The sequence below is a fragment of the Hevea brasiliensis genome, chromosome 14, assembly GCF_030052815.1.
Source record: "Hevea brasiliensis isolate MT/VB/25A 57/8 chromosome 14, ASM3005281v1, whole genome shotgun sequence".
Classification (NCBI taxonomy): Eukaryota; Viridiplantae; Streptophyta; class Magnoliopsida; order Malpighiales; family Euphorbiaceae; genus Hevea; species Hevea brasiliensis.
In genome coordinates, this window is record NC_079506.1 from 34,782,741 (window position 1) to 34,854,829 (window position 72,089).

Consider the following 72,089-nt stretch of genomic DNA (forward strand, 5'->3'; position numbering starts at 1 on the left):
ATGAATACTGTAACACCCTCCCAGTAGCAACTCCATACATTCTACTGTTCCGGTGACTAGTGTCGGTCCGGACAGCTAGAACGTCCGGAAAAATATTTAAACTAAAGTCAGGAACCATAATTAACTCAAATATTAATAAGAAAAATTTAGTAAAAATTTTAGAAATAAAATACAACCAAGTCAAATGAGCCGGTGCCCAAGCGATGGGTAACCCAAAGGGAAGTTGCGGTTCTCGCAACTAGGAGCCCTAGACCCGGGGAAAAATTCATAAAATAATTTTTGGGACACCAGAGAAGGGTCATTGAGGTTCCCATGGCATTAGAATGCCAAGAAAATATTTAGAAAAATTTTTCAATCGGTATAGACAATTTTGACCCGTTAAGCCAAACGGAGGGTATTTTGGTCATTTCGCCTTCAGAGGTGACTTTTGGCCGACTTGTCCAGTTAAGTAAATAATTAATATGACATAAAATATGAAGAAACATTACCAAAAATTAAATTGAAATTGAGTAGTGATGAAAAGAAAAGAAAATGAGGAAAAAGGCTCATTTATGACATATGATGATGTCATTTAAAAAGCTCCCTCCAATCACAATTAAACAACCCTCTAATTAACTAATAAAAGAGACAAATGAAGACCAAAAAAATTCTGCTCTTCTTCTTCTTCTTCCTCAAAACGTGAACCTCCCCTCCATAACCCTCCATTAAAGTTTCCTTTAATTACTTCCATTTCCCATAAAATTCCACTACTAAACCCTAAGTCACCTTCATTAAAACTTGTCCACTCATCTTGGGGAAGTGTTTGGCAGCCTAGAAAAGGAAGGAAAGTGAAGTTTAAGCTTGGAAAAAATCTGCCCTACAAGAGGTTAGTGCACCTATCTACTTAAAACCCTTATTTTCCATGTTAAAGACTTGAAATAGGTAAAAATTTGTGAATTAAATGAACCAAATATATGTGTATGTCCACCATGAATTTCGGCAGCCCTAAGGAAGGAACAATGATGGAGTGTTTTTGATGGTTTTAATGGACTTAGAATGAATTAGAGATTATGTTTAAGGTGTATATACACATATATAATGAATGAAAGTGTTTAACTAGGTGTATGGGTGAATTGAAATGGAAATTAGGGTTTTGGGAGTGAAGAATTGGACTTGGCTTATGAAGTGATTAATGGACATTCTAATGGTCAATTAGTGACCATTTGAGGCAAGTTAATCATAATTTGAAGTGAACTAAAGTGTCACAAACCAAGTTGGTAGGCTGCCTAGTGACAGCAGCAATGAGGCTGTGATTCCAGCCCACTTAGACAGCCATAACTTTGGCTGTGTAGGTCCAATTGGTGTTTGGCCAATTGGACATGAAACTAGACTTATAATGGCACATTTTTGCTGAAGAAACCATGCCCAAAAGACCAAAGCAAGTGGACCAAAAGTTGGCCCCAATCCGGGTACCCTGCAAGCCAATTCTGCAGAATGACCAAATGAACAGTAACTGTTCATTTGGCCATAACTCACTGTAGAAATGGTCAATTGACCTGAAATTTTTACAGCAACAAGTTAAGACCTAGAAAAACAACTTTCATGAAGAAACCTACCCCAAATTATGACCAGAACCTATCCAACAAGGCAGTGGCAGTCACTGTTCATTGTATTGTAGATTTGGTAAATTCTGCAGATTTGAAATCCGGCCAGCTGTGGTTTTTGGACCATATCTGGAGCTAAAAAACTCCAAATGGAGTGATTCAAAAAAGGAAATTCAACTAGACAAAATAAGGAACAACTTTCATGTTTACCATTTCCTCAAATTCCCACTGCAACAGTGCTTAATGGAACAGTAAAGTTAGGCTTCAAAAACTCAAAATTCTGCCCTCTTGTTTTAAGCTTAGAAATGGTAATGGTAATCAATTCCAACAAGTTTTAAATGTAAAATGTGGTGCATTGGGAGTGTTAAAACCAATGTACCTATTTTCTATCCAAAAGTCAACATTTTTGTTGACCAATGAGGTGAATAGTGACACCAAAACTTGAAATTCAAAATTTGAAATTAGAAATGCATCTAGGGGACTTTAAATTGCAATTGGCAATTAATACTAGCAAATGTAAAATGCAAAATGTGGGATCTTGGTGTAATTAGAATTAATATATCCATTAAGTATAAAAAAGTCAACATTTTGGTTGACTAGTAAGGTGAATAGTAATCAAAATGATTAGTAAATTAAGATGAAGACCTAGAACCAATTCTAAGCTTAAATGCTTAGAATTGTATGACAAATGTGGACTATGCATCCTAGTCAAATTGTTAAAAAGAAATTAAGGCCATAAATTTGAAATCCATGAAATATTCATGGATTACTTGAAACATGAAAAATAAGTTACCTAATTGATGTGAATAGATAGTTAGGGCTTATATGCCCATCACAAATGGAATTCATAAAATATTAGTAACTCAACTTGAAATATAAAATTTGTAATTACATAAGTAGATTCTTGAATGTATAAATGAGAAAGGAAAAATGTCTTGAATACAATGGTACATATGAACCATTGTTTAGAATTGTGATCAATATGAATAACATAATGAATGAATAAATGAACTATATTAATGTATGAATGAGACATTAGTTCTCATTATTATAGAAAGGAGAAGTATTTTGAGTACAATGGTATAAAAGGATAATTGATGTGAATTGTGATCATATAAATGATCAAATGAATGTATGAATGTGAATTGTGATCATATAAATGATCAAATGAATGTATGAATTATAATTGAAATTTATCATGAAATAATGAATTCATAAAACACAATATATTAATATTTAATGATATTATGTGCCCTTGTATTGCCTAGACACGTGTGTCAGATTGGATAGATTGGCATGCCAATAGGGTATTGTTTTAGCAGTACTGCGAAAGGCTTTATGCCCGTATTTAAGGCTTTATGCCCGTATTCATGGCTTTATGCCCGTATTCATGGCTTTATGCCAACATTCATGGCTTTTATGCCCGATTATGTGTTATCATGGCTTTTTAGCCATACTGACTGCATACGTGGTTGACGTTCTGCGTCCCATGGTATGACGGCCCGAGGCACCGCGATGTCCAGTGCCAACGACCTGTTATCCAGTTTAGTCAGCCTGTCGTAGGTTACTTGGGCAGTGTAATTTATTGAAATAAATTAAGACTATTAGTAATTAAGAATATTAGAGATCAAAAAAATGAGTTAATAAGACTTCAAAAGAATTAGTTACAATTATGAAATGATCCAAACCACATAAAAATTGTTAAATAAAATGATAAAAGAGTTGCAAAAAAATAGGTATAACTTAACTAAATATTTTAAATGTACCTTCTATTGCCATATGAATATAAACTGAGTATTTTTATTAATTCTGTATATTGTACATTATCACTGTGAATTTCAGAATTAAACGCTTCCAAAGCAAACCAAATGAGAACAAAAGATAATTAATATTAGACACATTGTATTAAATTAAATTGATTCTTAAATATTCAAATTATGCTTCGTTCTTTCTTTATTTGTATATTTTATTTTCTTGTTCTATTATTGCACCGCTAAGCAGCAATGCTTAGAGCGATGGATTTGTTTCCTCGCGCAGGTACTTTGACTAAGATTTTTGGAGTCCAGATCTGCAAAAGTGGCTGGAGTATTCAAGGTTGTCACCTCCTCAGCAATGCGTGTAGATAGGGCCCATATAGATCATATTTTGTATTTAGTATAAAATGCTAGATATTGTATTATAATGTAAATTATGAAATTATGTAAATTAAAGAAATTTGAAAATTTTACTTATGTGATTTGAGCATGAATGAGATTGTATGGATTCGAAGACAGATTTGAAATATATAGTTAATGCATGGAAATGAATATGAAATTGAGATATATGAATGAGATGTGAATTATGAGATGGTTATGAAAATAATTGATGAGATTTTATTTGTAAAATATTATTGAAATTTTCAAACAGGTAAATAGTAAAATACGTCAACTGGTAATAAAATAGGGGAAACTCCGCTGGTTTCTCCGTCAAAAAAATAATTAATATTAAAATATAACGAGACCAAAGTATGAAAGGAATAAAGTGAGATAAGATAGGGTGCTCCGGCACCGAATGTAGCACACTTTGCTCGGCTACACTGTAGTCGGGTGAGGGGTGTTACAAATACTAATTTGTAGTTTGGGATATTGGAGGAAATGAATTGGGAGTGTATTTTCTATGCAGGTTGTGGGACTCATTGAGTCCAGTGTGGCTTTTGACCTATAACTGAATTTGTATTGCTCCAATTGGTATGAGGCCAATTGGATATGAAACTAGGGCCAAAATACTCCATTTTTCATGCAGAAACCATGTCCAAATTCTTTCCATAAATTGACCTAATTACTGTTTGAATCCGTCTTACCAAATCCCAAACCCAGAAAAAATGACCAAATGAATAGTACATGTTCATTTGGCCATAACTCCCTTTAGAAAGGTCCAAATGACCTGATTTTTATACCATTTGAAAGCTTAGATATAGGAGTACAACTTCCATGAAGAACACAGAACCCAGAAATGCTTCTAACCAAACCAAATTGCTAGCACAATTTAGGTCACAAAACTGTCCATAACCAAACTACCCCAAATTTTATGGACATAGGCCTATCTGACCAGTTTTGGCAAAAAGGCCATAACTTGGAACTAAAAAATCCAAATGCAATGAAACCAGTGGCAAAAATTTTCATAAGACATAAATCTACAATATTGGTATTTTGACCAAAACCCAGAAACTAAGGGAACTAGGTCAATTGGCTAGGTTAATTTAATATGCAAATTCTGAAAATTTCCTAAGTGACCACTTGACCCCAGAATAGTCTTTTAGTCATATCTCCCACTAGAAAACTCCAATTGGGATGAGCCAAATTTTTATGGAAACCTAAGAAACAGGGCTCCAACTTTGTTTTAGAAACCTTCCTCAAATTGTGAATATAAGAACCCTAAAGGTTGAGTCAAAGCCATTGACCTGAACTAGAATCCTGTTGGCACAGGGTATATGAGTCTAGGCCAATAATTTGGCTATAAATAATTCTAAAAACTTAAAAAATTGTGATTCAAAATTTTGAGTGATCATAAGACATAGGGTAGCAACTCCTATGAGGACGTTACTCCTAAAAGTGGCTATAACATGTACAATTAATTAAACAAAGATGGACTCCAGAATATGCCTAATTTTGGACTCAAAAAGAGACTAGGAACCAGTTGTGGTTATTTAACCATAACTTGAGTTCTAAAACTCCAAATGACATGATTCAAAAAGAAAACAAAGACAATATATAGAGGGACAACTTCCATGGAGGAAGTGTAGTCAAACAGTGGCCATATCTTGGTCAATTTGCTAGGTAAAAATATGACACCAAATCTGGACCTAAAAAAAGGTTCAAGAAATTGTTTAATACCTAATATGCAAATTACCTACTTGAATTACTAAATGAATAAATTACATGGAAATATATGTGGGACCTACTTCCCACTACAAATGGACATAAATTTTATATAAAGTAATTAATAATATTAATTTTCCCAAAGTATACCTAGACTCATATATATAGCTAGGATACCACTTAGGGACTACCGATTGCAGTACTGCTCACATGATTATTCATTGACAGGCAACAAATGTCTGAGATGGTTGTTCTACGGGCTTTACGCTAGCCCGTTAGCCATAGTGCCTATTATCATTTCTAGCTTTCTGCCTGTCCGCTAGCCTTGTGGCTGACATGACCGATGTATACTTGATAGACATACGGATGTCTAACTAGTATACTCTCAGGTATCCATCCTTTATAATTTGTTGTAGGTTACTTGGGCATTGATATGAATTTAATTAGACAGAATATGAGAGCAATGAATATAAAAAACCCCGAAAAATTTAATTATCTCCAAAGATCAATAAACATGTAAAATACCATAATGTTATAAAATCATACATAGATTAATTATGTTAGATTATTTTGTTACTTTTATTTTAAATTATGCACCACTAAGCAATTTTCTTAACTCGTTGGTTTTCCATCGCATAGGTACTGGAGACCACTAGCAGCCACAACAGTAGTAGCAGCCACAGCAGTAGTGCTCTGATAGAGTATTGACCAGATCTGCCACAGTCTGAGTGTCACCTCTGTGTTTTATTTTGGTAGGGCCTATGTAATTAGATTTTGTATTTTGTTTGCTATACATGAGTGAATGTTGTATATCATTTTGGATTGTAAATAAACTGTAAATTATTATGTAAATGAATTTGTATATGAATGAAATATATATATATATATATATATATATATATATATATATATATATATATATATATATATATATATATATATATATATGATTCCCTTGAGATTGTATGAGTAAAGATGACATGAGATGACATATGAAAAAGTAAAATAGATATAAGTGATTTTTACAGGTGAATAGCGGAACTCGCCATATGCAAATAAAACAAAGAAGACTTTGTCCAGGTTTTCAATAAAATAAAATGTGATATCAAAAAAAAAAAAAGGATTTCCACACATGGATAACCTGAATAAATGAAATTTAAAATTTATAATGGACATGACAAGATAAGATAGGGTGCTCTGGCACTGACTGTGACATACTTTGCTCCACTATACTATAATAGGGTAAGGGGCGTCACATAAGCTCTTTAAATATAAATATAATTTATATTATACATCCAATAACCTAGATTTGGTTTCAAGTCATGCTAAGGACTTTGCAATCTTATTGCAAACTAAACTTATTTTATTAATTAATTAATCTCTTTAATTAATCAATTAAATCATAATACACTTGGTGAATTGCTTGTGTAGAAATGTGACTTACTAGGCTCATTACTAATTGACAATGAGAAATGATATTAACTCTTAATATCATTAGAACTATTTCTTACCGTAAATGATTTCTCTAAATTATTTTAGGTATCTCATAGACCATGGTTGACACCTAGCATAGCATGCCATGGCCACTCAATCAGTAATAAGGAATACTTTAAATAAACCTTTAATCATATGTCACCATGCACAAAAATCTTTCCGTTACAAAATCCTAATTCTAGCTGGAGTCATGGTTAATGTCAAACTCCACATACTATGAATATTATGTTCTCTTTTAATTCTAATTCTTAATTAATCAAACTTTCTTGTCAGAAACTCTTTTTTGACTAAGTCTATATGTCTTGGCCAGGAACTTGAATCATCAAGAACAATTAAATGAACATAGGATTTTATCCCTATTTACTTAGGGAAACAGATCCCATCTTGATCAACACCTAACTTCATATATAACTAATAGGAGCCAACACATGCCCATATACCCACACACAGTATGAGTATGAAAGCAGTATCAAACTCAAACCACCTATATACAAGATAACTATGTTATTTGAGGTCTAAAGATTATATGCACTGATATGATATAGACAATGCATTGACAAGAGCAAACTCCACGTGCTTATCATAAGTGTCACTGGTTTAACCTACTTATCATATATAACCGCCTATCATATTTGTTATGTGGCATGAGACTCACCACTCCAACTTATTAATATCTCATTTTAATACTTTGGGAACAAATATGATTACAATCTTTCTGGATAAGTTATGCCCTTTATTAAGTATCCTTAATTGTGAACCAATTTATGATAAGTTGTACTAGAAATACTGTCACTCATATTCTTAACAACTTAAGAATAGAATTTCTAACAAAATATCAATGGACCTTTTCAATTACACATAAATAGATTATGTAAACAGAAAAGTATAATTGCCTTTTATTAATAAAATATGTATAAGAAGCACACAAAATGATATGCTCTAAGGCATACTACTAACACCATTGGCAGGCACTGAGTGTCTGATATGGTTATCCCATGTTCATGATCATTTTGAATAATTATTGGTAGGGACCAAGCGTCCAATATGATTATTCCTTTGGCTTTTATGCCTTAATATATCTACATACATAGTAGGCACTGATGTGTCTGACGGTATGACGGCCCGAGGCACCGAGTGTCTAGTGCCAGTAAAACTTGCATATCCAGTCCAAACAGTCTAATTAAAGGTTACTTGGGCTCTAAAATAAATTAAAGAAGTTGAATATCAAGATTAAAGAAAGGGAAAGATCCCAAAAACATAAATGCTTTCAAAGATCGTAAAAATGTGTAAACATGAGAGAATAAAAAAAACATTGTGAAAGGTGTTTAAAATCATCATGTGAATAAATAATGAAGTGACAATAATAAGTTGATATTATAAATTCTGTATTTCTTTTGAATGATTCATAATTAATCAAATGCGCATTTACGTTCTATTTCTACAAGCATTGAATTTATTATTTTTGTTTGTATATTGTACTTTTGTCATATTATTGCTCCACTAAGCAGAAATGCTTAGCGCAATGGTTTTTTCCTCGTGCAGGTTCTGGTAAAAAGGCTTAGTAGACCTTGAGACAGGGAGTTGTGAGCTGATCTGCAAGAGTGGTTACTGTCACCTCTACCCATCATTTTGGTAAGGCTCACTGGCTCTTAGTGATGCATCTTCACATGTACTATAATTAGATACAAACTTTGTAAATTAAATTTTGGAGTTGTAGTAATTATGTACATTATGTAAATCAATGAAATGAAGGAAATTCATGGATGGAAATGGTTATGTAAATGAATATGAAATATGATTTGAGATGTTAAATTGATACAAATTTGAGATTAATTTATTAAGATGATGTAAACAGGTTAATGATTTAACAAGTCAATGGTTAATAATACTGTAACGTCCCGAACTTTGGAGCTCTAAATAGTGCCATTTTCTGTCAGTGGATAGTATTATTCAAAGCCAGTTTCAGGACTAGAAATGAAATGAAAATAAATTGAAATAAGTAGTATAAAAATCAAAGTGACCATCAGGTTATGGACTTAAAAATTATTATTGAAAAAGATAGACTATAACCTGATGAAAGGCATTTTGGTCAATTCACTCTAAGAGTTGATTTTTGACCTAAATGTCCATTAAAATGTGTGAGATTAAAATATTGAAAAGGAATTAAAAATATGAAGGTTGTATGAAAATTGAAAAAGGATACAAAGGGAATTATGGAAATTGTTAAAATTATAATAATTATAATTAATATTTAAATTATATATATGGATGAATATTTTAGTAGAAGACAAAATGCATTAATGAAAAGCAAATTTTCTTCCTCTTCTTCTTCCACCAGCCGAACCTAAGCTCCCATTGCTCCTCCTCCATTTTTAACTTTTTAAGCTCAAATTTCCTTAGTTTCTCACCATAATTCCCATAGCCACCAATGCTAAAACTTGTTATTTGATCTTGGCAGAGTGATTGGAAGCAAAAAGAAGTAGAAATTTCAAGAGTTTGTCAAGAAGGAAAATTGTCCAAGTGAGGTTAGTGCCTAATCTTGCCTTCTTCCTTCTTTAATTCTTGCAATTGAGTTGAATAAAGATGGAATTACATGAGAAATAAAAAAGATGATGCATGATTAAGGGTTATGGATTTTTGGCTAATGTAGAAAGAATTAGAATTTTGAGGATTTGATGGAATTAAACTTGCCTAGTAGTGTTATTTGATGTATATACATGAACTACAAGTTTAATTGCATGAGTTGTATGAGATTGAGGAAGATGACCAATTAGGGTTTGGGGAAATTTGAGAGTTTTGTGATATGATGTATAATTGATGTGTTTGAGGTCAAATATTAACAATTAATGTGTATTAATTGTGAAATGAAGTTGGTGGTTGAGATGAATTAAGGAATTATAAGTATGGCTCTTATGTTGGAATTTTAGACCCTTGAGTCTAGTAGGTTTGAATGGCTATAAGTTGAGCTACATAGCTTCAATTGGTGCAAGGTTAATTGAAGATGAAACCTAAGACATAATGCTAGAAACGTCATGAAGGAAGGTTTCCCTAAAAATGACCACAAGTTGCCCTAAATTAGGCTTGAATCCGTAATGACACATTCTGGACCTGTAGAAATGACCATATGAACAGTGTTTAGTAATTTAAGCATAACTCACACTAGGAGACTCCAATTGACCTGATTCTTGAACCTATGGAAACCTAAGACATAGGAGAACATTTCATATGCAAAACTTAGAGCCAAATTATGACCTTAACTCAGCCAAATTACTAGATAAATTTAGTACATAAAACTTGTCCTGATTCTGGACCAAAACCTAAAATCCTGGACATTGAGCTATCCAACCAGTTTTGACAAAAATGCCATAACTTAAGCTACAAAACTGAAAATGTAGTGATTCCAAAGCCAAAATGCTCATAACACATAGAACTACAACTTATGTGTTTTGACCAGAGCCCAGATCTTAAGGTAACTTAGGAAAATTGTTAGAACAATTTAGAAATGACAATGCTGGAATCTCTGAAATCCAGCAAAATTGCCTTATGACCTCCGAATAGTCATTAGATCATAAATTTATCTAGAAAACTCCAAATAAAGTGATTCAAAAAGATTTGGAAACTAAGATAAAGTTCTAGAAATTTGTTTCGGGGACTTAAAGCCAATTATGAGCCTAAGGTGTTCGGATACTAGTTGAAAAACTTTGTGAAATCTTGGAAACATGGAAAGTGCAGGGTTTAGTACCTTGAAACAGTGTTTGGTAATTTGACCATAACTAGAGCTAAAAAACTCCAAATTGAATGATTGAAAAAGGGAATTAAAGTTCAAACATAGGGGAACAACTTTCATGAATAAAGTGAGGCCAAACTAAATTTACATCTTGGCCAAATTGCTAGGGAAAGTTAAAACATCAATTCTGAAAATTTATGAAACTTTCATAAATGACTTGAAAAGTGATAAGAACTTGACATAAGTGGATTAATGATCACATGAACCAAATGAATAGGTGATTGGGACTTATGTTCCCACTATGAATAGTATACTAATGCTATGAGCATGAATAACACATGAAATGAAATAATAAGTTTAAAGATGTTAAAATATGCCTAGACTTATGTGTATGAGTTAGATCAATTGACATGTCAATTAAGGACCACAGATGCAGTACTGCCCATGGCTTTTTAGCCTATTTCATGGATGATCATTGATAGACAATGTATGTCCGATATGGTTATTCTTCTAGCTTTATGCCTGCCCGCTGGTAAATTTTGCCTGACAGATTACACTGGCTTTTATGCCTGCCCGCAGGCTTTATGCTTGATAGATGTATACATAATAGGCACATGGGGTTTTTAACTAGTATACTCCCAGGTATCCAGTCTTAACAATCTGTTATAGGTTACTTGGGTAATAAAATGAGTTAAATTGATTGAGAATTAACTAAATGAATGGAAAAGATAAATAAATTACGAATTACTCATAAATTGTGAAAATGCATTTCTTTTATGGTATTACACACATGAAACATGTACTTCTATTTATTTAATATATTTACAATTTTACTATTGCACCACTAAGCAATATGCTTAGTGCATTGGTTTGTCCACGCGTAGGTACTGGAAACAAGGACCGGTAGTGATCAGATCTGCAGTAGGAGAGTGGTCACCTCAGCTGTTCATTTTGGTAGGGCCTATGGATATCAGCTACACAGATCTGCAGTAGGAGAGAGGTCACCTCAACTGTTCATTTTGGTAGGGCCCATGAATATCAGTTATACATTCATTTTGAGCATTGTAAATAGGGAAAGCTTGTAATTAATTTTGGGATTGTATAAGTTCTGTAAATTATGTACATGAATTATATAAATGAAATGAGATGAATTGCACATGAATGAATATGAGTTCTTATATGAGTGAATTGAGATATGATATGGATATGATGAGATAAGATTGAAATTATGATGAGATTTATAAGCAGGTGAATGATTAACAGGTCATATGTTAATAAACAGGGGAAACTCTATCCGTTTCTCCTTTTAAAAAAATAATAAAAAATATGGTAATTTAAAATATAATGACATTAAAACTAATAATGAATAAGACAAGATAAGATAAGGTATTTCGGCACAGAATGTAGTATGCCTTACTTGCCTACACTATAGATCGGGTAAGGGGTGTTACAAAAATAGGGAAACTCTTGCAATTTTTCCATTAGAATTTCCTAGATTTAAATTATAATGAATGAAAATTAATCTTAAATTGACTAATGATAAGATTTGGTGTTTTGGCATAGAATGTAGCATGCCTTACTTGGCTACACTGTAGATCGGGTAAGGGGTGTTACATTTAGTGGCATCAGAGTAAGGGTTTAGGCGTTCCTAGGCTTATATAGATAAAAAGAGATAGTGTGTATGACATGCATGGGCCTTTAATTAGGAGTCGAGGTGACAATAATGCAGATTTATTCTTCTGTCTATTTTATAGGTTAGATGGCTTCTGATCCATCGGAACGCGAATGTCTTAGACATGTGGAAGAGGAAGTTGAGAGTCATGTACCTGTCCATAGTCAGGAGCGGGACAAGAGAGAGGAGTCATCATAGGGTGCTATTGGTAGGGCACTGCAAGCATTTCTAGAGCAGATGACTTAGATGCTCCGTCAAGTTACCAGAGCTATACCACAACCACAGCCACAGCCAGTTTAGAGGTCCCCACTGGAGAAATTGAGAAAGTATGGGGCCGTTGACTTTAAGGGTAAGAAGGAGGATGACCCAGCAGTTGCAAAGCACTGGCTTGAAAGGACTAAGAGGGTACTGCAGTAGTTACACTGCACACCTAAGCAGCAGTTAGAGTGTGCTCTTTCACTACTACAGGAGGACGCCTACCAGTGGTGGGTTACGGTGTCCCGATTTGTACAGCCTGCAGTGATTACATGGGATTTCTTCCTAGCTGAGTTCAAAAAGAAGTATGTCAACCGTGTTTATTTAGAGGCTAGATGGAGAGAGTTCCTAGCCTTGAGGCAGAGATAACTGACTGTATCAAAATATGAGAGGGACTTTGTATGATTAAGCAGATATGCCTAGGAGATGATGCCTATAAAGGCCGATAGGTGCCGACGGTTTGAGGATGGGCTGAATGACAACATCAGACTCCTGGTCACAGCAAATAGGATCACTGACTTCTCCCAGCTAGTGGCAGCAGCACTAAATGTGGAGAGAGTGAGAGACAGTGAGAGTCTTAGAGAGACAGGCAGTATAAGAGAGGACTTAGACAGGGACAGTCCAGTATGTCAGCTTCTAGTAGCAAGCGGCCTAGGGGGTTCTCAGGCTAGACACAGGGCTAGGGCCAGAGATAAAGGTTTTGGTCTACTTCGAGGAGAGGCTAGTCTGGGGTATCTGTGGCCAGTTCTCTAGGTACAATAGTAAGGGGATCAGGCCCAGTGCCAACATGTACACACTGTAGTAGGAGTCATAGAGGGAAATGTCGATTATTGACTAGAGGCTATTTTTGTTGTGGAGCTACAAACCATTATTTGCGGGATGGTCCACAGAGGAATGTTTCCACTGCTCCACCACAGACTGAGAGGTCTACCCCAGTTACCCAGAGGGGTAGAAGACCTGCTAGGCCAGAGGCAGCTGGTACTTCACAAAAGGCTACTTCAGAGACAATTAAGAGGCCCGAAGCCATAGTAGCACTACGTGCATATGCCATGAAGGCTCAGGAGGAGCCAGATCTAGCAGATGTCATCAGGGGTACATTTTCTCTCTATGACATATCTGTATATGCATTTATAGACCCTACTTCTACACATTCATACATATGCATTGCACCGCCTGTAGATAAAGAGGTACAGATATATGAGATAAAAGAGGATACACTTATCACTAACCCTTTAGGCCATAGTGTGATGGCAAAGAAGGTCTATAAGGGTTGTCCCTTAATGATACAGGGATATGAATTTTCGGCTGACTTGATTTAGTTAGCATTTTGTGAGTTTGATGTGATATTGTGTATCGATTGGTTATCACATCATCAAGTGATGGTAGATTGTCTACTAAAGAGGATCACTCTAAAGACAGCAGAGGGTGATGAGATAATAGTTGTGGGTGAAGGAACGGGTTATCTTTCTAGTATCATATCAGCCTCAACAGCCAGGAGATTGATAAGGAAGGGTTGTGAGACTTTTCTAGCACATGTGATTGATACCAGGAGGACTAGCCCGAGTTTACATGATATCCCCACAGTATGTGATTTTTCATATGTGTTTCCATAAGAGTTACCGAGTTTGCCACCCGAGAGAGAGGTGGAGTTTGCCATTGAAGTTATGCTGGGTACTGCATCAATTTCCATTGCTCCATAGAGGATGGCACCTACTGCGCTGAAGGAGTTGAAAGTTTAGTTACAGGAGTTACTGGATAAGGGTTTCATATGCCCTAGTGTGTCGCCATGGGGAGCACCAGTGCTATTTATTAAAAAGAAAGATGGTACACTCTGGCTTTGTAGAGATTACCGGTTACTGAATAAAGTGTAACACCCCTTACCCGGTCTATAGTATAGCCGAGCAAGGAATGTCACATTTTTTGCTAGAGCACCTTATCTTATCTTGTCTTATTCATCATTAGCTTTATGTCATTATATTTTAATTCAATCATTTCAATTCAGATCTCATCATGCCTTCATCCACCCATATAAATTTCTCATAATCATTCATGTGGAATTCATCTCATTTTATGTATAAGGTTCATGTACATAAGTTACATAACTTATACAATCTCAAAATTAATTACAAGCTTTCTTATCTACAATGCTCAAAATGAATACATATATATGGTATCCATAGGCCTTACCAAAATGAACAGCTGAGGTGACCACCCTCCTACTACAAATCTGATCACTTCTGGGCTCCGTCTCCAATACCTACCCGTAGAAAACCAACGCGCTAAGCATATTACTTAGTGGTGCAATAATATAATGAAAATAAACTAAATAAATAGAAATACATATTTTATTTGTATGATATCATAATAGAAATGCATGTCATGATTTATGAGTGTTTTACAGCTTATTGGTCTTTTCCATTTATTTGTTTGGTATTCAGTCAAATTAACTCATTTCATTGCCCAAGCAACCTATAACAGACTATAAAAAAAAAAAAAAAAAAAAAAAAAAAAAAAAAAAAAACTGAATACACGGGAGTATACTAGTTAGACACTCCATATGCCTATTATGTATATATCTGTCAGGCATAAAGCCAGCGGGCAGGCATGAAGCTAGTAAAATTATGTAGGGCATAAAGCCAGCGGGCAGGCATAAAAGCCAGAAGAATAATCATATCAGACATACATTGTCTATCAATGATCACTCATGAAATAGGCTCAAAAGCCAAGGGCAGTACTGCATTTGTAATCCCTAATTGACATGTCAATCGATCCAACTCATACACATAAGTCTAGGAATACAAGGGCAATTTTAACATCCTTATTCTTATTATTTCATTTCATGTGTTATTCATGCTCATAGCATTAGTAAATTATTCATGATGGGAACATAAGTCCCAATGACTTGTTCATGTAGTTCATATGATCATTAACCTATTTACATCAAGTTATTTTCACATTTCAAGTCATTTAGGAAAGATTCAAAATTTCCAAAATTGGGGTTGTAACTTTCCCTAGCAATTTAGCTAAGATGCAAAATCTGTTTGGCCACACTTCCTGCATGGAAGTTATTCCTTTATGTCTTAATTTTATTTCCCTTTTTGAATCATTCAGTTTCAAGTTTTATAACTCTAGATATGGTCAAAATTCTAACTACTATTCACACACTCAATTCTGTAGGTCTCTTGCTGCCAGAATTTCTACCAAGTTTTGCATCCCAAATTCGAGCATCTTAGGCTCAATTTTTTATTTAAGTTCCTAAACCAAAGTTTTAAGTCCTTGTCTTAGGTTTCCAAATCAATTTGATTTACCCCAATTGGAGTTTTCTAGCAGAAGTTATGATTGGATTCCAGAATTTCCAACATTTTTATCCTATCATGTCCTAATAATTTCACTAAGTTGCCCTATGATCTGGGTGCTGGTCAAAAGAGGAAAGTTTTAGTTCTATGTCTTATGAGAATTTTGGCTTTAGAATTACTATATTTGGAGTTTTTTTATCTTGAGTTATGTCATTTTCACAAAAACTGGTCAGGAACTCAACAGTGCAAAATTTTCAGATTTGGTTCTGGTGCAAGACATGTTTGCTAACCCAAATTTGTCCAGCAATTTGGTTGAGTTAAGTTCATAATTTGGCCTTAAGTCCCCCCATATGAAATATTCTCCTATGTCTTATATTTCCATGGGTTTAAGAATCAGGTCAATTGGAGTTTCCTAGAGTGAGTTATGACAATTTAAATATTACTGTTCACATGGCTAATTCTGTTACTATCCAAAATTGCCATTCCGGATTCAATATTGAATTAGGATAACCTATGGTCATTTCCTGGGCAGGCTTCCTTCATGAAAATTGTGGCATCATGTCTTAGGTTTCATCTTTAATTAGCCTCACACTAATTGGAGCTATGTTACTCTACCTATGCTGATCCAAATCTGTTGGACTCAGGTTTCCAGAATTTAGCATATTGACCAACCTCCAAATTCATTAATTTCACTCAACAACCAACTTCATTTCATACTCAACATATATAATTTGGTCAATATTTGGCCTCAAAAACATTAATTACACTTCATGACATCAAAACCCTAATTTTCCCAAAATTTCCAAAACCCTAATTTCGTAATTCCTAAATTCATGCTAACCCAACATAAAATTCAAGCATATACTTCATTTCTCACAAAGATTTATGCTTAATTTCATGAAAATATCAAAATCCCTAAATTTCCTAGGTTGACCAAAATTCCATACCTCTCTTCATGCATGATTTCTTTCATTTTATTCGCAATTTCAACTCATTTCAACTTGGTATCAAGATTTAAAGAAAGGAGAAGTCAAGTTTAAGCACTAACCTCAACTGGGTAATTTTCTTCAAGCTTCCAATCTTCAATTTCTTCTTTTCTTTTCAATACTAATCACTAAATCAAGGTCCAAATTCAAGTTTATGTGTTGGTGGTTATGGGAGATATGGAGAGGAAGTCAAGAAATTGGAGAAAAAAGAAGCAAAAATGGTGGAGGGGTGGAAGGAGAGGTGTTTGGCCCAAGGGAGAGAAGGGAAGAGAAGATGGCTTTTGTTTTTATGATTTTTGTCTTATGGTTTTATATTTATCTACCTTTTAAATTAGGTTATCATTTGATCATGCTTATGTCATAATTTTAATTAAGTTTTTTTTTCTTTTCTTTTTTTCTTTTAATTACACATTTCTATGTAAATTTTTACCAAAATTTCTTCATATTTTATTTCCATAAATTTCACTTAATTTAATTGACATTTTGGTTAAAAATCAACTCTAGGGGTGAATTAACCAAAATGCCCTTTATCGGGTTATAGTCCATCTTTTTCATTAATACCGATATTTTTATAACCCAATGGTTACTTGATATTTATTCTACTTATTTCCAATTATTTTTCATCTTATTTTTAGTCCTCAAACTGGCTTTGAATAGTACTATTCACTGACAAAAATGGTACTATCCAGAGCTCAAGAAATTCGGGGTGTTACATAAAGTGACAGTAAAGAACAAATACCCCCTACCACAGAAAGATAATCTGTTTGATCAATTGAAGGGAGCTGGTGTATTCTCTAAGATTGATCTCAGATCAGAGTACCATCAGCTAAGGGTGAAGGAGGCAGATGTGTCAAAGACTGCTTTTAGAACTCGGTATGGACATTATGAGTTTCTAGTGATGCCATTTGGGCTGACGAATGCACTAGCAGCATTCATGGACCTAATGAATCGTATCTTTCATCCTTATTTATATCAGTTTGTGGTGGTCTTTATAGATGACATATTAGTGTATTCTAAGAACCAGGATGAGTATGATGAGCACCTGAGAGTGGCATTACAGAAATTGCGGGAAAAGCAATTATATGCTAAGTTATCTAAGTGTGATTTTTGGCTAGATGAGATTGCCTTCCATGGACACATTGTATCAGTGGATGGGATCATGGTGGATCCAAAGGAAATTGAAGCTATAGTTGAGTGGAAGCATCCTAAAAATGCAACAGAAGTCAAAAGCTTCTTAGGGTTAGCTGGTTATTATAGGAGATTTGTGAAGGGATTTTCCCTTATAGTAGCCCCACTGACTAAGTTGCTACACAAAAATATGAAGTTTGACTGGAATAACAAGTGCCAAGCCAGTTTTGAGAAACTGAAGGCTATGCTTACAGAAGCACCTATATTAACACAGTCAGTATCGGGAAAAAACTATGTGATCTTCAGTGATGCCTCTCATAATAGCCTTGGGTGTGTCTTGATGCAAGAAGGAAAAGTAGTGGCTTATGCATCTAAACAGTTAAAACCACATGAGAAAAACTATCCTACCCATGATTTGGAATTAGCAGCTATAGTATTTGCTTTGAAGATATAGAGGCATTACCTATATGGTGTGAAGTGTTACATTTATACTGATCACAAGAGTCTTAAATATTTGCCAACCCAGAAGGAGCTCAACCTGAGACAGAGAAGATGGATTGAGTTCTTGAAAGATTATGATTATGTGATTGATTATCACCTAGGGAAGGCAAATGTAGTAGCAGATGTTCTGAGCAGGAAGTCCATAGCGGCTTTGAGATCCTTGAATGTCCACTTGTCTCTGGCACAAGATGGAGCTATCTTGGCTAAGTTGCATGTAAAGCCAAATTTGTCACAGCAAATACAAGAGGCACAGAAGCAAGATGAAAAGTTGATAACCATAATGGGCCGAATTAAAGAGGGGAAGAAGACTGAATATGAAATAAAAGAAGATGGGTGCTTGTTCTACAAAGGGAGAATATGTGTACCAAATGATGAAGAATTAAAAAAGAACATCTTAAAAGAGGCACACGGTAGCTTTCATGCTATGCACCCAGGGAACACAAAGATGTATCACAGCTTGAAGACAAATTATTGGTGGCCCGATATGAAGAAAGATATCGGTGACTATGTGGTTAGATGCTTGACATGCCAACAAGTTAAAGCTGAGCATTAGGTTCCATTGGGTTGTTGTAACCCATAACCATAACAGAGTGGAAGTGGGATCGCATCACGATGGATTTTGTTACTGGATTGCCACTGACACAAAAGAAACATGATACCATCTAGGTGATCATTGATATACTGACGAAGTCAGCTCACTTTCTACTAATTAGAGTCGACTACTCACTGAAGCGTTTGGCAGAGCTATATATAGCTGATATAGTTCAGTTATCTGGAGTGCCAACATTGATCATATCATATTGAGATTTGAGGTTTACTTCAAAGTTTGGAGGAAACTACATGAGGCATTAGGCACTCAACGACATTACAGTATGGCTTTTCATCCTCAAATGGATGGACAGTTAGAATGAGTAATTTAGGTGCTTGAGGATATGCTTCGGAGCTGCGTTATTGATTTTGAAGGAAGTTGGGAAAAGTACTTTTTGTTGGTGGAATTCGCATATAATAACAGTTACCAAGCAAGCATAAAGATGGTACCTTATGAAGCATTATATGGGAGGAAGTGCAGGACCCTATTATGCTGGACAGAACTGGGTGAAGATAAGATTGTGGGCCCAAATTTAGTGAGACAGACTGAGGAGAAAGTAAAGCTCATCAGAGATAATTTGAAAGTCGCTGCAGATAGGCAGAAGTCATACGCAGACTTGAAAAGGAAAGACATAGAGTATAAAGTGGCTGACAAAGTGTTCCTAAAAGTATTACTATGGAAGAAGGTGTTAAGGTTTGGGAAGAAGGGCAAATTGAGCCCTAGGTTTATCGGTCCATATGACGTCATTAAGTATGTAGGTCTGGTAGCCTACAAATTAGCCTTACCACCGAAGCTAGACAAGATCCACAATGTATTCCATGTTTCTATGCTGAGAAAGTACAGATCAGATCCTTCACATGTCATATCAGTAGAGAAGATAGATGTGCAGCCTGATGTGACGTATGAAGAGGAACCATTAAGGATCTTGGCACGAGAAGTCAAAGAACTCAGGAACAAGAGAATTCCATTAGTGAAAGTATTGTGGAAGCATCACAACACTGAAGAGGTAACATGGGAGAGTGAGGAGACAATGAGACAGTAGTTTTCTCAGTTATTCACATCAGGTAAATTTTGAGGACGAAATTTTTATTTAGAGGGGAAGATTGTAACGTCCCGAACTTCTGAGCTCTGAATAGTGCCATTTTCTATCAGTGAATAGTATTATTCAAAGCAAGTTTAAGGACTAGAAATGAAATGAAAATAAATTGAAATAAGCAGTATAAAAATTAAAGTGACCATCAGGTTATGGACTTAAAAGTCATTATTGAAAAAGATAGACTATAACCCGATGAAAGACATTTCGCTCAATTCACTCCAAGAGTTGATTTTTAACCTAAATGTCTATTAAAATGTGTAAGATTAAAATATTAAAAAGGAATTAAAAATATGAAGGTTGTACGAAAATTGAAAAAGGATACAAAGGTAATTATAGAAATTGTTAAAATTATAATAATTATAATTAATATTTAAATGATATATATGGATGAATATTTGAGTAGAAGACAAAATGCATTAATGAAAAGCAAATTGTAACACCCTCCTTGTAGCAACTCCGTACATTCTACTATTCCGGTGACTAGTGTGGGTCCGGACAGCTAGAATGTCCGAAAAAATATTTAAACTAAAGTGAGGAACCATAATTAACTCAAATATTAATAAAAAAAATTTAGAAAAAATTTTAGAAATAAAATACAACCAAGTTAAATGAGCCGGTGCCCTAGCGATGGGTAACCTAGTGAGAAGTTGCGGTTCTCGCAACTAGGAGCCCTAGACCCGGGGGAAAAATTATAAAATAATTATTGGGACTCTAGAGAAGGGTTATTGAGGTTCTTATGGCATTATAATACCAAGAAAATGCTTAGAAAAATTTTTCAATCGGTACAGACAATTTTGGCCCATTAAGCCAAACAGAGGGCATTTTGGTCATTTCGTCTTCAGAGTTGATTTTTTGTCAACTTGTTCAGTTAAATAAATAATTTATATAACATAAAATATGATTAAATGTTGTTAAAATTTTAATTGAAATTAATTAGATAAGAAATAGAGAGAAAATGAAAGAAAATAGCATTATGACATCATAGTGATGGCATTATGACATCATAGTGATGTCATTAAAGTTTTCCCAACCAACCCAATGTGGACATATGGCATAAACTTATTTAAAAGAGACAAATGGGCTAGAAAAATGAAACAAAAATCAGATTTCTCTTCTCTTCATCTTCCTTACCGTGAACCTCCTCCATAGCCAAACCATTTTCAAGCTTTCAAAGCTTGATTTTTACTCACTTCTACCCAATAAAACCCTAACCTAGCAACACAAAAAAGTGTTCTTGCATCTTGAAGATTCTTTTGGGAACAAAAAGAAAAGGAAAATAAGAATTCTAGCAAGTGGAAAATCTCACTCCATAGAGGTTAGTGACCTAAACCTTGAATTTCACTTTAAATTCATGTTGAAGAACTATAAATGTGTGCAAATGACAAAGAAAATTGATGAAATACCATTGGTATGCTAATCCTAAATTTAGGCAGCCTTGGTTAGGGAATGATTGTGATGAGCTTTATGGAGTTAACATGCTTGTATGGTTGCCCACAATATGTATCTACTAAGTGGATTAATGAAATGAAATAAAAATGCATGGGTTGTAATGTTTGAGTTAGGGTTTGGGGTGGAAAAATGGGACTTTGACCATGTGATGATGAAAATAGGTTTTAATGGTCAATTAGTGACCATTTGGTATTGTTTGAATAAAAAATGAAGTGCATTATGTAGTGGGATTGGAGCTTGGTGTGGCTGCCCTTGGTGACCTGCAGAATTGGACATGAGTCTAGCAGGTTTGGGCAGCAATAACTTGAATTATAGAGGTTCAATTGGTGCAAGGCCAATTGGACATGAAGCTAGACACATAATGGCACAACTTTGGTGAAGAAACCATGCCCAGAAAACCAAACCAAGTTGACCAAACGTTTGCCCTAATTCGGGTGACCTGCAGTCTGCCTGGTCAAAATGACCAAATGAACAGTATTTGGTCGTTTGGCCATAACTCAGTGTAGAAAGGTCCAATTATCTTGAAATTTTACCAGCAACAAGCTGGGATATAGACTAACAACTTTCATGAAGAAACCTAACCCAAATTATGACCAGAACATATTCAAAAAGTGAGTTGCAATCACTGTTCCTAACACTGTAGATTTGGTCAGTCCAGAAATTCTGGACAAAATTTTAATCCGGCCAGTTGTGGTTTTTGGGCCATAACTTGAGATACAAAACTCCAAATGGAGTGACTCAAAAAAGGAAATTCAAATAGACAAAATAAGGAACAACTTTTATGTTGATCATTTTGCCAAATTCCCACAGCAAAAATGACCAATGGAACGGTAAAAACAAAGTATGAAACCTGAAAATTCTGCCCAATTAACATTAAGCTTAGAAATGGTATTGGCAATCAATACCAACAAATTTTGAATGCAAAATGTGGTATGTTGGGAGTATTAAAACCAATATACCTATTGTCTATGCAAAGTCAACATTTTAGTTGACTAATGAAATGAATAGTAACATTCAAACTTGAAATTCAAAAATTGTGAAATTTAAAAGTGTAATATGCCCTAGTATACCTAACAAGATTGGTTTGGATAGCTTGGCATGCCAATAGGGTTCTGTTAGCAGTACTGCATATGGCTTCATGCCATTCTGTGTTTCATGCCTTCCCATGCCATTCTGTGGCATAATAGCCTTTGGCTATGTTATTTGAGTTGTTATACTCGGGTTGTAACCCTGATGATTATTACAGCTTATTAGCTGTTCTGTTGCACACCGAGAGATACAATGTGACCGATGGTGTGATGGTCCGAGGTACTTAGTACCCAGTGCCAGTTTACCCGTTTATCCAGTCCAGTCAACTAGTATGGGTTACTCGGGCAATGATAATAAACCTTATCAAATTTTAATCAAATAATACTGCTTTAATATCAGAAATTAAGTCTACCCAAAAATGTAAACATACATTCTGCATACTTATTTTTAATTTATTTATTTTATTTTATAATGTCACCACTAAGCAGAATTGCTTAGCGCATCGCTTTTGCCACGCGCAGGTACTGGAGACCTAGCTGGGGAGCCCAGCAGACATCAGACCGGGTGAGCCTTCAGATTTGCATTCGGAGTCCAGAGTCACCTCACATCTGCAGTGCACATGGTAGGACATAGGACTTTGGGGTAGCATTTTGTATTTTGTATTTTGTATTAGTTTGGGATTGTAATTATAAACTCTTGAAATTATTTGATGATGTAAATATATGAAATTTCATATTATTGAAATTTTTTATATATTATGTTGAGAAATATTTATGAATGTGCTTCCAGTAATGAAGTGAAAAGAAAAATTTCTGCAAAATAGTATTGTGATTTGAGTTTGAGATTTTGAGATTGACTTGAATGTAAATAATGGAGTTTGGATTTGGAAATTATATTGGAAGTATTTTTAAACAGGTTCAGAAGAACTATTTTTCCAATTTACAGACGGCACTCTGCCGGATTTTCTATAAAATTTGCGGAAAAAATTTAGATTTATCAAAAATTGAAAATAAATGAATAAAAAGGGATAAATTGTGATTGAAAATAAATGAATAAAAAGGGATAAATTGTGAACCCAAGCTCCTATTACTCCTCTACCATTTTTTACTTTTTAAGCTCAAATTTCCATAGTTTCTCACCATAATTCCTATAGCCACCAACACAAAAACTTATTATTTGATCTTAGTAGAGTGATTGGAAGAAAAAAGAAGGGGAAATTTGAAGAGTTTGGCAAGAAGGAAAATTGTCCAAGTGAGGTTAGTGCCTAATCTTGCCTTCTTTCTTCTTTAATTCTTGCAATTGAGTTGAATTGAGATGGAATTACATGAGAAATAAAAAAGATGATGCATGATTAAGGGTTATGGATTTTTGGCTAATGTAGAAAGAATTAGAATTTTAAGGATTTGATAGAATTAAACTTGCCTAGTAGTGTTATTTGATGTGTATACATGAACTATAAGTTAAATTGCATGAGTTGTATGAGATTGGGGAAGATGACCAATTAGGGTTTAGTGAAATTTGGGGGTTTTGTGATATGATGTATAATTGATGTGTTTTAGGTCAAATATTGACCAATTAATGTGTATTGATTGTGAAATGAAGTTGGTGATTGAGATGAGTTAGTGAATTGGAAGTGTGGCTCTTGTGCTGGAATTTTGGACCCTTGAGTCTAGTAGGTTTGAATGGCTATAAGTAGAGTTATATAGCTCCAATTGGTGCGAGGCCAATTGGAGATGAAACCTAAGACATAATGCTAGAAATGTCATGAAGAAAAGTTGCCCAGAAATGACCACAAGTTGCCCTAAATTAGGCTTTAATCCAGAATCACACAGTCTAGACCTGTAGAAATGACCATATGAATAGTGTTTAGTAATTTAAGCATAACTCACACTAGGAAACTCTAGTTGACCTGATTCTTTGTAACACCCCTATTTGCATAGCCTGGTATATTTCACTATTCCGATGATCGGTGTCGGTCCGGACAATTAAAGGGATTAGAACCACATCTAAGATACCTAGATAAGCCCTGAATACAAATAATTAGTAATTGCCAAATAGTTAAGTATGAATAAGAAAAACAAAACACAAGAAGTTAAATGAGCCGGGAGTCACAGCGATGGGTGACCTTCTCGGTAATAACTGCGAGGTCAATCTAAACTCAAATTTCGAACCGTAAAATGTGACGCCGTGGTCCTTAGGACTATTGCAAACACAGTGGAAAAGAGAAAATCGCAGAAAAGAATTGTTAAGCAGGTCAAATAATTAGGTCAGGGATCCGGAAGAAATATCGAATAACTTGTAAACCGGATCGAACCAGCGAGGGGCAATTTGGTCAATTTACCCCTAGAGCTGACACCTGACCTAACTGTCCAATAAAATTGGAGAAAAGAAAATTTCGGGATCAAGAATTAAATTAAAGAACTAATGGAAAAATAAATGAATAAAAAATGAAAAATCCAAAAATCAAAAAGTTTACGACATCATGCATGACATAAGCATGATGTAATAAACCTAATATTCAAAAATTGAAATTTTGGGGATAATTATGTATTAATAAGTTAAAAATTCAAAAGCAAAAAAAAAAAAAAAAGAATTGTCTTCTTCTTCTCCAAAAAAAAAAACCGTCCTCTCTCTCTCTCTCTTGCTTTCTCCCTCAACTACCATTAACAACCAAAGCCTCAAGCTTCCAAATACTTGATTTCCACCATAAATCTTAGTAAAAAGCCTAAAAACCTTTTAAGTGCCATTGGAAGAGAAGATTTGAAGTGGAGTGGAAGAAAGAGGAAAGAATTGGAGTTTAAGAAGTTAGAAAAGCTCTAATTGAGGTAAGTGATTGAATTTGAAAATTTTAGTTTAATTATTGTGTATGTAGCTCACTTAACTTAGAAATTGTGTAAAATCAAACAAAAATAATTGTTGAGGGACTAAACATAAAATTCATCCAGCTAGGGTTAGGGTTTGATATGAGTGAGTTTGATGGTTTTGAATGGTTATTTGAAGTGAATTAAGTGTATAAATCATGAATATACACTTTAAACTTGCATTAGAGTTGAAATGTATGTAACTAGGGTTTGGAGATTGTGAAAAATTGAAGAAAATTTTGAGAATTGGACAAATAATGTTATTGACCTTATTTGAGTTGGGAAATGGTCAATTATGACCATTTGTGGTGTGTATGAATTATTGGAACCAAGTTTCAATTCGGATTGGTGAGGGTCAATCTGCTGGCAGCTTGACCTAGGTCCCTTTCAGGGATCAAAACTAAAAATTTACCAGCCCAATTGGTGTGATGCCAATTGAGAATGAAACTAGACACAAAATGACACATTTTTCATTCAGGAATGATGCCCAGAAAGTGGCCATAACTTAGTGAACAATTAGGTTAAATCCGGATTGGGCACACTGACCTGTATAAAAATGACTAAATGCACATTAGTTACATAAATGATCATAACTTGGTCTAGGAAGGTCCAAATGACCTCAATTTTTACCAGTAGAAAGCTGAGACATAGGCCTACAACTTTCATGTAGAAAACAAACTCAAATTTTGACCATAACCTGTTTGAAAATCCACCTGCACTCAATAATAAAAATTACCAAAATCCTGAGTTTGCCTAGAATTCTGGCTAACCCCAAATCCGGCCAGCCATGTTCAAATGGCTATAACTTAGGCTACAAAACTCCAAATGGAGTAATTCAAAAAGGAAAATAAATTTAAGACAATAAGGAACAACTTCTATAAAGAAAACTTAGCCAAATTATCACAGCAACATGACCAATGGAACAATGCAAAACTAAACACCAAAACTGAAAATTTGAAATTTGTGCCTAAGGGACTTGAAGTTTGAGAAAACTACAAAAACTAACAAATTAGGTAACCAAAATGTGGTATGTGGGTGAAATTACAATTTCCATACCTATTAAGCATTAGAAAGTCAAAAAATTGACTTGAATAGTATTGTGAATAGTAACCCCGAAATACAAATTTTAAAGAACGTCAAATTAAGCATAATAAAGTTAGATTTGAAATTATTTTTGGCCTTATGATAATTTATGGTATTGAAACACTGTAAAATTGTGTGTTTCAGTGGAAAAGAATACCAGGAAAGAACCCAAAGCATCGAGTCAAGGCCAAGAAGCGACTCACTTAAGGTTTGTGCACAACATAAACATTCTTTAAAATTCCTTTGCAAAGTGCATGAAATGATTTGTGGTTTATTTATAGTGCAAAATAATGATTGAAATGTACACTATACTTTTGATCTAAATTGTTGGAAATTTGATGATATGTGATTTAATTGTCAAAAAATGTTTGATAAATTGATAAGACAGTTTTGAAACCATAGTGTCATGACCATATATTTGAATATCTCACTAGCATAACTAGTGAGAGAAATTAGTTTCGAATTTTGATTCCTTCTTTGGCTGAAGTGTTGAGGTGTGTGCCAGTAGAAGAAGAAATTTGAATGGGTACCCATATATTTGAGCTAGCTAGCCTTGTAATTTCTCATAAGCCTCTGGCTATTGAGATGAATATTGTTTCGAATGGCATGATATAACTGTGTGTTTTATGAAATCTATTTTGAGACTGTTTTGACTAAAATTGTAAAATTGTGTTTTATACCTATTTTCCATATTCAGCTCAATATTTGAGTAAATGTGACTTGAATTATGCATAAATATTATTTTAGTATGTTGTGCACCACTGAGTCATAGTACTCAGCAATGGCTATTATTGATGTCGCAGATATAGAGACTAGAGGAGCAGCAGAGTGAGCTGCTGAGGATCTTGGAGCCACCTTTCCTGAAGTTTTATCTGGTATAAATTTATACCCTGAATATAATATTTATATTTGTGTATGTAACTGTATGTATATGTAAAAATCGGTCATGAGCAGTTGTATAGAGTTTGCAATAATATTATTTTGGATTTGCTAATGTAAAGTGGTTGATAAATGTAATTTGTTTTTGCTTTAATGAAAAATGAATGGAAATATTGAGTACAATTTTGATGACAATTGAGTTGTGAATTATTGATTTAAATTTTAGAGTTTGAGAAATGATGTTGAGTTGTGTAATATTTATATTTGTGTATGTAACTGTATGTATATGTAAAAACCGGTCATGAGCAGTTGTATAGAGTTTGTAATAATATTATTTTGGATTTGCTAATGTAAAGTGGTTGATAAATGTAATTTGTTTTTACTTTAATGAAAAATGAATGGAAATATTGAGTACTATTTTGATGACAATTAAGTTGTGAATTATTGATTTAAATTTTGGAGTTTGAGAAATGATGTTGAGTTGTGTTGAGGTAGTAGTGAGTTTGATGAAAAAGAATTATTTGAAGTGTTTTTATAGGTTTTTGAAGAACTGTTTTCTTAAAATACAGACGGCACTCTGCTGAATTTTTTTTTAAAATTTGCGTAAAATAAAATGGACAAAAATTTGAACTAGTTTTTAAACTTCTATTAAATGTAAGAAAATGCTCACCACTTCTAAAAAGTAAGAAAATGCTCACCACTTCTAAAAAGTAAGAAAATGATTTTAAAATCCCTTGTAGGGTACTTAACGAGTTATCGGTAGGTGAAGTTCGGTAATTCATTAGGTATTCTATGGGATTATGTTATGCCTTACAAAGGGGTAAGGTGTAACATGTTTTAGTGGTATCAGAGCGAATTTTTGAAGTATGTTTTGATTTGTGAATTTATGTCTTTTCTTTGATAAGTACAACTGCTTAATGTCCTTATTTGTTACATACAGTGCATTACATCATAAATATGAACTAACGAAGGGAATTTCCTTGTGTTATTTGTTCAGGAGATATCTCAACTTCAATTTGAAATGGAAGAAGGGGATCACTCTGTTGAACAGTCTGTAGAGGCTGAGGGCCAAGGGGAAGCCCCAGCTCTCCAAAATATCAGTTGGTCGGTGGCACCAGCCCCACAAATGCCGCAGTTTTCTGTACAATTCACACAGTAAATGGCAGCAATGTTTCAATAAATGGCTAGAAGCATGTCTACTCTAGCTCCATTTCAGACACCTGTGGTACAACCACAGCCTCTAGCCAGACAGTATGAAAAGCTGTTGAAGTATAGGGCAATAGAATTTAAGGGTATAGTGTACCCTTTAGAGGCAGAGCAGTGGTTGGAGAAGATGGATCGAGTGTTCAAGAAGCTACACTGCCCAGATGAACTAAAATTTGAATACTCAGTGTCCTTATTAAAAGGAGATGCATATGACAGGTGGAAGACCATCCCGCATAGCTTAGCTGAACTGCCAGTATTGACCTGGGAGGATTTCATCAGAGAGTTCAGAGAGAAATATGTCCCAGATGCATATGTGGATTAGAAACTATAAGAATTTCTGAGTTTGAAGCAAGGCAACAGAATAGTGGCAGAATATGAGAGGGAGTTATCCCGCTTAAGCCATTATGCTGGGAGTCTCCTGTCTACCAGCAAAGAAAGGTGCAAGAATTTTGAGACGGGTTTAAAGCCCAGCCTACAGATGCAAGTAGTGGGATTCAGACACAGTAACTTCTCAGAGCTCATCTGTCAGGCAATTGAGTTAGAAAGAATTGAATTAGAAGCAACACCAGTGAAAGAGAAAGCTGAGAAGACTGAAAAATCAAAGAAAGAAAAAGGTGAAAAATCACTTGAACAAAGTCCCAGTGGTACATCTGGAAAAAAGAAGAAATTTGGGGGACCTAGCAGAGGTAGAGGTGGAAGGTTTGGAAGGGGCAGATTCTCTAGACAGAGACCCCCTAGATCTGGTCAGCAGTCGACCAGGGGTTCATATCCTCCCTGCCTCTGTGAGACACGTGGCAAGATTCATGGGGGAGAATGCTGTTGGGCAACAGGAGCTTGCTTCAACTATGGAGGCAAGGGCCATCTTGCTAAGGACTGCACCAGTGCCCCTAGATTTGGTCCAGCTCCCACTACAGCAGAAGGATCTATTCAGAGTCCTGCTAGCAGAGGTTCACAACCGGTTAGCAAAGGAAGAGGCAGAGGTAGAGGCAATGCTTCTGGCAGTCAAGGTACTGTTAGCCAGTCAGCACAAGGGAGTACTCCGGCCAGAGTCTACACTATGAGATAGCGGGAAGAGGTTGAGACTTCCGATGTTGTAGCCGATACATTCTCTATCTCTGATCAAGATGTATTTATACTGTTTGATCGGGGTTCAATCGACTCATATATTAGTGCTAGCATAGTGAGTTTCCTGGCAGTTCCGTGTGCCAAAATGGATTTTGAAGTGCTAGTAACTAGTCCGTTAGGACAAGAGGTCCGGGTCAATAGAATCTATAAAGATTGTCCTTTAGTGATCCAAGGACACACTTTTCTGTTAGATTTGATTAAAATGCCCTTTAGAGATTATGATATCATCTTAGGTATGGATTGGTTAGCCAGGCATATTGACTGTAGACTGAAGGCAGTCACTTTTGGTCTCCCTCTGTACGGTGATGTGGTAATACATGGGGAGAGGCAGTTACTGCCATCAAATATCATTTCGGCTGCACTAGCCAGAAGGATGATTAGAAATGGGTGTGAAGCATACTTAGCACATGTGATAGACACCCAAGTGGGGAGTCCAGCACTAAGGGACATCCCTACAGTATGTGACTTTCCGAATGTGTTTCCTGATGAATTGCCAGGATTACCTCCAGAAAGAGAAGTGCAGTTTGAAATTGATGATATGCCTGGTATGGACCCAATCTCCATAACACCATATAGAATGGCACCAGCAGAACTGAAAGAGTTAAAAGTGCAGTTGCAAGAACTGCTTGATAAGGGCTTTATCCGCCCTAGTGTGTCACCTTGAGGAGCGCCAGTGTTGTTTGTTAAGAAGAAAGATGGCACTCTCCGCTTATGTATTGACTACTGATAGTTGAATAAGGTGACAATAAAGAATAGATACCCATTGCCCCGCATTGATGACTTGTTTGATCAGTTGAGGGGTGCAGCTATATTCTCCAAAATTGACCTGAGATCAAGTTATTATCAGCTGAAGGTGTAAGAGTAGAGTATTCCTAAAACTACCTTTAGAACCCGCTATGGCCACTATGAGTTCTTGGTCATACCATTCGGGTTAGCTAATGCTCCGGCTGCTTTTATGGATCTGATGAACACTGTCTTCAGATCATACCTTGACCAGTTTGTTGTGGTATTCATAGATGATATATTAGTTTATTCAAGGAGTGCAGAGGAGCATGATAGACATCTGCGGATTATACTGCAGACTTTGAGGGGGAAACAGCTATATGCCAAATTGTCGAAGTGTGAGTTTTGGCTGAATGAAATATCCTTCTTGGGGCACGTAGTATTGGCAGAAGGCATCAAGGTAGATCCAAGTAAGATAGAAACTGTCCTTAATTGGAGACCACCCAGAAATATCACTGAGATTCATAGTTTTCTGGGTTTAGCTGGATACTACCGTCGATTTGTGAAAGGGTTCTCTATGTTGGCATCTCCATTGACTAAATTACTTCAGAAGGATGTGAAATTTCAGTGGATGGATAAATGCCAACAGAGTTTTGATGAATTAAAGAGATGTTTAACTGAGGCTCCAGTCCTTACTTTACCTACCTCAGGTAAAGAGTATATTGTTTACAGTGATGCTTCTCACAATGGGTTAGGTTGTGTACTGATGCAAGAGCGGAATGTTATTGCCTATGCATCACGCCAGCTGAAATCGCATGAGAAGAACTATCCGACACATGACTTGGAGCTTGCAGCTATTGTATTTGCTCTTAAGATCTGGAGACACTATTTATATGGGGAGAAGTGCTACATTTACACAGATCATAAGAGTTTGAAGCATCTGGGCACTTAGAAGGAGTTGAATTTGAGACAAAGGAGATGGTTAGAGTTAATAAAAGACTATGATTATCTGATAGACTATCAGCCAAGGAAAGCTAATGTGGTGGCTGGTGCCTTAAGTCGTAAGACTATGGTTAGTCTACGGGTTTCTCCTTTGTCTATAGTACATGAGTTAAGAGTACTGCATGCCAGCGTAGAGATTAATGATGAGGGGCAGACAGCAGTTGCATAGCATGTACTACCAATGTTGATTGATCATATCAGAATGACTGCTCAGAATGATCAAAAGTATTAGAAGCTGTTAGAAGAAGTCCGGCAGGGCAAGAAATCTGAATTCTCAGTGAGAGATGATGGCCTATTGCTACACTAGGGCAAAATGTGCATTCCTAATGATGTGATTTGAGGCAGATCATTTTGAAGGAAGTACATGAGTCTCCTTTTGCTATGCACCCTAGTGGCATAAAAATGTATAGAGGGCTAAAAGAACATTACTGATGGATGGGTATGAAGAGAAATGTAGTAGAATTTGTTTCTAAATGCCTAACTTATCAGCAAGTAAAGGCAGAGCATCAAGTACCAGCTAGTTTGTTACATCCATTGCCAATATCGGAATGGAAATGGGAAAGAATAACTATGGATTTTGTGATGGGACTTCCGAGGACACAGAAGAGTCATGATGCAGTATGGGTCATTGTTGATAGACTGACCAAGTCTGCTCATTTTTTGCCAGTCCGAATGGACTATAGCCTAGAAAGATTGGCCAAGTTGTACATTGATGAGATAGTAAGACTGCATAGAGTGCCAGTATCCATTGTAGCAGACAAAGATCCTAGGTTCACTTCTAGATTCTGGGGTAGTCTTCAGAGAGCCTTACGAACTAGATTGAACTTCATTACAGCATTCCACCCATAGACAAATGGCCACTCTGAGAGAGTAATTCAGATCTTGGAGGACATGCTACGGGCTTGTGTGATTGAGTTTGAGGATAGTTGGGACACACACTTTCCTTTGATTGAGTTTGCTTACAACAACAGCTACCAATTAAGCATTGGGATGCCTCCATATGAAGCTTTGTATGGCAGAAAATGTAGAACCCCATTGTGTTAGGATGAAGTAGGGGAAAGAAAGATTATTAGGCCATAAATTGTTTAGCAAACTGAAGAGAAAGTCAGGTTGATCAAAGATCGACTTAAGACTGCATCAGACCGTCAGAAGTCCTATATTGATCTAAAGAGGCGAGACATTGAGTATACAGTGGGTGACAAAGTATTCCTCAAGGTTTCCCCTTGGAAGAGAATTATGAGATTCGGCAGAAAGGAGAAACTGAGTCCTCGTTTCATTGGGCCATATGAGGTTCTGGAAAGAGTGGGTCCTTTGGCATATCGTTTGGCACTACCTCCAAAGTTGGAAAAGATACATAATGTCTTCCATGTGTCCATGTTAAGGAGGCATCGATTAGACCCATCTCATGTACTACCAGTAGAAGAAATTGAAGTGAATCCAGACCTCACATATAAGGAAGAACCTATAGAAATTCTGGCTTATGAGGTGAAGCAGCTACGGAACAAGCAAATACCGTTAGTAAAAGTGATGTGGAACCATCATTCAGGCCAGGAGGCTACTTGAGAACAAGAGGAGGACATGAGGAGACAGCACCCACAGCTGTTCAGAGATCGATACCAGGTAAAAATTTTGAGACGAAATTTATTTTAAAGGGGGGAGAATTGTAACACCCGTATTTGCATAGCCTGGTATATTTCACTGTTCCGATGATCGGTGTCGGTCCGGACAATTAAAGGGATTAGAACTACATCTAAGACACCTAGATAAGTCCTAAATACAAATAATTAGTAATTGCCAAATAGTTAAGTATAAATAAAAAAAAAATAGAACACAAGAAGTTAAATGAGTCAAGAGTCACAACGATGGGTGACCTTCTCGGGAATGACTGCGAGGTCAGTCTAAACTCAAATTTCGACCAATAAAATGTGACGCCGCGGTCTTTAGGACTATTGCAAATACAATGGAAAAGAGAAAATCACAGAAAATAATTATTAAGCAGGTCAAATAATTAGGTCAGGGATCCGGAAGAAATATCGAATAACTTGTAAACCGGATCGAACCAGCGAGGGGCAATTTGGTCAATTCACCCCTAGAGCTGACACCTGACCTAACTGTCCAATAAAATTGGAGAAAAGAAAATTTCGGGATCAAGAATTAAATTAAAGAACTAATGGAAAAATAAATGAATAAAAAATGAAAAATCCAAAAATCAAAAAGTTTACGACATCATGCATGACATAAGCATGATGTAATAAACCTAATATTCAAAAATTGAAATTTTGGGGATAATTATGTATTAATAAGTTAAAAATTCAAAAGCAAAAAAAAAAAAGAATTGTCTTCTTCTTCTAAAAAAAAAAAAACGTCCTCTCTCTCTCTCTCTTGCTTTCTCCCTCAACTACCATTAACAACCAAAGCCTCAAGCTTCCAAATACTTGATTTCCACCATAAATCTTAGTAAAAAGCCTAGAAACCTTCTAAGTGCCATTGGAAGAGAAGATTTGAAGTGGAGTGGAAGAAAGAGGAAAGAAGTGGAGTTTAAGAAGTTAGAAAAGCTCTAATTGAGGTAAGTGATTGAATTTGAAAATTTTAGTTTAATTGTTGTGTATGTAGCTCACTTAACTTAGAAATTGTGTAAAATCAAACAAAAATAATTGTTGAGGGACTAAACATGAAATTCGTCCAGCTAGGGTTAGGGTTTGATATGAGTGAGTTTGATGGTTTTGAATGGTTATTTGAAGTGAATTAAGTGTATAAATCATGAATATACACTTTAAACTTGCATTAGAGTTAAAATGTATGTAACTAGGGTTTGGAGATTGTGAAAAATTGAAGAAAAATTTGAGAATTGCCCAAATGATGTTATTAACCTTATTTGAGTTTGAAATGGTCAATTGTGACTATTTGTGATGTGTATCAATTGTTGGAACCAAGTTCCAATTCGGATTGGTGAGGGTCAATCTACAAGCAGCTTGACCTAGGTCCCTTTCAGGGACCAAAACTGAAAATTTACCTATCCAATTGGTGTGAGGCCAATTGGGAATGAAACTAGACACAAAATGACACATTTTTCATTCAGGAATGATGCCCAGAAAGTGACCATAACTTAGTGAACAATTAGGTTAAATCCGGATTGGGCACACTGACCTATATAAAAATGAACAAATGAATAGTAGTTACGTAAATGACCATAACTTGGTCTAGGAAGGTCCAAATGGCCTGAATTTTTACCAGTAGAAAGCTGAGACATAGCCCTACAAATTTCATGAAGAAAATAAACCCAAATTTGGACCATAACCTGTTTGAAAATCCACCTGCATTCAACCACAAAAATTGCCAAAATTCAAAGTTTGCCCAGAATTCTGGGTAACCCCAAATCCGGCCAGCCATGTTCAAATGGCTATAACTTAGGCTACAAAACTCCAAATGGAGTAATTCAAAAAGAGAAATAAATTTAAGACAATAAGGAACAACTTCTATGAAGAAAATATAGCCAAATTATTACAGCAATATAACCAATGGAGCAGTGCAAAACTGAATACTAAAACTGAAAATTTGAAATTTGTGCCTAAGGGACTTGAAGTTTGAGCAAACAACCAAAACCAACAAATTAGGTAACCAAAATATGGTATGTTGGTAAAATTAAAATTTCTATACCTATTAAGCATTAAAAAGTCAATAAATTGACTTGAATAGTATCGTGAATAGTAACCCAGAAATACAAATTTCAAAGAACGTCAAATTAAGCATAATAAAGTTAGATTTGAAATTATTTTTGGACTTAGGATAATTTATGATACTGAAACACTGTAAAATTGTGTGTTTCAGTGGAAAAGAATACCGGGAAAGAACCTGAAGCATCGTGTCGAGGCCAAGAGGCGGCTTGCTTAAGGTTTGTGCATAACATAAACATTCTTTAAAATTCCTTTGCAAAGTGCATGAAATGATTTCTGGTTTATTTATAGTGCAAAATAATGATTGAAATGTACATTCTATTTTTGATCTAAATTGTTGGAAATTTGATGATATGTGATTTAATTGTCAATAAATGTTTGATAAATTGATAAGATAGTTTTGAAACCACAGTGTCATGATCATATATTTGAATATCCCACTAGCATGACTAGTGGGAGAAATTAGTTTTGAATTTTGATTCCTTCTCTGGCTGAAGTGTTGAGGTGTGTGCTAGTAGAAGAAGAAATTTAAATAGGTACCCATATATTTGAGCTAGCTAGCCTTGTGATTTCTCATAAGTCTCTGGCTATTGAGATGAATATTGTTTCGAATGGCATGATATAACTGTGCGTTTTTATGAAATCTGTTTTGAGACTGTTTTGACTAAAATTGTAAACTTGTGTTTTATATCTGTTTTCCATATTCAGCTCAATATTTGTGTTAATGTGATTTGAATTATGCATAAATGTTATTTTAGTATATTGTGCACCACTGAGTCATAGTACTCAGCGATGGTTGTTATTGCTGTCGCAGATATAGAGACTAGAGGAGCAGCAGAGTGAGCTGCTGAGGATCTTGGAGCCACCTTTCCTAAAGTTTTGTCGGGTATAAATTTATACCCTGAATGTAATATTTATATTTGTGTATGCAACTGTATGTATATGTAAAAATTGGTCATGAGCAGTTATATAGAGTTTGTACTAATATTTTTTTGGATTTGCTAATGTAAAGTGGTTGATAAATATAATTTGTTTTTACTTTAATGAAAAATGAATGGAAATGTTGAGTACTATTTTGATGACAATTGAGTTGTGAATTATTGATTTAAATTTTGGAGTTTGAGAAATGATGTTGAGTTGTGTTGAGGTAGTCGTGAGTTTGATGAAAAAGAATTATTGGAAGTGTTTTTACAGGTTTTTGAAGAACTGTTTTCTTAAAATAGAGACGGCACTCTGTCGAAATTTTTCTAAAATTTGCGTAAAATAAAATGGAAAAAAATTTGAACTAGTTTTTAAACTTCTATTAAATGTAAAAAAATGCTCACCACTTCTAAAAAGTAAGAAAATGATTTTAAAATCCCTTGTAGGGTACTTAATGAGTTATCGGTAAGTGAAGTTCGGTAATTCATTATGTATTCTACGGGATCATGTTATACCTTACAGAGGGGTAAGGTGTGACATTCTTGAACCTATGGAAACCAGAGACATAGGAGAATATTTCATATGAGGAACATAGAGACAAATTATGACCTTAACTCAAACAAATTGCTAGACAAATTTAGTACATAAAACCTATCCTGATTCTAAACTAAAACCTGAAATCTTGGACATTGAGCTATCCAACTAGTTTTAGCAAAAATTCCATAACATGAGCTACGAAACTAAAAATGCAGTAATTCCAAATCCAAAATGCTCATAACACATAGAACTACAACTTTTATGTTTTGACCAGAACCCAAATGTTAAGGTAACTTAGGGAAATCGTTAGAACAAGTTAGAAATGACAATGCTAGAATCTTTGAAATCCAGCAAAATTGCCTTATGATCTCCGAATGGTCATCAGGTCATAACCTTCTCTAGAAAACTCCAAATGAAGTAATTCAAAAAGATTTGGAAACCTAAGATAAAGTCCTAAAACTTTGTTTTAGGTACTTGAATCCAATTCTTAGCCTAAGGTGCTCGGATGCTAGTTGAAAGACTTAGTGAAATCCTAGAAACATGGAAAGTGCTGGGTTTAGTACCCTAAAATAGTGTTTGATAATTTGACCATAACTAGAGCTACAAAACTCCAAATTGAATGATTCAAAAAGGGAATTAAATTTCAAAAATAGGGAAACAACTTTCATGTAGAAAGTGAGGCCAAACTGAATTTACATCTTGGCCAAATTACTAAGGAAAGTTGAAACATCAATTCTGAAAATTTATGAAACTTTCATAAATGACTTGAAATGTGATAAGAACATGACATAAGTGGATTAATGATCACATGAACCACATGAATAGGTGATTGGGACTTATGTTCCCACTATGAATAGTATACTAATGCTATGAGCATGAATAACACATGAAATGAAATAATAAGTATAAAGATGTTAAAATTGCCCTTGTATGCCTAGACTTATGTGTATGAGTTAGATCAATTGACATGTCAATTAGGGACCACAGATGCAGTACTGCCCATGGCTTTTTAGCCTACTTCATGGATGATCATTGATAGACAATGTATGTTCGATATGGTTTTTCTTCTGGCTTTATGCCTGCCCGCTGGCAAATTTTGCCTGACAGATTACACTGGCTTTTATGCTTGCTCGCAGGCTTTATGCCTGATAGATGTATACATGATAGGCACATGGAGTGTCTAACTAGTATACTCCCATGTATCCAATCTTAACAGTCTGTTATAGGTTTCTTGGGCAATAAAATGAGTTAAATTGATTGAGAATTAACTAAATGAATGGAAAAGATAAATAAATTGTGAATTACTCATAAATTGTGAAAATGCATTTCTTTTATGGTATTATACACATGAAACATGTACTTCTATTTATTTAATTTATTTACAATTTTATTATTGCACCACTAAGCAATATGCTTAGCGCGTTGATTTGTCCACACATAGATATTGGAGACAAGGACCGTTAGTGATCAGATCTGCAGTAGGAGAGTGGTCACCTCAGCTGTTCATTTTGGTAGGGCCCATGGATATCAGTTATACATTCATTTTGAGCATTGTAAATAGGGAAAGCTTGTAATTAATTTTGGGATTGTATAAGTTCTGTAAATTATGTATATGAATTATATAAATGAAATGAGATGAATTACACATGAATGAATATGAGTTCTTATATGAGTGAATTGATATATGATATGGATATGATGAGATAAGATTGAAATTATGATGAGATTTATAAACAGGTGACTGATTAACAGGTCAAATGTTAATAAACAGGGGAAACTCTGTCCATTTCTCCTTTTAAAAAAAAAATATGGTAATTTAAAATATAATGACATTAAAACTAATAATGAATAAGACAAGATAAAATAAGGTGCTCCGGCACATAATGTAGCATGCCTTACTCGACTACACTGTAGATCGAGTAAGGGGTGTTACAAAAATAAGGGGACTCTTGCAATTTTTCCGTTAGAATTTCCTGGATTTAAATTATAATGAATGAAAATTAATCTTAAATTGACTAATGATAAGATTAGGTGCTTTAGCACAGGATGTGGCATTTCTTTGCTCGGCTACACTGTAGATCGGTTAAGGGGGTGTTATAGTTTCCTTTATGGATTTCAAAAAGAATCCTTTTAGCCTCATTAGCATATATACACCTTAATAATTCGCCATTAAAATTTCTTTTATACAGGATTTCACCACTGGGGAAATACCTTAATGCTAACCTACTGATCATCCTTCTTTCATTTTTATTTGCCCCTGGTGCATATTCTCTGATTTTGATGTATTGCTGAATCTCATGATACTAAGGTTTCCCATCTATCTCTTCTTCGATCATAAGAAAGTATGTTGGCTCATCCCTTGTTTTTATCTACAATAATTGTGCTTCTTACCCTTCCTCCATTTGAGTCATAACTACTAGCATGGTTAAAGCGTCCACGTACTGGTTTTTATCACGACCCAAATGAGTGAATGAGATTTCTTGAAACTTCTTAATCAATTCAAGAAGATATTTCTGATATGGGATTAGCTTAGGATCTCTAGTTTGCCTCTCTCCTTTCACTTTATATATTATCAAAGCTGAGTTTCCATACACTTCTAACTTATTGACTTTCATCTCAATAGCAGTTTGTAAGCCATTCACACAGGCTTCATATTCAGCAACATTATTAGTGCATTCAAATCTCAGCTTGACTGCTACTGGGAAATATTTCCCATCCAGGGATATTAATACTGCCTTAATTGTACTTCCAGAAAGGTTAACTGCTCCATTGAAATACATCTGCCACACATCATTTTGCCCTTCTACTTCTTCATCTATTGCATTAATATGTTCATCAGGGAATTCAAAATCTAAAGCCTCATAGTCATCGATTGGATTTTCTGCTAGGAGATCTACTATGACACTCCCTTTTACCGCTTTCCTTATCATATAAACAATGTCATATTGTGAGAGTATGACTTGCCACTTTGCTATTCTTCCTAGTATGAATGGGCTTTCAAAGACATACTTGATTGGATCCATCCTGGAGATGAGCTAGGTTTTGTGGTTCAACATGTAATGCTTGAATCGATGTGCTGCCAAACTAATGCACAACAAGTCCTTTCTATAAATAAATACCATGATTTGCATTTATTGAACATTTTGCTCAAATAATAAATGGCTCTTTCCTATCTTCCTGTATCATCATATTGCCCCAAAACACAACCCATAAAGGTTTAATGAACTGCCATGTATAAGATTAATGGTCTACCAGCCGTCGAAGGAACTAGAATAAGTGGGTTTGATAAATATTGCTTAATTTTATCAAAGGCCTCCTGACAAGCCTCATCCCATTTTGCGGTGTTATTCTTCTTAAGCAACTTGAAAATCTGCTCGACTTTGGCCGTGAGATTAGAAATGAATATGGAAATGTAATTTAATTTCCCAAGGAAGCTACGCACATCCTTTTTCTGTTTTTAGGGATGGCATTTCTTGAATGGCTCTAATTTTATCTGGTTAATTTCTATCCCCTTCTTGCTAACTATAAATCCTAGCAATTTTTCTGACTTTGCCCTAAGCACACATTTCGTTGTGTTCAATTTTAGCTTATATTTCCTTAGCCTTTCAAAGACCTTCCTTAACACCTCTACATGGCTCTCTGCCCCTCTTGACTTAATAATCATATCATCCACATAAACTTCTACTTCTTTATGCATCGTATCATGAAATAATGTGATCATGGCATGTTAATAAGTTGCCTTAGCATTCTTTAGCCCAAAAGGCATAACTTTGTAACAAAATATACCCCATTGAGTAATAAAAGCAATTTTCTCCTTGTTTGATTTGTTCATTAGAATTTGATTGTACCCTGAAGCTCCATCGATGCATGAACATCTGCCTAAGCCTGTAGCATTATCAACTAGGACATTGATATATGGGAGTGGAAAATCATCCTTCAGACTAGCCTTATTGAGATCCCTGTAATTAACACAAACTCTTACCCTACCGTCTTTCTTCATCACCGGGACTACATTAGCCGTCCATTCTAGGTATTTTATAACTTATGGAAACCCAACATCATACTACTTTTTAATTTCATCCCTAAATTTTAGCAATGTGTTAGGTCCATCCTCCTCAGTTTTTGCTTTACAAGCACTGCCCTGGGAACTTAAGGGATCTTGTGAGTTACGATTTGAGGATCTTGACCAGGCATATTATCATAGCTCCATGAAAATATATCTATGAACTCCCGTAACAACTAAATCATTTCTTCCAATTCCTCATTATCTACTACTTTGAGTTCCTTCTTATTTTCTTCTATCCCTAAGTTTAGGGTGTTTATCCTGTCTCCATAGGGCGTAAGATTAGGTTCATCAAATTCTGGCCTTCCCGCTATTTCTTTTAGGGGTATAGACTCTTCCTCTTTATCAAAATCGCTAGTTTTCATGGCAATTATGGGTCTTTTAAAGTTAATTTGAGGAATATCAGTGTCAATTGAATTATTATGACTTGGTTGATCATCAATCCTAAAGAAATTGAAATGTAGTGATCAAAAGAGTGGAATTTAACAAGTGATTTTATCAAAGAAAAAGCAAAAAAAAAAAAAAGAGAAGAAAGTGGACATAAAATTTTGGAAAATGCGCTGCTAATTCATTAATGTTCACTTATAGGATAAGGTCCATTTACACGAAGTTCCACTTGAAACCATGGACTAAGTGATCAAATATTGGTAACTGAATGTATATTACTTTAAAAAGAGCACTGGAACGTCCTCTGCCTCCCAATTATCAAGCTCTTGGTTTTCTTCCATTGGCATAATCAGCATTTCTGGTATAAGACTCAGCTACAAGACATAAATGGACACTTCTGACAAACACTCCTTCACCTCTTCTCTGACTTCTTGAATGACTGACAATGGATGAGTGAAATATCTTCAATCTGAGGAATGACCCTCTTTCCTTCAGGCAGCTAATCAAATCGTTGGTCTTGGAGCATGTATCTCATTTTGAATCTTCCATCCATCAGAGCATCTCCATTATATCCTAGCTCAAAATGCCCCTCTCTTTTGGTAACAGCTATGGGCTCAACAAGCCCCTGCAACCGGTGCCTAATCCTTTTCCTTCCTTATATTCATTCTTCAGCATTATCTTTGCCACCATATTAGTGATTCCCCAATCATTCTTGGGCATCCCCTATAGTTTTCTATCCAATGCCTGCTCAGTGGTTTCTATATATGGGATGGACTAAGGCTTGGTCACTAGCATGGCCTCCCTTATTTTGAACTCAAGATTAATGACAACAATAAGATTATGGTAGGTGTCTTCTTCAACTGCTCTATCACTTTATACTCACTTTATTTCATTATCTGTAGTAGCAATTCATCCTCATCCTTTTTCTCACTAGGCTCTCCCTTTTCAACCTCTATGGCCCCTTCTTCAACATTTTATAGCAACTCTCCTACCTTTACTTTCCCTTTCTTCTTTTTGATTTCCTCTAGGCCATAGCATCTCCCACTTCTAGTAATATACTCTATCTCCCTATCTGATGAAAACTTACAGGATACGATGGTCCTATGAAGGTGATTTTGAAGTTGGAGGGAGAAGGGAAGCATGGTCTCAATGTGGTGATTGGTTGAGTATAAGTGTGGTTTAGGGCAGGAATTGAGGAATTACTCAAATCATTTTAGGTAAATATTTGGAAATTGTAGTTCCAAGGTATGGTATAGGTACTAGTCACCGAGAGTTGCGAAGGTGCCCTAATGATAACTCTCGGAGGCACCAACAGTGCTAGTGTGGTGGGGATAGAGAACACAATTCTTAGCCCAAAAGTAGGACTTGGATTCTCCCCATCGTGTCCGGTAGAATTCACTTCCTCTCCTTTCTTTACTTTCACTTTTTTTTTGGCATCTTAATATTTTAAACATCAACAACTTGGAAACTTCCTTCTCAAAATCTTTATAATTTATCATCTCATGATTCTCTATGCCTCCATGGTAGGCACAACCTAAACCTAGTTGGCCATCTTTAGGCTTTAGCACCCTAGGGCTTAGATATCCACCATTCACTGCCAATTTAAAGATTTCTTCAAAATATGGAATCAACTGCTCAACTTTGAAAACCAAATCCTCATCCATAAATCCAACCACATTCACATTGCCTCTCCTCCCAGCATCATGATTTGGCAATGGATTTGTTGATACACCAGGAGCCATGCTAGTTTCTTCTATCTTTAGCCACCCATTCCCAATAAATGATTGCACTCTCCCTTTTAGTGCCCCACAGTTATCAGTTGAATAATCGATTGTGCCTCCATGATATTCACACCAAGTATTGGCATCATACCACTGAGGATATAGCAGTTGTAATGGGTCTAGTGGTATAGGAACAATTTGGTTGATGCTCAGTAAATAGCGATAAATTTCACTTAAAGGCATTGGCAAGTGAGGATCGGGATTCCTGGGTGGTCTAGAGTTAGCTTGAGCGATTAGTGGTCAGGTGAATGGATTTGTTTGGGTTAGTGGTCTAGGAGCGTAGGTATTTAATGGTGGAAATTGCTATGGGCGAGGGTAAGAATGATATGGGAATTGTGGAGGGACATTAGCTACCATTGGATTCTAGGTAGGGAATCAGGGATGGAAAGTATTTTGTGAATGGCGGGGTTGGTAAGCTTGTTTCGCTATAGCATGAACCTCTCTTTCTCTCTTCTTTCCAGAATTGATAGTTCTTTTCATTGAACTTTCCACCACGACTTCCTGTAGTCTTCCTAGCCTCAAATTTGCTTTGATCTTCTCCCCAGTTTGTATGATATCAGTGAAACTATTGGAGGTGTTTCCAATCATTAGGATGAAATAAGGAGCTTTTAGAGTTTCAATAAATAAGGAGCAAAGTCATTGTCAGTGACTGGTGGATAAACTTCTGCTAAAGGTAATAAAGTAATGAAAACCACCTCTAGCCATTTCCTTAAATGGACCACATACATCAATATGTATCAATTCTAAAATATTTTCAGCTCTTAACCCTTGTCCAATAAAAGGTGATGTAGTCATTTCGCCTTGAAGGAAGGATTCACAAGTTGGAGTAGATTCAGAACCCAATGAGAATAAAATCCCCATTTTCTTCAGCTTTGCAATCCTATCTTCTGCAACATGACCTAATCTTAAGTGCCAAATATATTTTGAACTTGAGGTTATTTTCATCATGGCATTACATTCATTTAGATTACTTGCATTAGATTTGCATTTAATTTTATTATCTAAATGATAAAGTCCATTATGCATATAGCCTGAGCCAACATATCTATTTCCAAAATAAATATTGCAAACATCATTTGTGAACTGAAATTCATAGCCATTTCTAGTCAAACTAGATATAGAAATGATGTTCTTAAAAGCATCAGGTACATGTAAAATATTATTTAAATACAAAGTATGTCCACACATGTATAAAGATTTAGATCCTATGGCTAAAGCTTCAATAGTTGAACCATTGCCAACCCGGAGTCTAATATCTCGTGACTGCAAGCTGCTACTATGTGCTAGTTCCTGCATATCATAAGTAATGTGAGAACTAGTACCAGTATCTAAAACCCAAGTTGTAGATGAACTACGAGTATCATCAGAATCTAAATAACAAAACACAGACATACCTTCTAAAGGTCTATCCTTCTTGTCCTTCAGAGAAGCAAGATACTCTGAGCAGTTCCTTTTCCAGTGCCCATCCTTCTGGCAATGGAAACACTTTCCCTTACCTTTGTCAGCTTCGGTCTTGCCCTTCTGTTTGGCTATCTTCTTGGAAGGTCCAGGAATTTAAGGTTTCTTATTCTTATTACCCTTCTTCTTTTTAGACTTTCTAGCAGAAGAAGAAGATATAATCAAAGCCACCTCTTTTCCTTTATTACTGGAATATTCTTTTGGGCAATAACAAACATGTTAAGCAACCCAGCCAAAGTACACTCTTGCTTTGTCGTATGGGAATTTGTCACAAATTTTCCAAATGACTCAGGCAGGGACTGAAGGATTAGATCTGTCTTTAGTTGGAAATCCATGTGAAAATCAAGATGTTCCAACTGCTCAATAAGCCAAATCATCTTGTGGACATGATCTCATACATTCTGTCCCTCAGACATCCTCATGCGGAATAGCTGTCTAGATATCTCATACCTAGCATTCCTGCTGTGCTCACCATACAACTCTTGCAGGTGAAGGAGGATCTCACTTGCATTCTGCATATTTTCATGCTGCTTCTCTAACTCATTAGTCATAGAAGCAAGCATGTAACATTTGGCTCTCATATCATGCTCCTTTCACTTGTCCAAAGTGTCTAGTTCCTCTTGAGTGGCCTCTAGAGGTAAGGGACCAGGAACCTTTGAGTCTAAAACATATCCAATACGTTCTAGGTTCAAGACAAGTTTTAAATTTCTTAGCCAATCAGAAAGATTAGGTCTTGTCAACCTATTGTGATCAAGTATGCTCGCAAGAATATTGGATGGTGGTGGTTGTTGTGTACTCATTATTATCAAAAAATTAACTGCAAAAATTAACTAGATTAATTAGTAAATCTATCAAGTAATTAACCAAAGTGATTATGGTCTTTTAATCAAATTGGTCGTCCCACTAACTTGGCGAATCCTACACTTCCAAAGTAGGAAAACGGAAATCCTAGTTGGATGGATTTCTAGTGGGTGATTGAATTCTTATAGTCTTATAGGCACATCCATTATTGGAATTATAATAAACTATAAGTGAGCAACTCCTGGCCCATCACATCTCATGTGAGGTTCAATCATTTATTTAGCCCCTAAGGCTCAAAATCTCAGGCACATCCATTATTGATTTATCTAGCATTGGTTAAGTTGATCCCATTGAGCCAGTAAGCATGCAAATAATTTTAATGTCCTCAGGCACATCCATTATTAGCCACCAACTATTTACATATTTACAACATCTCATGCTTAACAATTATTCTTAAGAAAATCTCTTAAATAAATGCATCCCATGCAAGTATTTAAAATTTCTTAAAATAATTGCCTCAATGGAGGGCCATGATATAATTACTTTAATTATACCATTTTCAACTTAATCATTTGTTTGGAAGATTTAGTGGTTAACTTAATTACTATTATGGTCTCACTTTGCACATTATCCAATTGACATGCATATATCATATACTTGTATACATTCACATACATCTCATGCATACATCGATAAACAGATAATATGGTATGATTATGGACTTTCTAAGGGATTCAATTCTGAGCCACCAAGAATTGAATCAGGGCATTCCTAGATATATTTCATTCATTCATTTTACAAGAGTTGCTGAAGGAGTACATAATCAACCCTTGATCTTGATTTCCTCCCACTGGTTCCACCAATGCTCTTGACCTTCTTGATCTTCTTGCAATCCAATTACATTGTAATCCTTGGCATACCAAGGAGAATTTATAAGAATATGGACTTTAAAGTCCTCAAATAAATGAAATTACAACCCAAATTATTACAACATTTATAATACATGCCACTAAAATAAAATTAATTATTTTACAACCCAAAGAAAAATAAAAGAAATAAATCCAATCACATTGGTCTTTTATTGTCCATGATCATCCATCATGCATATTAAAATTTAACAATTAAATAAAATATACATACTAAAAAATTAAATTGAATATCACATATTCAACAAAAAAAATCAGATTTGAATCTTATTCAAATAAATTTAAATTTAGAAACCCTTTCCAAATTTAATACCTTGAAAACATTTTTCAAAAAATTAATTGTGTGATTAAAATTCCTAATTACACAATTTAATTAGGTATGGGCCTAATTATGGGCCTTGAGATGTATAACAATTGCATAAAGGGCCCATAAACCAAGCGCATACATCATACACACCCTTAGAGTGTGAATCACATTCATGGTGAGATCCAAACAGCTTTAGATCAATCCAAATTTGATCCAATCACATAATTAAACCTCATAAACAATCTTAATGGCAAATATAATGGCTCTGATACCCATTGAAGGAGTGGAAGAGTGATTATTAGGCATTAGAACCTTAAATTTCAAAAATTATTTCTAAGGTTACATGCACCATACCAAGTTTCTTATGAACCTAATCAATTTCTAATGCCCAATTGCATACCAAAGCATATTTTAGCATACATTAAAATTTCATTTGCCATTAAAGATTATGAATTAACATTTAATTCAATCAAACCCTAACTAAAAAATGGATTTTTAAGTACTAACCTCTTGATGCACAATTGATGCAATCTTAGGATGCTCTTAGGACCCCAAATGTTGTCCCTCTAGCTTGTCCACCACAAGCACACTAAGAAGCAACTATGGCAGCCCCAAATGTTGTCCCTCTAGCTTGTCCACCACAAGCACACTAAGAAGCAACTATGGCAGCCCCAAATTTTGCCTCTCAAGCCTTGCCAACCACTTGAAGATGGGGTTTAGTGCTTTAGTGAAGGTTAATGGGTATTTAGGACAGTAGAAATCTTGTAACACCCCAAAGTTCGATAGTGCGTTCTACTGCTCCGGTGACCAGTGTTGTCCGGACAGCTAGGATGCCTAGAACTACACTTTGACATGAGGGAGGAGACATAAAATAATGAAATACAAGAAAAGAAAATACAAGAAAAACAAAGGAAAAATAATAGCAAAAAAATGTGATCAAGTTAAGCGAGCCGGGAAACCTAGCGATGGGTGACCGCACTGGGAAGTGACGGCGTGGACCGTTGACTAACCCTGGACTGCGGGGAACCCTGGAAAACATTTTTTGGACTTAAATAGACCCTTATTGAAGAATAAATATCATTAGAAAGATAAAAAAAAAATTAAATAATTAGAACAAAGAAAAGTGAGAAATCGAAAAACGGACAAAACCCGGTGTTACCGAAAAATCGGGAATGCAACCCGAACAGGGGCATTATGGTCATTTGACATCCCGAAGTGTCTTTTGACCTAAATGTCCATTAAAAATAAATAATATTACACTTAGAAAATAAAATGAAAAATTAGTTTAGTGGTACCTATAGTAAATAGCTAAAATCATGGGTTAATGTGGGATTAAGTGAACAATTAGATTATTATATGATTATTTGGAGTTAGTGGACCATTAATGGATTAATTAAACACTAAATGGGGGCTGATGTAAGTCCACTAACCAGCTAAACTTCATCTTCCTCAAGGTTCTCTCAACATTGCCGAATTGAAGGGAGAGGAAACTCCATGGGCGTTTTGCATGAGCTCACTTAACCTCTCCATTTTCAACTCCAATCCCTTAAGTGGCTTCATGAAAGTTTGTCTACTCATCACAAGGAAGAGTTTGATACCAAATTTGAGAAGTTTAAGCAAGGTTTAACAAGCTCCAACCATAAGGTAAGTTAGCATTTTTGAAGATTTCTTTGATAAACTTTGTATACATGTTATGGGTGTTGGTTTTGTGAAGGAAATTTTTAAGTTTGAAGAGTATTGAGATATCCATTTTTGGGCAGCCATATAATCATGTATTGATGGAGTATTTGTACATATAATTGATGAGAATTATGTTGGTTGTGATGATTTAATAACCTAGTGAATTACTTCATGTTTATATGGTGATTTTGGCACTTGGATGGGAATTAATGAATTGTAGGACAATTTGGTGTTGAAGAAGATTTTCGACAGCTTGGGGACACTTGAATAAATGTATGTATTCATGGAAGTGTTGGCAGAATATTGACATAGAAGGATTGATGGATATGTATATGAACTTGTTGTGTAAAGAGTATGTAAAAACTAGTAATGTTATGTGTATGTGTAATTGTGTTTGGACTTTGGGAATTAGAGTTATATTTGGTGTATTGAAGATAATTGTAATCTGCCCAAAGTGATGTTAATGTAAAGTAATATATAGTTTTGGTAATGTACCAAAACAGATTTGGTAGGGAAGTAAACATATTGCAAGGTAAATGTGTGTAATTGATGTGTGTTAAGCAAAGTAACCAAGGGCAGTGTACATTTTAGCCAATAAGTTTAAATGTATAACCTCAATTGGTATGAGACCAATTGGAGGTGGAACTAGGCACAAAATGTGCCAACTTTCATTGAGAAAACATACCAAAATTATGCTTGCAAGGTGACCTAAGAAAATGACCAATTCGGATTAGGTACAATTAGGACCTGAAAAATGACCAATTGGGCAGCAGTGAGTGTTTAGGCCATAACTCACTCAAAACAGGTCCAATTGACCTGAAATTTTAACCATGAATAGTTAAGACCCATACCTACAAGTCTTATGAATACACCAAAACCCCGAAAATGACCAGAAGCAAGTCAAAAAGCTTGAACAAGTTCGGGTCCAAAAACTGGCCAAACCAAAGTTGACCAAATTGACCTAAAATTGACCCAATTTGATGCCATTTGACCAGTAATAGTATAATGACCATAACTTGGTCTACTTAACTCGGATTGACCTGAAATTTTGCCCCGCGTGCAATAAGACATAGATCTACAAGTTTGTAGTTTTGACCGAAACCCGAAAATTGAGAGAACTAGGTCGTCCGGCTAGGTCAAACTAGTATCCCGAAATCCAGCAATTTGCAATGAAATGCAAGAAAACGCAATATACATAGAATTGAGTTTGGTAACACGTACCAACCCTAAAACCCTATCGAATGTGACATATTAATGACACTAAAACCTAAATTACCTAGAACACATCGAGGGTCGGTATATTAGGTGATTAAGCAAATAATAGCTTTCAGTGAATTATTTGTCAAACATTATCGATAGAGACAGTTTAATTTAATCTTGAAACACTTCAAATTGTGTTTCTCGGTTAGTAAAGACTCGAGGAAAGGAAGGAAACAGAGTCGGACAGAGACAGTCATCAGAGGTTTGTGCACAACTAGTTTTCAACTGATTTTGCTCTGAATAATATTTCATATGATTAATTGTATGTTATTGTTTTAAGTTGTGTTTGTGCACAACTAGTTTTTAACTGATTTTTTTCTGAATATTTTATATGATTAAATGACATATTTTCTTATGAACTATGTTTAACAGGCATTGGATTTAATTCAATTATTATTGAAATTGCTATAGTATGTATGATTTTAGCTTTGTGAAATGGTATTTCCACAAGTATTAAGCATTGTTATGGATTGAACAAAATATGTTTTGGAAAATTGTGATAGAACATGTTTTGAATTGTGATGGTAATTTTCATGGAAAAATGCAAATTTATGATTTGAATTGTGATGTGCATAAAAATTATTGGATATTAGAATTGACTTTGAATCGAATTATATTGTGATTTATGCTCACTAAATGGATTGTAATATTGTTTTATATCTCACTATAGATGCTTGACTAGGTTATTACCCGTCTCTCTCATTTGTTGAGAAGACAATGGAGTTAGTTGCGTTTTGATTACCATGGTACGTGCACAGGCTTAGATTTTCCTCTGATTTGAGGTTAGATCTAAGTTTATTTTATCGTTATGGCCCTTGCGGAAGATTCATTATTGTGATGGTACTGTGCACGATGATTCGACCTCCCCGACCATAGGGAGTTAGAATCTGATTCGACCTCCCCGACCATAGGGAGTTAGAATCACATCGAAGATGGCCCTATCGGATTAGTCTTGCATAGTTAGTGAGATAAAGAATGATTTGTAAGATACAGCGTGGTTTTTGAGCTACAGCATGGTTTTTCAGATACAACGTGGTTTTGAGATAAAGATTGATTTTTGAGATACATAATGATTTTTGAGATACAGAATGGCTTTTGAATGATAAGAAATTGTGATTTCAATTATGGTTTATGTATAATTGATTTTGTTGGAATTACTTAAATGGTTAGTCATGATTTGATAAATTGAATTTTGTGATCAAAGTCATTTATAGAAATGATTTACATTATTGGCAACGAATATTTTGAGTTTTGAAATTTGATGAGTATTCAAATTCCCAATTTATTTACTGTAAATTTTATCAATGTATATTGTACTATGTTTTAAATTATAGTTGTGCACCACTGAGTTCACCACTCAGCGATAGCTTTGTATGCTGTCGCAGGTAAGAAGAGCATAGAGCAGTAAGTAAATTTCCTTGAAGATATATTCAGATCAGCTCCAGGTATATCATAGGTATACCCATGTACATAGGTTTTGATGTATGTATGTAATAATATGTATGTAAATTATTTGAGCAGTTGTATAGAAACTCTCGTAAAATATTTTGGTTTGAAATTAAATGTAAATTATTGTAAGTGTAAATTTGAAATTTCATTTACTTGAATAGTTTTGTATTATATTTCTTGTATCTCAGTCTTTGAAAAATCACTGCGGATTTGAGTTGAGAAAAATGTTGTGTTGAGAAAAATGTTGGAGTTGAGATTTGCAAATACATATTGAAGTGCTTTTTACAGGTTTTCTGAAGAATTGTTTTATCCAAAATACAGAGGGCACTCTGCCAAAATTTTTACAGAAATTCCAAATAATTCAAATGTGTCAATTCTATCACTTCAGTTCAAAAAGGTTTTAACACCTGTAAATAGTGCTCACCACTGTAAAAGAAGTAAGAAAAGTTTTGAAAATCCCTTGTAGTGTATTTAATGGGTTATCAGTAGACGGAGTTAGTAATTCATTAGGTATACTACGGGATCATGTTATGCCTTACAGAGGGGTAGGGTGTGACATGTTTTAGTGGTATCAGAGCAATGGTTTTAAAGTAAATTTTGAACTGTGAATTTGAAATCTTTTTGTCGGTAACTACAACTGCTCAAATGTTTGATACATATAGTACATTTACATCATAAATATGAACTAATGGAGAGGAATCTCCTTATGTTGGTTGTACAGGAATAGAAAATTCTGTGAAAAGAATGGAAGAGAAGAATGAGACAATAGAACAGTCTGTGATGGCAGAAGTACAAGTTGAGGCCCCAACTCCACAAAGTGTCGAAGGCCCGACTGTACCAGCTTTACCAGTACAAATTACTGCACAAATGGCCCAGCAAATGGCCACTTTCTTTCAACAAATGGCTGATAATCACACCCAAGCCCAATCTGGACTCCAACCCCACAAGGGCGGTGTGAAATAGAAAGAGGAGAAACCTATGGGTCAGAGCTCGAGCAGTAATTTGAGAAAGAGAAAAGAATTTGAGGAACCCGAGCTCGTGGATACGATAGAGATGGATCATTAAGACTAAGACCACCAAGGTCGGTCGTCGAACAACTAGAAGTTCCTACCCTTCCCGCCAATGTGAAATTTGTAGAAGATTTCATGGATGTTTTTGTCGTAAGGCCTGGAGCTGTTACAATTGTGGAAAACTTGGACACTTTGCTAAAGATTGTGCTAAACCACCTCGACCGCTCTCGGAGTTCACGGACCGTCGATCGAGTCAAGATAGAAATAGAGTTGGTACTCCTCACCACTATAACACGATGAATCAATCCGAATATAGTAGCGCACGATCGGAGAGTCCACTATGCGCCAAGTAAAAGGAGCGAAACTTGGATGTAGCTGCTGGTAAGTTCTTAATTTTAGTTATTATTTGATCCCAAAGACTACTTAGTTGTGTGTTAGTGTCGAACTATATGTTCATGTTGTCATTCCTTTACATGGGAACGAATTTTGATGTATTAGTGACTAGTCCTTTAGGATAATAACTATAATAACAAGTATGATTGACATTACTTTTGGAAGAATTGTTAGCTAAAAGTATTTTCTAACATACCATAAATTATAAAGTTAAATGGCGAGCTTACTTAATGTAAGGCAAGAGGACCTAAAAGTAAGTTACAGTAATAGAATTACTCTAGATGAGGGCAAAGATGTTACTGTTAGTAATTGTCAAAGGAAATTGTAATCAGAATCGGTTTGGGATATTAGTGGATTCGAGAAAGATAAGATGTTAGAAAACCTAGTCCATGAGGTTATAAAGTAGTGACTATATAATGTTCTCGATGTTTGTATTGTAAGCTGCAGATTACGACATCGATAATCGATTATTGTGTAGATCTACGTGTTTCCTAGTAGAACAAAAAGTAAGAATATTTGTAAGTAATCTATAAATTGATACAGTTGCACCCGAATAGGGTACTATTACTGGAAATAAATGTGAAAATTTTAGTCAGAAATTTAAAACTTCAGAACTAGCCTGTCAAAAGACTACACTTGTAAGGTAGCTGGAGTCAGTAACTCGGTTACAATAATGTGAACTACCAGTACCACAGTAATTGCTATAAGCTTAGAGATATCAGTACAATGTATCATCCTCAGACAGATGGACAATTGAAACAAGTAATTCAGGTAAATTCGGAAACTCATTGAGTTCCTATAAATAATGAAATGAAATGATAAAAATAACCTGTAAAATGTAATAAACCCTCGAGAATATACTGAGAACTTCTGTCCTTGAATCCGAGGGGAGATGGGACAGATACATCCCACTAACAGAATTTGTATATAATAATAAGTGTCGAGCTAGCATACAAATAGCACCCTATGAAACATAGTAAGAGAATGGATAACTATGGATTTTATGATGAGATTTCCGAGGACACAGAATAGTCATGATGTGGTATAGGTCATAATTGACAGACTAACCAAGTCTGCTCACTTTTTGCCAGTTCGGATGGACTATAGCCTGGAAAGATTGGCCAAATTGTACATATATGAGATTATAAAATTGCAGGGAGTGCCAGTATCAATTGTGTCTGACAGGGATCCCAGGTTCACTTCTAGATTCTGGGGTAGTCTTCAGAGAGCCCTAGGAACTAGATTGAACTTCAGCACAGCATTCCACCCACAGACAGATGGCCAGTCTAAGAGGGTTATTCAGATATTGGAAGATATGCTACGGGCTTGTGTGATTGAATTTGAAGGTAGTTGGGATACACACTTGCCTTTGATTGAGTTTGCTTATAACAACAGCTACCAATCAAGCATTGGGATGCCTCCATATGAAGCTTTGTATGGTAGAAAGTGCAGAACTCCCCTATGTTAGGATGAAGTAGGTGAAAGGAAGATGATTGGGCTAGAAATTGTTCAGCAGACAGAGGAAAAGATCAGATTGATTAGAGATAGACTCAAGGCTGCATCAGACCGTCAGAAGTCCTATGTTGATATGAAAAGAAGAGATATTGAGTACGCAGTGGGTGATAAGGTATTCCTCAAAGTTTCTCCTTGGAAGAGGATTATGAGATTTGGCAGAAAGGGGAAACTGAGTCCTCGTTTCATCGGACCATATGAGATTCTGGAAAGAGTGGGTCCTTTGGCATATCGGTTGGCATTACCTCCAGAGCTAGCAAGGATACACAGTGTCTTCCATGTGTCTATGTTAAGGAGGTACAGATCAGACCCATCTCATGTATTATCAGTTGAAGAGATTGAGGTAAATCTAGACCTCTCATATGAGGAAGAACCCATAAAAATTCGTGCATATGAGGTGAAGCAGCTGAGGAACAAATAGATACACCTGGTTAAAGTGTTGTGGAACCATCATTCAGGCCAGAAAGCTACTTGGGAATGTGAAGAGGATATGAGGAGACAGCATCCACAGCTGTTCAGAGACTAATGCTAGGTAAAATTTCGAGACGAAATTTATTTTAAGGGGGAGAGAATTGTAACACCCCAAAGTTCGGTAGTGCGTTCTACTGCTCTGGTGACCAGTGTTGTCCGGATAGCTAGGATGCCTAGAACTACACTTTGACATGAGGGAGGAGACATAAAATAATGAAATACAAGAAAAGAAAATACAAGAAAAACAAAGGAAAAATAATAGCAAAAAAATGTGATCAAGTTAAGCGAGCCGGGAAACCTAGCGATGGGTGACCGCACCGGGAAGTGACGGCGTGGACCGTTGACTAACCCTGGACTGCGGGGAACCCTGGAAAACATTTTTTGGACTTAAATAGACCCTTATTGAAGAATAAATATCATTAGAAAGATCAAAGAAAAATTAAATAATTAGTACAAAGAAAAGTGAGAAATCGAAAAACGGACAAAACCCGGTGTTACCGAAAAATCAGGAATGCAACCCGAACAGGGGCATTATGGTCATTTGACATCCCGAAGTGTCTTTTGACCTAAATGTCCATTAAAAATAAATAATATTACACTTAGAAAATGAAATGAAAAATTAGTTTAGTGGTACCTATAGTAAATAGCTAAAATCATGGGTTAATGTGGGATTAAGTGAACAATTAGATTATTATATGATTATTTGGAGTTAGTGGACCATTAATGGATTAATTAAACACTAAATGGGGGCTGATGTAAGTCCACTAACCAGCTGAACTTCATCTTCCTCAAGGTTCTCTCAACATTGCCGAATTGAAGGGAGAGGAAACTCCATGGGTGTTTTGCATGAGCTCACTTAACCTCTCCATTTTCAACTCCAATCCCTTAAGTGGCTTCATGAAAGTTTGTCTACTCATCACAAGGAAGAGTTTGATACCAAATTTGAGAAGTTTAAGCAAGGTTTAACAAGCTCCAACCATAAGGTAAGTTAGCATTTTTGAAGATTTCTTTGATAAACTTTGTATACATGTTATGGGTGTTGGTTTTGTGAAGGAAATTTTTAAGTTTGAAGAGTATTGAGATATCCATTTTTGGGCAGCCATATAATCATGTATTGATGGAGTATTTGTACATATAATTGATGAGAATTATATTGGTTGTGATGATTTAATAACCTAGTGAATTACTTCATGTTTATATGGTGATTTTGGCACTTGGATGGGAATTGATGAATTGTAGGACAATTTGGTGTTGAAGAAGATTTTCAGCAGCTTGGGGACACTTGAATAAATGTATGTATTCATGGAAGTGTTGGCAGAATATTGACATAGAAGGATTGATGGATATGTATATGAACTTGTTGTGTAAAGAGTATGTAAAAACTAGTAATGTTATGTGTATGTGTAATTGTGTTTGGACTTTGGGAATTAGAGTTATATTTGGTGTATTGAAGATAATTTTAATCTGCCCAAAGTGATGTTAATGTAAAGTAATATATAGTTTTGGTAATGTACCAAAACAGATTTGGTAGGGAAGTAAACATATTGCAAGGTAAATGTGTGTAATTGATGTGTGTTAAGCAAAGTAACCAAGGGCAGTGTACATTTTAGCCAATAAGTTTAAATGTATAACCTCAATTGGTATGAGACCAATTGGAGGTGGAACTAGGCACAAAATGTGCCAACTTTCATTGAGAAACCATACCAAAATTCTGCTTGCAAGGTGACCTAAGAAAATGACCAATTCGGATTAGGTACAATTAGGACATGAAAAATGACCAATTGGGCAGCAGTGAGTGTTTAGGCCATAACTCACTCAAAACAGGTCCAATTGACCTGAAATTTTAACCATGAATAGTTAAGACCCATACCTACAAGTCTTATGAAGACACCAAAACCCCGAAAATGACCAGAAGCAAGTCAAAAAGCTTGCACAAGTTCGGGTCCAAAAACTGGCCGAACCAAAGTTGACCAAATTGACCTAAAATTGACCTAATTTGATGCCATTTGACCAGCAATAGTATAATGACCATAACTTGGTCTACTTAACTCGGATTGACCTGAAATTTTGCCCCGCGTGCAATAAGACATAGATCTACAAGTTTGTAGTTTTGACCGAAACCCGAAAATCGAGAGAACTAGGTCGTCCGGCTAGGTCAAACTAGTATCCCGAAATCCAGCAATTTGCAATGAAATGCAAGAAAACGCAATATACATAGAATTGAGTTTGGTAACACATACTGAAGGAACGGAAGCGTGAAAAACACAAGATTATACCATTGAATTCAAAAATTTTCACCTAGGGTCACATGCACCATGCAAGATTTATTTTTATCTATTTGATTTCAATGATAAACAACATATTAAAACTCTTTTAATATGTTTTTGGATCTGTATTTGCCATTTAAGATTTTAAAATTAATCAGATTAATTTTAGAACCCTAGATTAAATCAAGAACGATTACACTAACCTCTTGATGTGCCGCGTGTCTGCGCCTTTGAGATTCGTCTTGAGGACACGGATGTTGTCCTCTAGCTTGTCCACACCAAGAACACCTATGGCAGCCCTTGAACAGCTTCTAAAGCCTTTTCTATTAATTAGAAATTCAAGTTCTGCCTTTTAAGAGATTAGAGATGTAAACAGGACACTAGAAACAATTTCTAGTGTTCTTAATTCAAGAGATTGATGGCTAATCTCTTTGAATTGATGAGAGATGAAGAGAAATAGCTGGAGAGGCTCAAAGTGGCGTGACAATTGAGAGGAGAGGCTGCTGGTTCTGTTTTCTTTTCATAACCACACTTAAATAGCTAGGTTAACACATTAAACCCTAGCCACATGTCACCTTTTGATTAGCTCTAGGTTTAAGTGACCCAATCACATTGTGCCAAGTGTCAAACCTATATTTAATCTTGATTTTAATCATCTTACATGATTAAAAAATATTTGGCAAGCTTATGTGTTATGCCATGTGTCACCATCTCATGGTGCCACGTGTCACTCTGTGAAATGACCAAAATGCCCCTGTGTCTTAATTTTGAGTTCTTAACCCAAAATAATTATTTTCTTCTTCTAATTAATTTATATCAAATATAAATTAATTAATTAATCTCTATTAATTAATTTCTCATCAATTAAATTCATATTTAAACACTTTAAATATAAATTTAATTTATACTACACATCCAATAATCTAGATTTGGTTTCAAGTCATGCTAGGGACTTTGCAATTTAATTGCAAACCAAATCTATTTAATTAATCAATTAAACTCTTTAATTAATTAATTAAATCATATTTAAATAGGTGATAACTTGTGTATGTGTGTGACTTACTAGGCTCATCACTAATTGGCAATGAGACATGATATCAACTCTTAATATCATCGAACTCTTTCTTACCATAAATGATTTCTCTAAATCATTTTATGTACCTCATAGACCATGGTTAACACCTAGCATAGCATGCCATGGCCACCCAATTAGTAATAAGGTTTACCTTAAATGAACCTATAATCATATGTTACCATGCACTAGAATCTCTCTGCTACAAAATCCCAACTCAAGTCGAGTCATGGTTTATGTCAAACTCCATTTGCTATGAATATTATGTTCTCTTTTAATTCCAGTTCTTGATTAAAAGATTTTTCTCATCGTAAACTCTTTTACGAATAAATCTATCTGTCTGGCAGAACTTGAAACATCAAGAACAATTAAATGAACATAGGATTTTAACTCTATTTACTTAGAGGAACAGATTCCATCTTGATCAACACCTACCTCCATATATAACTAGCGAGAGCCAACACATGCCCATATACCCATACATAGTACAAGTATGAAAGCGATATCAAACTCAAACTACCTATATACAAGATAACGTGCTATCTCAGTCTAAAGATTATATGCACTGATATGATTTTTGACAAAATATTGACAAGAGTAAACTCCATGTGCTTGTCATAAGTGTCACTGGTTCGGCCTACTTATCATTTATAAGTGCCTATCAAGTTTGTTATATGGCATGAGACTCACCATTCCATCTTATTTATATCTCATATAAATAACTTGGGAACAAACATGAATACAATCTTTATGGATAAGTCATGTCCTTATTATGAAGTATCCTCGATTGTGAACCTATTTATGATACTTTGTGCTAGAAATATTGTCACTCATATTCTTAACAACTTAAGAATAATATTTCTAACAAAATATCAATGGACCTTTTCTATTACACATAAATATATTATGTAAACGGAAAAGTGGAAATGCCTTTTATTAATAAAATATGTACAAGATACATACTAAATGATATGCTCTAGGGCATACTACTAACAATCTCCCACTAGCACTAGAGCCATTCATTACAATACCTTAGACCCATCTTCTCAAGATGTCAGTCTAACTGAGCTTGTGACAAAGGCTTAGTGCATGGATCACCTGAATTTTTGGTGATGTTATTTTTCTGCATGGCTATATCGCCTTTGCCCAACTATATGTCTGATAATGAGGTAGTGCCTTTCTATGTGTTTGGATTTTGGGTGAGACCTTAGTTCCTTAGCCTGTATGACTGTTCCATTATTGTCACAGTGTAATGGAACTGCTGACTCAATGGAAGGAACTACTGTAAGTTCTGTCACGAACTTCTTTATCCAAGCGACTTCTTTGCGACATCGATGCGGCAATATACTCACCTCGATGAGTGGAATCTGCAGCGTGCTGCATTTGGAACTCTTCCAACCGATCGCACCTCCATTACAAATGAACACATATCCAGGTAGACTTTCTATCATCGATATCGATTGGAAATCAAAATCGGTATAACCATCCAATTGCAAGTCTCCACCTCCATAAATCAAGAATAAATCCTTAGTTCTTCTCAAGTACTTAAGGATATTCTTGTGACTATCGATGTTCCAAAACTGGATTGGATTGATACCTGCTAGTCAAACTAACAGCATATGCGATATCCGGCCTAGTACACAACATTGCATACATTAAACTTCCAATAGCCGAAGCATATGGAATCCTGGCCATCTTATCTCTTTCTTCAGGTGTCTTTGGAGACATCTCTTTAGAAAGGTGAATACCATGTCTCACTGGTAACAATCCTCTCTTGGAAACAAGCATGTTAAACCTCTTTAACACCTTTTCCAAGTATAGACTTTGGGATAAACCAATTATTCTTTTCGCTCTATCTTTATAGATGCGAATCCCAAGAATATAGGTTGCCTCCCCTAAGTCTTTCATGGAGAATGTATTTGACAACCATACCTTTATAGTCGTCAACATACCTGTATCATTACCCATCAACAGTATGTCATCCACATATAAGACAAGGAAAGTGATAGCACTGTCACTAACCTTCTTATATACACATGGCTCATCCTCATTTTTGATAAAACCAAAAGATTTAATGGCTTCATCAAAACGGATGTTCCAACTCCTCGAAGCTTGTTTCAACCCATAAATGGATCGCTTTAGCTTGCATACCTTGGAACCATCTTGGGATTCAAATCCCTTAGGTTGTTCCATGAAAATGTTTTCTTCAATGTATCCATTGAGAAAAGCATTTTGACATCCATCCGCCAAATCTCATAATCATAGTATGCACTATTGCTAATAAAATCCTTATTGATTTAAGCATGGCAACAGGGGAGAAAGTCTCCTCATAGTCTATTCCTTGCCTTTGGCGAAACCCTTTCGCTACTAGCCTTGCCTTATAGGTCTCTACCTTTCCATCAGAACCAATTTTCTTCTTGAAAACCCATTTGTTCCCTATAGTTACAATACCTTCAGGTGGGTCAACAAGATCCCAAACTTGATTCTTATACATGGAATCAATCTCGGATTTCATAGCATCAATCCATTTTTGAAGAGTCTATATCTGATATAGCTTCTTCATAGGTAAGTGGATCATCTCCATGATCTACTTCTTCATGAGTAGACAACTCTTGTTCTTCTTCATGAAGAAAACCATATCTCACTGGTGGGTGAGATACCCTGGTTGTTCTACGAGGAACAGCTGTAGATGTTTCATCAACGGGTATTGGTTGACTAGATGGATCTATATCCATCTGATCTGTTGGTTGGTTAGAATTCTCCAATTCTAACTCTATTTGCCTTCCTTTGCCTCCTTCTTGAACAAATCGTTGTTCAAGAAATGTGGCATCTCTACTTATAACAACCTTTTGTGAAGTAGGCAAATAAAATAATATCCAAAACTATATTTTGGATATCCAACAAATCGACCTCTTTCTGATATGGTCTCCAATTTATCAGTGTTCAGCTTTTGATATAAGCTCGACAACCCCAAATCTTAACATGCTTAAGACTTGGTTTTCTTCCATGCCATATCTCATAAGGTGTGGAAGAAACTGATTTTAATGGAATCCTATTCAGAATATACAAAGCTGATTCTAATGCAAATCCCCAAAAGGAGATTGGCATATTAGTATAGCTCATCATACTACGTACCATATCCAATAGGGTACGATTTCTCCTTTCAGATACACCATTCAGCTGTGGCGTTCCTGGAGGAGTCAGCTGAGAAACAATGCCATACTCTCTCAAGTATTCATCAAATTTAGTACTCAAATATTTACCTCCACGATCTGATCGAAGAGCTTTAATATTCATTCCTGTTTGATTTTCTACTTCAGATTTAAATTCTTTGAACTTTTCAAAAGATTCATGTTTGTATTTCATCAAATACAAATACCCAAACCTTGATTTATCATCAGTAAAGGTAATAAAATAATGAAAACCCCCTCTAGCCATTTCTTTAAATGGACCACATACATCACTATGTATTAGCTCCAAAATATTTTCAGCTCTTAGCCCTTGTCCAACAAAGGGTGATCTAGTCATTTGCCTTGAAGGAAAGATTCACAAGTTGGAGTAGGCTCAGAGCCCAATGAGGATAGAATCCCCATTTTCTCCAATTTTGCAATCCTATCTTCTGTAACATGACATAACCTTAAGCGCCAAATATATTTTGAACTTGAGTGGTTTTCACCATGGCATTGCATTCATTCAGATTGCTATACTCTGGCCAGTGGAAACACTTTCTTACTGGCAATGGAAACACTTTCCTATTGGCAATGGAAACACTTTCCTGTTGGCAGTGGAAACACTTTCCTTTGCCTTCATCAGCTTTAGTCTTCCTTTTCTGTTTAGCTATTTTCTTGGAAGGACCAGAATGAGGTTTCTTTTTCTTATTGCCTTTCTTCTTGTTGGACTTTCCAGCAGAAGAAGATGCAACCAAAGCTACCTCTTTTCCTTTATTGCCTGGCATATTCTTTTGGGCAATAACCAGCATGTTGAGTAATTCAGCTAAGGTGCATTCCTGTTTAGTCATATGGAAATTTGTCACAAAATTCCCAAAAGACTCAGGAAGGGACTGAAGGATCAAATCCGTTTGTAGTTGGAAATCCATGTTGAAGTCAAGATGTTCCAACTGCTCAATCAGCCGAATCATCTTGTGGACATGATCCCCAACATTACATCCCTCGGACATCCTCATACGGAATAATCTGTTTAGATATCTCATACCTAGCATTCCTGCTGTGCTCACCATACAACTCTTGTAGGTGAAGGAGAATCTCACTAGCACTCTGCATGTTCTCATGTTGCTTCTGTAACTCATTACTCATGGAAGCAAGCATGTAACACTTAGCTCTCATATCATGCTCCTTCCACTTGTCCAAAGTATCATGTTCCTCTTGTGTGGCCTCTGGAGGTAAGGGACCAGGAACATTTGAATATAGAACATATCCTATATGTTCAAGGTTCAGACAAGTTTCAAATTTCTTAGCCAATCGCATGATTAGGTCCTGTCAACTGTTGTGATCAAGTATGCTTGCAAGGATATTGGATGGTGGTGGTTGTTTTGTGCTCATTTTTATCAGAAAATTAAGCTGAGAAAATAACCAGATTAATTAGTAAATGTATCATGTAATTAACCAAAATGATTATGGTCTTTTAATCAAATTGGTCCTCCCACTAACTTAGCGAATCCTACACTTCCAAAGTAGAAAACGGAAATCCTAGTTGGATGGATTTCTAGTGGGTGATTGAATTCTTATAATTCTATTGATCATCCTCAGGTACATCCATTATTGGAATTACAATAAACTATAAGTGAGCAACTCCTTGCCCATCACATCTCATGTGAGGTTCAATCCTTTTACTAGCCCCTAATACTCAAAATCTCAGGTACATCCAATATTGACTTATCTTGCATTAGTTAAGTTGATCCCATTGAGCCAGTAATTATGCAAATAATTTTAATGTCCTCAGGTACATCCAATATTGGCCACCAAACCATTTACATATTTACAACATCTCATGCTTAACAATTATTCTTAAGAAAATCTCTTAAATTAATTGCATCTCATGCAACTATTTAAAATTTCTTAAAATAATTGCCCCAATGGAGGGCTTATGTTATAATTACTTTAATTATAGCATTTCCAACTTAATCATTTGTTTGGAAGATTTTATAGCCATCCTAATTACTATTAAGGTCTCACTTTGCACATTATCCATTTAGCATGCATATATCATATAATTGCATACATTCCCATACATCTCATGCATTCATGGATAAGCAGTAAATATGGTATGATCATGGACTTTCTAAGGGATTCAATTCTGAGCCACCAAGAATTGAATCAGGGCATTCCTAGGTGCATTTCATTCATTCATTTTACAAGAGTTGCTGAAGGAGTACATAATCAACACTTGATATTGAATTCCTCCCCTGGTCCCACCAATGCTCTTGACCTCCTTGAACTTCTTGCAATCCAATATTACATAGTAATCCTTGGCATACCAAGGCGAATTTACAAGAACTTAAATAAATGAAATTACAACCCAAAAAATATTACAAACTTAATAATACATGCCCAAAATAAATTAAAATAAATTAATTAATTTACAATCCCAAAGAAACATAAAAGAAATAAATCCAATCACATTGGTCTTTTATAGTCCATGATCATCCATCATGCATATCACTATTTAACAATTAAATAAAACATACATACTTAAATTAAATTGAATATCTCATATTCAACTTAAAAATCCAGATTTGAATATGATTCAAATAAATTTAAAAATTCATATTTGAATCTCATTCAAACAAATGTAAAAATTCAGATTTGAATCACATTCAAACAACTTCAAAAATTCAGATTTGAATCACATTCAAACATTTTTTAAAAAATCAGATTTGAATCACATTCAAATATTTCTTAAAAAATCAGATCTGAATTTTATTGAATCAATTTTAAAAAATCAGATTTAAATATGTTTCAAACAACTTTAAAAATTCAGATTTGAATCACATTCAAACAACTTTTAAAATTCAGATTTGAATCACATTCAAACAATTTTTAAAATTCTGATTTGAATCATAATTTAATTGTGTGATTAAAACAACTAATTAAACACTTTAATTAGTCAAAGAATAGGCCTTAGATCATACAACAATTGCAGAATTAAAAGCCAAACCTTGAACCACCCAAGGAACCATTGTTGCCGCCACCAATGGTGGCTTCACCATGTGTGACGCCACATCTCATGATCCAACCAGCAATGAATCTCTTGATCTCATGATCAAACACACAATTAAATTATATAATCAACAATCTAAATGGCAAATATAGTGGCTCGATACCAATTGAAGGAACGGAAGGCGTGAAAAACACAAGATTATACCATTGAATTCAAAAATTTTCACCTAGGGTCACATGCACCATGCAAGATTTATTTTTATCTATTTGATTTCAATGATAAACAACATATTAAAACTCTTTTAATATGTTTTTGGATCTGTATTTGCCATTTAAGATTTTAAAATTAATCAGATTAATTTTAGAACCCTAGATTAAATCAAGAACGATTACACTAACCTCTTGATGTCTTTGCAGTATGTCTGCGCGCTTTGAGATTCGTCTTGAGGACACGGATGTTGTCCTCTAGCTTGTCCACACCAAGAACACCTATGGCAGCCCTTGAACAGCTTCTAAAGCCTTTTCTATTAATTAGAAATTCAAGTTCTGCCTTTTAAGAGATTAGAGATGTAAACAGGACACTAGAAACAATTTCTAGTGTTCTTAATTCAAGAGATTGATGGCTAATCTCTTTGAATTGATGAGAGATGAAGAGAAATAGCTGGAGAGGCTCAAAGTGGCGTGACAATTGAGAGGAGAGGCTGCTGGTTCTGTTTTCTTTTCATAACCACACTTAAATAGCTAGGTTAACACATTAAACCCTAGCCACATGTCACCTTTTGATTAGCTCTAGGTTTAAGTGACCCAATCACATTGTGCCAAGTGTCAAACCTATATTTAATCTTGATTTTAATCATCTTACATGATTAAAAATATTTGGCAAGCTTATGTGTTATGCCATGTGTCACCATCTCATGGTGCCACGTGTCACAATCGTGAAATGACCAAAATGCCCTGTGTCTTAATTTTGAGTTCTTAACCCAAAATAATTATTTTCTTCTTCTAATTAATTTATATCAAATATAAATTAATTAATTAATCTCTATTAATTAATTTCTCATCAATTAAATTCATATTTAAACACTTTAAATATAAATTTAATTTATACTACACATCCAATAATCTAGATTTGGTTTCAAGTCATGCTAGGGACTTTGCAATTTAATTGCAAACCAAATCTATTTAATTAATCAATTAAACTCTTTAATTAATTAATTAAATCATATTTAAATAGGTGATAACTTGTGTATGTGTGTGACTTACTAGGCTCATCAATAATTGGCAATGAGACATGATATCAACTCTTAATATCATCAGAACTCTTTCTTACCATAAATGATTTCTCTAAATCATTTTATGTACCTCATAGACCATGGTTAACACCTAGCATAGCATGCCATGGCCACCCAATTAGTAATAAGGTTTACCTTAAATGAACCTATAATCATATGTTACCATGCACTAGAATCTCTCTGTTACAAAATCCCAACTCAAGCCGAGTCATGGTTTATGTCAAACTCCATTTGCTATGAATATTATGTTCTCTTTTAATTCCAGTTCTTGATTAAAAGATTTTTCTCATCGTAAACTCTTTCTCGAATAAATCTATCTGTCTGCCAGGAACTTGAAACATCAAGAACAATTAAATGAACATAGGATTTTAACTCTATTTACTTAGAGGAACAGATTCCATCTTGATCAACACCTACCTCCATATATAACTAGCAGGAGCCAACACATGCCCATATACCCATACATAGTACAAGTATGAAAGCAGTATCAAACTCAAACTACCTATATACAAGATAACTGTGCTATCTCAGGTCTAAAGATTATATGCACTGATATGATTTTTGACAAAATATTGACAAGAGTAAACTCCATGTGCTTGTCATAAGTGTCACTGGTTCGGCCTACTTATCATTTATAAGTGCCTATCAAGTTTGTTATATGGCATGAGACTCACCATTCCATCTTATTTATATCTCATATAAATAACTTGGGAACAAACATGAATACAATCTTTCTGGATAAGTCATGTCCTTATTATGAAGTATCCTCGATTGTGAACCTATTTATGATACTTTGTGCTAGAAATATTGTCACTCATATTCTTAACAACTTAAGAATAATATTTCTAACAAAATATCAATGGACCTTTTCTATTACACATAAATATATTATGTAAACGGAAAAGTGGAAATGCCTTTTATTAATAAAATATGTACAAGATACATACTAAATGATATGCTCTAGGGCATACTACTAACACGTACCAACCCTAAAACCCTATCGAATGTGACATATTAATGACACTAAAACCTAAATTACCTAGAACACATCGAGGGTCGGTATATTAGGTGATTAAGCAAATAATAGCTTTCAGTGAATTATTTGTCAAACATTATCGATAGAGACAGTTTAATTTAGTACTGAAACACTTCAAATTGTGTTTCTTGGTTAGTAAAGACTCAGGGAAAGGGAAGGAAACACTGAGTCCAGACCAGGAGACAGTCATCAGAGGTTTGTGCACAACTAGTTTTCAACTGATTTTGCTCTGAATAATATTTCATATGATTAATTGTATGTTATTGTTTTAAGTTGTGTTTGTGCACAACTAGTTTTTAACTGATTTTTTTCTGAATATTTTATATGATTAAATGACATATTTTCTTATGAACTATGTTTAACAGGCATTGGATTTAATTCAATTATTATTGAAATTGCTATAGTATGTATGATTTTAGCTTTGTGAAATGATATTTCCACAAGTATTAAGCATTGTTATGGATTGAACAAAATAGGTTTTGGAAAATTGTGATAGAACATGTTTTGAATTGTGATGGTAATTTTCATGGAAAAATGCAAATTTATGATTTGAATTGTGATGTGCATAAAAATTATTGGTGTGACACCCCTTACCCGACTACAGTGTAGCCGAGCAAATTATGCCACTCAGTGTGCCGGAGCACTCTATTTTATCTTAATTTATTTTTATCATAGTTTTGAATATAACTGGTGAAATATAATTCATTTTAAGCCATTTATCGAAATTACTATTTATTTGAGGTTCCGAAAATTTTAAAGAAAATCCGGCGGAGTGCCGGCTAAAAATGGAGAAAACAGTTCTTCGGAACCTGTGAAAAACACTTCCTATATTCATTTTCTATCATCTCAACTCCATTTATCAAATTCTCAATAATTGAGCTTTTTCTTCATTTTCTTTCCTTTCCTCCACTAATCATTTTCAATTTGATTTCTAGTAATGTTTATTCATATTTTATGTTATATTAATTATTTACTCAACTGGGCAAGTCGGCCAAAAATCACCTCGGAAGGCGAAATGACCAAAATGCCCTCCGTTTGGCTTAACGGGTCAAAATTGTCTGTACCGATTGAAAAATTTTTCTAGGTATTTTCTTGGCATTCTAATGCCATGGGAACCTCAATAACCCTTCTGTGGAGTCCCAAAAATTATTTTATAATTTTTCCCCCGGGTCTAGGGCTCCTCGTTGCGAGAACCGCAACTTACCTCTGGTTACCCATCGCTTGGGCACCGGCTCTTTTGACTTAATCAGATTTTTATTTCTAAAATTTTTACTAAATTTTTCTCATTAATATTTGAGTTAATTATGGTCCCTCACTTTGATTTGAATATTTTTCCGGATGTTCTAGCTGTCCGGACCGACACCGGTCACCGGAACAGTAGACTGTGCGGAATTGCTACCGGGAGGATGTTACAACTCTTCCCCTCTTATAAAAATTTCGTCCTCGAAATTTACTGGATGTTTTTTGGTTCTAAGATAATTCTTTTACCTTTCTATTACTCCATCTGTCTACTTCTTTTGTATACATGGTACCATTTAGTCTTTTCGAATCTATCATTATACACTTAGGCATATCATAAAAGAAATATTTTACCTCAAATTCACATCTGGGGCTTCTTGCTCCTCTCCGGCTTGGGTGACATTTGGAAGTGGTGTTACTGTTGTACTTGGTCCTTCCACGGCCTCAGTCAGGGTCCGTGGTCTATTCCTCTTAGGACAATCTTTCGACGATGGTCTATGGCCCCACATCTATAATGTGCTCCACCAATCCCCTACATTCACCTTTATGCCACTTGTTACAATGGCCACATTTTCTTGCTAATCCTGGCGCACTCACTATTAGTGTTTCTGGTTGATCTCTCCTGGGTATAGGCTTGGGTTTAGATCTCCTACTTTGATCATATGTCTGACTTAACTATTCTCTCGGCCTCTTATTACTAGACTTTCCAAATTTCATCTTTGCCGATCACCACTCCTCTTCTGCTCCTCTTCATGAACACAGTAATATATTTCTTTCGAACTCTATCGTAAAGAATTCCCAAGTTACGTACGTTGGTGGCACTACCTTGGTTACGACATCCCACCACCGATATGCAGCTTCTTGTAACAAAGAAACCGCACACTCCAAACTCGCTCGTGTGCAATGGAGCTTTGCAGACTCTTTCATCCTTTCTAACCAATACTCGCTGCAGAATCGTCTTCCTTTCTACCATTGAAATCTACAGCTCCATATTTCCTAATTTTTCCAAAAGGTGATTTCTGCTGAGATAGTGGTGGAATAACCCCAGTCATCTGTCGAAAGAATCCAGTCATCTGCTCAAACAAGGCCTGTTGGGGTTGTACAGGCACCTCTTGCACTGGTGGAGCAGGATCTCCTCGATTTTCAATATTACTACCAGTCGGAATACGGCTTACTACTTCTTCTTCTACTGCTCTCTGCGATTCTGAATCCATACCTTAACCTAAAATAATCAAGAAAACAGATCTGCATTAGTGTCACCTCGACTCTTACATATGCAATGCATGGTATGGACTCAATCTAGGCCCAGAAACGCCTAAACCGTGCTCTGATACCACTAAATGTGACACTTACCCGACTACAGCCGAGCAAATTATGCCACTCGATGTCTTTGGAGCACTCTATTTTATCTTAATTTATTTTTATCATAGTTTTGAATATAACTGGTGAAATATAATTCATTTTAAGCCATTTATCGAAATTACTATTTATTTGAGGTTCCGAAAATTTTTAAGAAAATCCGGCGGAGTGCCGGCTAAAAATGGAGAAAACAGTTCTTCGGAACCTGTGAAAAACACTTCCTATATTCATTTTCCATCATCTCAACTCCATTTATCAAATTCTCAACAATGTTCAATCTCAGTTCTCATTCATCCATCTCATATGATACCATGCATAAATCATAGATAAACATTCACTTTTCCATTTACAACCACACTTTTCATTATTTACATGAATATCAAAATACATTACATAAGTTTCAAATACATATAAGAAAATAAAATCAATTACAAAATACCAAAATGACATCTAGCATCCTACCAATGCACTGCAGACAGTGAGGTGACATGCACACTATGCGAATCGTGGAACCGCCTTACCGAACTGTGGTCTCATGGCGCTCTGTCCAATCTTCGCACTACAGCGTTGCAAAGCGACGCGCTAAGCATACAGCTGAGTGTTGCAAATAATAAAATAGAAAGAAATAATATGCAATATAAAAATCATAATTTCTTAGCAATTGTTTTCATAAGAATGAATAATTACCAACTTATTGTTTAGTCGAGGGCGAATGAACTTTTATGATATTAACTTCTTCATGCATTTTTCTTAATTATTTTATTCATGATCTTGAGTTTCTTGTATTCTATTGTAATTATTCCTGATATTTACTTTTCGTATTTTCTTTAACAATCGGTTCATTTACGCTTATACTTTTCCATGCCCAAGTAACCTATCTCGAACGATCGGATCGATAACGGTCGTTGGCACCGACACCGCGGTGCCTCGGGCGTCATACCATGGGACGCAGAACGCCAACCACGATGCGATCGATGGCTAAAAAGCCATGATATCACATAATCGCATAAAAGCCATGAATACGGTATAAAAGCCATGGATACGGGCATAAAGCCATGAATACAGCATAAAAGCCTTTCCTTTCGTAGTAATCGCTAAAACAATACCCTATTGGCATGCCAAACTATCCAAACCAATCACATTAGGCCTACTAGGGCATTTTGCATTTTTAAGTTTCAAAATTTTTGAATTTCAAGTTTTCATGTCACTATTCATTTCATTAGTCAACTAAAATGTTGACTTTTGCATAAACAATAGGTACATTGGTTTTAATACTCCCAACATACCACATTTTGTATTCAAAACTTGTTAGTTTTGGTCACTTTCACAAAGTTTAGGTCATTTTGGCAAAATTGCCAATTTTTTTGGTTTTGGTGTCACTATTCACCTCATTGGTCAACAAAAATGTTGACTTTTGGATAGAAAATATGTACATTGACTTTGGCACTCCAAACATACCACATTTGGTGTTTAAAACTTGTTGGCATTAAGGGTTAATACCATTCCAAAGTGTAACTCAATACTAGCAGAATTTTCAGTTTTGGTGGGTCAACTTCACTGTTCCATTGGACACTGTTACTGTTGGAATTTGAAGAAATGTAAAACAGGAAAGTTGTTCCTTATTTTGTCTAGTTGAATTTCTTTTTTTGAATCACTCCATTTGGAGTTTTTTAGCTCCAGATATGGTCCAAAAACCCAAGCTGGCCGGATTGCCAAATCTGCAGATTTACATATCTACAGTGCATGAACAGTAACTAGAGTCACTTGGTTGGATGGGTTCTGGCCATAATTTGGGATAGGTTCCTTCATGAAAGTTGTTTGTATATGTCTTAACTTGTTGCTGTAAAAATTTCAGGTCAATTGACCAAATCTATAGTGAGTTATGGCCAAATGAACAATTACTGTTCATTTGGTCAATTCTGCAGAGGCAGTTTCAGGGTTCCGGATTGGGGCCAAGTTTTGGTCCTCTTGCTTTGGTCTTTTGGGCATGGTTTCTTCAGCAAAAATGTGCCATTATAAGCCTAGTTTCATGTCCAATTGGCCAAACATCAATTGGACTAACACAGCCCAAGTTATGGCAGTGTAAAGGGACTGAATTTTCAGTCCCTATGCTGCTATCCTAGGGCAGTTGGCAACCTCACTTTGCAATCTCATTTTTCATTCCATTTGTTGGTCAATCTACCTAAAATGGTCACTAATTGACCATTAAAATGTTCTCTAATCAATTCATAATCCAAGTCCACACTTTACTCCCAAAACCCTAGCTCAAATTCAAGATTTTGTACAAGTTACCCTAGTTGACTAACTAACTCATTTCCTTATGTTTATATACTTTATTCATGATTTCTAATTCATTCCAAGTCCATTCAAAAACACTCAATCCTATTTCTCCCTAGGGCAGCCGAAATTTATGGAGTACATATACATAAATTTCATCCACTTAATTTACAAATTCTTGCTAAATTCAAGTTCCTATGCATGAAATTAAAGAGTTTTTGATATATAGTGCACTAACCTCTTGTAGCTTAAATCCAAGCCAACCCAAAACTTCAATTTCTTCTCCTCTTTTAGCTCCCAAAATATTAAGCAAGGTTCTAGGGTAAAATTTAGTGTTGGGAACTCAAGGAAATATGGTGGGAGTTTAGGGTTTCATGAGCTTGCCAAGCTCATCAATGGAGGGAGATGGGAAGAGTCACGTTTTGGGGAAGAAGAAGAAGAAGAATGTCACACCCTACCCCTCTGTAAGGCATAACATGATCCCGAAGTATACCTAATGAATTACCAACTCCGTCTACTGATAACCCATTAAATACACTACAAGGGATTTTAAAAACTTTTCTTACTTCTTTTATAGTGGTGAGCACTATTTACAGGTGTTAAAGACTTTGGTGAACTGAAGTGAAACAACTAACTCATTTGATTTATTTGGAATATCTGTAAAAATTTTGGCAAGGTGCCATTTGTATTTTGGACAAAACAGTTCTTCAGAAAACCTGTAAAAAGCACTTCAATTATTTTCCAAATCTCAACTCTAACATTTTTCTCAATACAACACATTTCTCAACTCAATTCCATAGAAATTTTTCAAAGTCTGAGATAAGGAAATATAATACAATTTTTACAAGTCAAATAACTCATAATAAATTTACAACTTCAAGGTACAATTTGAATTTACAACTGCTCAAAACCAAAAACAAAATGTACATACAAAGTGTCATACATTACAAGATACAAAATGCAAAATATTGGTATACTCATTATACTGTAATCCTCACTGGATGTATTAGCGGCCTAGTCACGCTGCCTGCTCTCTCTACTGCGGCAAAGAATAAAGCTATCATTTGAGACAATGTCTCAGTGGTGCACAACATTAACCAAATACAATTTTAATTCACAATTCATAAATCATATCAATAGTGGATACTTAAAACCATAGTTAAATTCAAGACAATGAATGTCATAAGGAATTTAAACTCC

General features: G+C 35.3%; 2 protein-coding genes across 2 annotated transcripts; one reads left to right on the forward strand and one right to left on the reverse strand.

The window, feature by feature from the left end:
• The first annotated feature begins 19,431 nt into the window (after window positions 1-19,431).
• Window positions 19,432-37,822, forward strand: LOC110663341 (uncharacterized). The gene is made up of 3 exons (XM_058134577.1): window positions 19,432-19,781; window positions 19,932-20,094; window positions 37,781-37,822. The coding sequence occupies exons 1-3, from the start codon at window positions 19,432-19,434 to the stop codon at window positions 37,820-37,822; spliced, it is 555 nt and encodes a 184-aa protein (XP_057990560.1).
• A 1,238-nt stretch (window positions 37,823-39,060) lies between these two features.
• LOC110663340 (uncharacterized) lies at window positions 39,061-39,696 on the reverse strand. The gene has a single exon (XM_021822600.2). The coding sequence runs from the start codon at window positions 39,694-39,696 to the stop codon at window positions 39,061-39,063; it is 636 nt and encodes a 211-aa protein (XP_021678292.2).
• Between the last annotated feature and the right edge of the window lie 32,393 nt (window positions 39,697-72,089).

Excerpts from the sequence above, each read along its gene's own strand:
- LOC110663340 (XM_021822600.2), bottom strand. The coding sequence starts at position 39,696 with ATGGATCCAATCAAGTATGTCTTTGAAAGCCCATTCATACTAGGAAGA.
- LOC110663341 (XM_058134577.1), top strand. The coding sequence starts at position 19,432 with ATGCTTCGGAGCTGCGTTATTGATTTTGAAGGAAGTTGGGAAAAGTAC. Across the intron at positions 19,782-19,931 it reads CTATGGAAGAAGGTGTTAAG|ATCAGATCCTTCACATGTCA; the intron begins GTTTGGGAAGAA and ends GAGAAAGTACAG. Across the intron at positions 20,095-37,780 it reads AGCATCACAACACTGAAGAG|ATTACACTGGCTTTTATGCT; the intron begins GTAACATGGGAG and ends TTTGCCTGACAG.